At 31.9% G+C, this 72089-nt stretch overlaps 2 protein-coding genes across 2 annotated transcripts in view; both read left to right on the top strand.

The window, feature by feature from the left end:
* LOC134727916 (uncharacterized) overlaps positions 1 to 16092 on the top strand; it is a 22271-nt gene extending 6179 nt beyond the window's left edge. Inside the window, exons 3-4 of the mRNA XM_063592311.1 lie at positions 1377 to 1545; positions 13567 to 16092. Coding sequence (XP_063448381.1) covers positions 1377 to 1545; positions 13567 to 15467 — 2070 coding nt within the window. The 3' untranslated portion in view covers positions 15468 to 16092. The remainder of the gene's footprint in view (positions 1 to 1376; positions 1546 to 13566) is intronic.
* Positions 16093 to 32932: 16840 nt separating this feature from the next.
* Positions 32933 to 71640, top strand: LOC134727915 (ankyrin-1-like). The gene is made up of 5 exons (XM_063592309.1): positions 32933 to 33054; positions 62886 to 63165; positions 63846 to 64075; positions 64688 to 64961; positions 67767 to 71640. Exons 2-5 carry the CDS (start codon positions 62949 to 62951, stop codon positions 70865 to 70867), a joined length of 3822 nt encoding a protein of 1273 aa, XP_063448379.1. The 5' UTR covers positions 32933 to 33054; positions 62886 to 62948; the 3' UTR covers positions 70868 to 71640.
* Positions 71641 to 72089: the final 449 nt, after the last annotated feature.

Below are 72089 nucleotides of genomic sequence, written 5' to 3'. Positions count from 1 at the left end.
GTTTCCACTCTTATCAGTGAAATCTTAAATATGTAAATTGACCGACAAGCCTCGCATCTTGAAACGTAAATGTCTGGAGGAGAGAACTATTGTTTCACAATTGATGCTGTGTTAGAATTTATAATATAACTCTTTTTTCCAATATGATCAGCAAACAAAGGGTCAATCTATAAGTTCTTCAGTCTAAATAACTCTGTTAATCTTATTTCTGATGCAACATTAGTGCACCGGATTAAAAACTTTCTATTTTAGATATAAAATTAAAGTGTAATTTTAGAGTGAAATTTATATTTAAAAAAGAAATTGTTCTTTTAACAACCAAAATGTAAACTGAGTTTATTTTCATATTCTTAATGATAAATTTGATACAAAGAAAGTAAAACAAAGACCTGTATCTACCATCAGGGTGTTTTACAATTTAAATTTTCAAAGAAAAGTCAGTTAAATAAAATCTCAAGTTTTCTTTTTGCCTTTGGAAGTTTTCAAAAACCTGTAAGTACTTGAATAATGGCATGTTCAACCATTCCATGACTATGTTAATGTTACAACAGTAGAGGAACATGACATATTGAATAGTTATTCATGAGAGTGTCAAAATATAACTGCTATCATTAATTTTACTCACATTTATTGTTGTGAGCTTACAATGTCCTCCGATGCGTGTACCGAATTGTCTCCCTTCGATCTCCGCTTCGACACGAATAAGCTGACACAAGTGCGTATCCATTTTTTTGGTGATCAATGATGGACAAAATAAGAACTAAAAAATTATTTTACTGCATATTTTATACCCCTCAACACGGTACCATACCTATTTAAGGAATAGTTAGGGATTTTCAGTGGACCTAGGCAAATTTCCAAAACAAATATCACTTCACTCGTGAGTTTATAAATCTTTAACAACATTTTTTAATAAAAAATAATGTATAAAAAGAAAGCTTATTCAATCTTTAATTGAATACTTTCATTTTTATTAATGTACGAGTACAAATAACACGAAACGAGTAAAAAAATCCACAAGGCATGCACGTTTAACAAAAAATCGTACACACTGACCTTTTGTCACGTGACCAATATCTTGATTTTAGAAGCCATTGTATCGTTTGCCGCAAATCTGGTGATTTTGTCCATAGCATTGACAGGTCATGAGGGGCCTCTACTATTCAAAATCATTGATCACGTATGTATTTTCTTCCAATTTTCATTGAGCCAGATTAAGGTATGCAGTTTATAAGCTTAACCTTTCTTGTGCTCAAGTGACATCAATATTGAAAGATTAAATAACTAGCTTCCTTGGAATACTGAATAAAAATGGTATCGGTACCATATAATTATATATAAGGTTATGGTGACTAGGTTTCAAATATTTATTGTAGGCTGTAAGTAGATTGGGTGGTCAGTCACTGCATGAGGAGTGCCTAGAGTTAAAGGTGAAAATCTTAGATCATTCAAATCAGGAAATTATGCTAGAAATCAAACAATCACAGAAAGTGATGGAAGAAATTAGAGTTATTTTGAAAGATCCAATTCCATGGAACATAAGAGGTATATAACACTTATTTAGACCAGATGTGTAAAACTTAACTGTTATAATTAAGATGTGAAACAAGCCCATTTATTGACTGTATTACGGTATACTGCAGTTGTTTGTCTCTCTGTCTTTCCATATATCTGTTCGTAGTTTACATGACAGACAATAACTCAAAAACGCTTCAACAAATTTGCATGAAATTTGGGTAATTATTTTTATCAATTGACGTAATCTACCTTTTAAGTTATATATATTTTCATATAACAGATTTTCGTAGTAAACATCGGTTATTGGTTTGGAAATGTACGGCGGACGGTGGTCGGATTGATGGACAGTTGGGTAGATGCCAAACAGTGTCCGTTTTTAAAAAAAGATAGATTTGTTGTTTCCTGTGACTAAAGGTCAAGTTCAATTTTCACAATTTTAGATTTTCTCGTTGTTCAGTTATAACCCTTTCCCAGAAAATATTTTTTTAAAGAATTAATCATTTTTTTTACAAAGGGAAATAATCCATTTTTTGTAAAATTAAAAGACATTATGTGAATGATAAAAGAAATTTAGGATTTTTTTCTTTTCTTATGTAAATTTTATGAAACAGTTTGTGATAGGTTTGTTTGTTATTCTATATAAACTAATTTTCTGTATGCTATATATATTTATACTTATGAAGTTAATTCGTTTAATTAGACAACGATCTATTTTCATTACAGGATATGTTACAATGCGAAGATAAAGTTGATAGATAAGTTGCAGATCTATATTAGTTTTTGAAAAAAGGGGAAAATTGAATCGATACATATAGCATTACATCATATCTAGTTCTAGAAAACCTATTTGTATTGATTAAGGTAGCACAATACAAAGATTTTTTTACTTCCAATCACTAACATTTGAAATGCTGTAACTTTCTTATGAATGCATAGAAAATAATAAAAGAGGTACATATAGATAGATAATAGATTAATCTTTTAAATGAATGTAATATTTTTATTATGCAATCATTATGTAATCAATTATTATATAATTAGTGGCAAAATCTGGGTAAGGTCACTTGAATGAATTTAGCTCTTTCATCTCTTTAACTATACAGAAAATTTTAACGAAATCTTAATCAACACATCATGGGCTTCAAAAGGGTGTCTCAGATTGTCTCTATGGTATTCTATTCTCTCATAAATCTCCAATTAGTGAAACATCCTAACCACATAAAAGAAGATAATGTTCTTATTCATATTTCGCCTTCGGTCTCAAGTAATGAATTAGCTTAACTTCTCTATGAGGGGTGAAGCTTACATATAATTTCTCTGTTTAAAGAAACAAACTATACCTGGCCAGTGACCTTGACCCTAGTATATAAGCACCTGTTCCATAATAACTTGTCATTATTTTTCTTGAGGGTGAAGTGGACACTTCACGTCTGAGACTACTATTAAAGTAGTCTCAGCTTCACGTGCGTTCTTTTTAGTTATTTTATTTTTATCTTAAATTTGGGAGAAAGTTATTAAAGTTACATTAACTTGTCTACGAAGTACGACAAGTTCTAATGTTATTTTGTTATTTACAAATAATAATTCCTCAATTGTCTACGATGTATGACAAGTGTTGATGGAAATGAATTTAAAAATTTCTAGTCTACGATGTATGACAAGTGTTCATGGAAATTAATTAAATATTTTATTGTCTACGATGTATGACAATTTTATATATTCATTAAGTTTTTGCATTAGTACGATGTACGGCACATGTGTTACTTAATTCATACTCCTGTTTGTTAAACAGGTAGATATTTAAAAGTATTTCTATTCACCTGAAGGGTGTGAGTACTCTTCACAATTTACACGTGTTTTACCTGCACAGGTACACATTTTGTATTACAATGGCTGAATTTGTTTATGCAAATGTATTGTTTTTGCAAGATGTTTAGAATGATGTTTACACTTACTAGGGTGATGGTTATGATTTTAATCACCTCTGGAATGTTTTAGAAATTATAAAGATGATAAATCTAATAGGAAATCAAGAGGTATTTTGAATAAATCCTCTTCATAACAGTTATAAAACCTAGTAGTTTTATAATAGGTCATAATGGCATGGCATTTGGAAATAATTGACAAAGCAACAGAACCTGTTAAAAGTAAGTTTTAAAATCTAGTGCTACTTGTATAACTTCAAATTCTACTTGATTTGTGAATGTTTCTCACGAAAGTGCTGTTGAGATTTAAGATAGGCATGTATATTGTTACATTTACTCATTATTATTAATGTAGTAAAGAACCTGTATGAATCATGAGGTTTGAGACAGTTTCACTGCCTTCAACTCTAGCAGAGTTTGTAGAGAAACCTGCTGCTTTATTTGATTTTTGCCATTAGAGGCTTACTTTTATGAAGATTTAGTTCTAATTTTTTGATCTGATCTACTGAAATGATACGGTGTATGTACCTCTTTTTGGAGTTTGTGTCATGGCTGATGATAGTCCAGCTGGAGTTGATTTTGATACGTCTTTTGATCCTGCATTAAGGTTTTCAGAAGCCTTTAAGGCTTCTTTTAGTGAGATTAATGGTCCATTATCTCATCCTGTTTATTGATCAGTTTAATCATGATTTTGATAAAATCAGGAAAATATAAAGTTCATAGAGGAAATAATACTATCACACTGAGAACTGTGACAATCCTAGTGTGTCGGGGATAAATTAAAATCGAAATAGACAGGCCCACTCTGTGGTTTCAAAGATGCAGGGAACCCAGAGATATTTTCTTAAGGGGTTGATCATTACCCCTATTGTCGAGTTGGCTATTTCTTGTTGTAAGAATGAGCCATTGGATCTTGATAATACAAGGATTTTATTGTAAAATTCTATTTGTTTGTTTGACCATGGGTTTCTGGTTAAACCCATAGGAGATGCTCAGAAATATTTAGATGATAAAACTTTTTTGTAATTCTGTTGTGATAGTTGCTTTATCACATTTCTAGTTATGATTGCAAAAAGCAAACTTGTGTTTATACAAATATTCTAAAGCAAATTATAGATTCCTTGGAAGAGGTTCCAGGTCTAGCAATTAATTTACTCCCAGCTGTTATGGGAAAGGCAATATCAGTTTTTTAACTGCAGATGCTCTGTTGGTCAACTAGTGTACTATACTAGTAGGCAATTCCCTTCATTGAGAGGGAGAGGTTTCCAAAAGGGAACAGATAATTTCGAAGAGGTCACTTTTCTCAACCAGTTGCTATATATACAGTAGATAACTTAAATATTATGTTTTGGAAAATGTTTCTAATGATCTATTGATATTAGATATATTAAGAAATGGTTATAAAATTATTTTTAATGATGTACCACAAGGTTTATCATTTTTGAATTAAATACATTTCACCTTTCATAAGGATGAATTATTTTCATAAGTCCAAAAATTGATAGCTAAGGGAGCTATTTAAGAGGTTGATCGATCAATGGAAAATCAGTTTATTTTTATATTTTCTAAGTTCCTAAGAAAGATTGGTCTTCAAGGCTTGTATCTATTTGAAAAATTCAAACAAACTTAGTTTGTGGCTAATCAGCATTTGGAGCAGGACCATTTATCTTTTGTTTAGATATAATTCTTTTTAGAATAATTATCTATATATATATATATAGAGAGAGCTAACATCTATAGATCTCACAGATGCATATTTAGGTATCATTTATGATTATATCACAATTTCCTGATTCATGTGGAAAAGACATTGATATGATATTTATGTTTTTTGTTTTGGATTGGCTTCTGCATCAAGAGTTTTTACTAAGGTTTTAAAACCTGTCTTATGTATTTATGAAATAATGTCACTTGAAGTATATACATGCTATAGTTTATACATTGATGATTCTTTTATTATGGATCAGAGTTTAGATGATTGTATTGTGAATACAGAAGAAGTGGTGCAAATGCTTGATAAGCTGTGCTTCGGAATAAATTTTGAGAAGTTGGTACTCATTCCTTGGAAGCACATTGTTTTCCTTTGTCTCATTATTGATACTGAGCTATTTAAGTTTTTTCTGACAGATGAGAAATGGTAAAATTATCTCCCTTGGGAAATTTTTCTTAAATAGAATTGTGTAACTGTATTTTAGATGATTTACATCATATATTGGTCTTGTGACGAATGCTTTTAATGTAGTATCTGTGGGAATGTTACATTGCAGATATGGCAAGAAATAATGTTGAAACACTGTATAGTTGTTACAAAGTTTATTATCATCAATAGGCATGATAGGTGAAATTTTTTAACAATTTAAAATCAGAAATTAAAAATTTTATTTATAGACCCATCCAAATAAGTTTTTGGATTGAACCAGATTCCTCTGACAAAAGAAGGATTTGGGATCCAAATTTGAAGAAAATGTTTCTGTTGGTAGAATGTATTGGAGCTTCTTTAAGAGTATGCACTCATTTAATATAGATTTCATAGTATTGTTGGCTATATTTTTCTTTTGGAGAAAAAGTTTTAGTCACAGATAGTTATACAATCAGAAAATACTATTTCAGTAGCTTTTATTATGCAATAGGAGGTATAACCTCTTTGTCACTTAACATACTTACTACAAATGTTTCATTATTTGGGCTTGGTGTTCAAGAAAGAACATTTTTATCACTGCTCTTTTTATTCCTCGTAAGAAATTTTTGATGCTTATCATATGTCTAAAAAATTTACAGATTCAAAAGGATGGCAATTGAAAGAAGATGTATTAGTTTTGTTGTTAGTACATTTTCATTTTCAAATCTGTAGATAATTACTTCATTGTCTTTAGACCAACAAGCTCCTTTCAGAGATGTTTGTATTTTTCATGATCAGAATTAAGACCTTATATTTTCCCATCTTTTTCATTGTTGGGGATAATTATAAAGAAAATTATTAGTGATAAAGTTCAGAAGGCTCTTTTGGTTATCCTTTTTTGGCTTGCTAAGAGTTGGGTTTCTTTGCTAAAACCAATTTTAATTTATTTGCCAGTTAAACTGCTAAGCATAAACATTAGTAACAATGTTGTATACTGAAGATAATGTCTTTCCGTCAGGAAGAGACTTAATTTAACTGTATATTGTAAAGAATATAAGTGAACCAACACCTGAAGAGTTGATTGTGCAGTAGGGTAAAAACGTGTGTATTATACTCAGAAATCACTTTAATATAAACAGGAGATTTCAGAATCATTTGTAAAATATATTTACACTTCATCTTGGAGACCTTGCATCTATAATCAAGCATTATCAATATTTTTTGAGAAATTTCATTATTTGGTGTGATCAATTCCTTATCACCATCTAAAAAGGATGTTATTGATTATTGATTTTTTTGTAAAACTCAAGTTTTTCATATTCAGCATGTTTAATGTGAATTTTCCTTGTTCTATGTTGAAACAGACTTTATCCTTTAAGAACAAGATGTTACTGAATTTGTTTGTTTACTACATGTATTTGTGTCAGGTTGCTGAAACCTGAATCTGCAATTGAAGAGTTAGATACTCTTTCACTTGGGAGATGAATTTAGTGCTATCTGTTTTAGGTTCTTAATATTCATTGGAGTATTTAACATTGAAGACTGTCTTTTATACTTGTGTCTTTATTTGCCTTGACTACATCTGCCTTAAAGTACTATCTTTATCAGCTGTAGATTTACATTCTATGTCTTTCATTCAGAGACATGGCACTTTATTTTTTCATATACATGAGTTTTTGAAAAATACTAGATATGTTAGTTAGTTTACCTTATGAGGTGATCAAAGGTTTTGATAAACCAAAACTTTGTGTTGTTAAGACAATGATTTATCATGTTTTGTGTACAGAATAGGTGAGAGAATTCATCTAAGTCTTTTCGTAAAGTTTAGATAGTTAGAGAGAGTTCTAATTTTCCGAGGTTTTAAGGTTAACTCATTTAGAGGAACCTCTTCTTAAGTGCATTTAGCTTCAGGATGTTCTATTAAGGACATTATGGCAACAGTTTTGTCTAGACATATGGTAAAACTTTTTCAAGTTCTATAACAGGAGAGTAAATAATATCAGTACTAAAACACTTTTCTTCAGTTGTAGTTACTGGATGATCTTGTGATTTTTATCCTTTATTAAATGTTGGCATTTATATAAAAATTGTTTTATAGTTTGTGTCTACACTTTAAACAAGCTAATTCATTACTTGAGACCGAAGGCGAAATATGAATAAGAATGTTCCTTCATCCAAGCATATCTTGGATGTGCAGGATGAAGGTCATTCTTAGAATATGAGCCTGAGGCTCGAAAGTAATTAATTCCCACCCTAGGGATTATCAGTCAGACCCACCCTTTTCCACTGGGTTTTATATTTGGTCGACACAAACTTGCTTTAAATTATGACAAGTTATTATGGAACAGGTGCTTATATACTAGGGTCAAGGTCACTGGCCATGTATAGTTTGTTTCTTTAAACAGAGATATTATATGTAAGCTTCACCCCTCAAAGAGAAGTTAAGCTAATTCATTACTTTCGAGCCTCAGGCTCATATTCTAAGAATGACCTTCATCCTGCACATCCAAGATATGCTTGGATGAAGGAACATTTAATTAGGTGTAAAATTTGTTCTATACATTCTATCTGAAATCTGAGACACCCTTTTGTAGGTAGTGGCCATAGGAACAACATATAATAAAATCAAGCCTCTAGGGATACATATGCAGAAGCTAATTTCATTTGAAAGTGGAAATTTGGTGAAAAATATTTTAAACACCGTTAACATTATAATTGGTTACATAATTGTTGCATAATGCTAACAATGCATTAATTTGAAAGAGTAATCTGTTAGCTATCCAAAACTACCATTTTTATAAATTTTCAAGCATTATTAAGAAAGTTACAGCATTTTAAAACTTGGTAGTTGGAGTTATAAAATCTTTGTATTGTGCTACCTTAAATCCTCTTATGTTGGAATTAGATGTTAAACTATTACTTCTGTTCACGGGGAAATTACTCATACTTATTCAGTATTAATAGCATCAAAATTTCTTTAGGATCTTTTTGTTTATGTCAAGTGTGTTATGTGTTATGTGTGTTATGTACGTATTGTTCTGCGTTTACTTTTCTACATTGGCTAGAGGTATTAGGGGGGGGGGTGAGATCTCACAAACATGTTCAACCCCGCTGCATTTTTGCGCCTGTCTCAAGTCAGGAGCCTCTGGTCTTTGTTAGTCTTGTATACTTTTAGTTTGAGTTTCTTGTGTACAATTTGGAAATTAGTATGGCGTTCATTATCACTGAACTAGCATATATTTGTTTAGGGGCCAGCTGAAGGACGCCTCCGGGTTCGGGAATTTCTCGTTGCATTGAAGACCTGTTGGTGACCTTCTGCTGTTGTTTTTCTATGGTCGGGTTGTTGACTCTTGAATACATTCCCCTTTTCCATTCTCAATTGTATGAAGGTAGATAGGTCACAGTTGTTATATACTATTTTATTTTTGTTGTGTGTGATAATGTCCAATTTTTACATTGATCCTATTTGGGGTTCAGATTTGCAAATATCGTTTTCATTACTAATTTGATAATACTCTTTATAATATTTTTTTTCCATACTTAATCAAATGTTCAGGGTTCGACAAGAAAATCAGGTTTGCTGTCACTTGACAGCCTCTTGTGTGTTATTGAGTTATGAGACTTGATGTACCAAAAAGTTGAGATATTCAGTGTTCGTACAATTACCCAAAAGTGCTTACAGCCCTTGGATGGTGTAAACTTCCCAAAAAAACGTTTATGGTGTAATGGTGTATTGCATATGGTGTAATGGTGTAAATTGTATGTGCTATGGTGTAAGGGAAATGGTGTAATGGTGTATGAGGAATGGCGTGATTGTGTAACGTGCGACTGGGAATGGTGTGAATGAACGGTGTACAACATTTGATTAGTTGCAATTGAAGTTCTTTTTTATTTGATTTTTTTCCAATTGTAAACATCAACAATAATAATAATATTAATATTTGAAATTTAATTGCGTTATGGGTAATTTCGGATCGTGTCGATGGAATGGGGAATTATGTATGGTGTATTGTGTAACGTGTATGGTGCAAAGGTGTAACGTGTATGAGGTAATGGTACAAGGTGTATGGTGTAATGGTGTATGGTGTATGGTGTATGGTGTGATTATATATGGTGTTAGTGGGAACTATACACCATCCAAGGACTGAACAGTAGTTTTCTTGGAATTTTGATGACTAATTTATATCTATAAAGATAGCCTCTCTTTTTTTTTATTGATAAATATATAATATGGAACTTTATTGTCTCGACTTGATGGAGTACATAGGTATGATGTTTCCATTGTCGGTAGTTTGTGATTATGTCTAGTTTATGGTGAACCACTAGTGGTAGGTCAATGATAATTGGTATAGAGTTGTATTAATATTGGCTTATGTCATGCATAAATTGGCTCTCGCTCCACACTGTCACAGTCTATTGACTATGAAACTTTTTTTCTTAGTTTACATGTATTAGTTTATGATAAAGTCAGTTTAAGGGGAATGGCAAGTTTTATCTACCTTTTTTAAAGAATAATCTGAAGACCATATGGGAATAATGCCCCTGGAATATATAGGTGAAAACCAATTCTTGAATCTAGGATTTTTTGCACAGAAAGCTGGAAATAGAAATAGTGATTCTTCTTAAAAGCTTAATATATTAGAAGGTGAGAAACAATAATGTTACATGATTTGTATATATATGCCTTATAATATTAGGTCTCCGTCTGTCAATTGTCTTTTGTCCTTAACCTTATTTTCATGTCTCATTGACTACTTGAAAAAAAATTAATCCACAATATCTAAAAGATTTTCTATGATGTTAATTTCTTTCTTATTTTGAATAAAAGGGTAACTATGTCCGTCAGACAGTTTTCATTTGACCTCGACCTCAAGTCTTTCGTCAGTGAACAAGGCTACTTTTTCATGATAAAGTCAATATATCAGATACTATAAACAACAGGTCTATTTTTTTTGGTTTATGTAATGTTTATAAGTACTGAAGGTGTATATGTCCAATTGGCAGGTGTATTATGACCTTGACCTTATTTTCAGGGTTCAGTAGTCTTAATTAAGTTTTTGTGTTCTGGTCTTTTTGTCTAAAACTATATGCAATAGGTCAATTTTATTTTGTGTATGGTAATATTTCATAACAATATCAGTCGAACAAGTTTTATTATGACTTGACCTTATTTCCATGCTTTTTTACCCAGTGTTCATTTTTTTGGGGGTCTGTTTTTCTTCAGCTACAAGCAGTAGCTAATGTAAGTTTGTGGTATGTAAGGATTGTTATGTGTATATGTCTGTCTAGCAGATATCTTCTGGCGTTATTGGATTACTGCCCCTGCATTTAAAATTTAAGTAAATTTTTCTGTTTTGGGTTATCATATTGAATATTATTATAGATATACATAAACTGTAAACAGCAATAATTTTCAGCAAAGTAAGCTCTACAAATAAGTCAAAGTGACAAAAAAAGAACAGTTCCCTTTTGGAGTTATTGCCCTTTATCATGTTTATAGAGAATGTTTAACAATTTTGAGTAAATTTGTGTTATTTTTTATAAAAATCTTCTACTCTGAAACTACTGAGACAAATTTAACCAAACTTGGCCATAACCATTATAAGGATATCTTGTTTAAAATACATGTCCAGTGACCCGACCAACCAACCAAGATATGGCCGTTATGGCAAAAAATGAAACATAGGGGTAAAATGCAGTTTTTGTTAGTACCTCTAAAACTAAAAAGCATTTAAATTAAATTTGACGTTTGGCAGAAATGTATATCAGATTTAGATTTATCTGCCCTGATATTTTCAGAAAAATAGGAGAACTTGTCGTTAGGTTGTTACCCTTGAGTTAATATTTTTTTCAGAAATTTGGCAGTTTTTTTTTATATTGTCTTAGTATCATTATATAATCTAATTATATCTTATATCTAATACTATCAATTATGTATAAACCATATTTTACATGATTTCCAAAGCATCAGTAAATACAGGTGAACGACACAGGCACTTGAGAGCCTCTAGTTTATATCTAATTAAACGTTTACAAAATTTAAGCGATTTATGTAATTTAGTTCTTTTCTTGATTTCGATATTACTGGTTTTTCTACTATTAGTTTAGCAGACGAAAGGACCTAAACAAAAATGCATGTTTCTATTGGATGCAAATTGTGAACTAAAATGAACGGCAACCCACTGTTTTTATTTTATTTTTCTATCAGATATAGCATAAAGTTTTTTCTATAGAAAAAAATACCGAAATCCTATATTAGAAAACATTGAAGTCAAGTTTTATATCTAGAAATATCAACATTTTATCATTTTTTAGAAAAGAATTTGAAACATTTCAGCGTTTGCACTCTTGTTTACGTTATAAAATCTAGGTTAAACTTATATGTAATAAACATTTTTAGTTCAAGAGCGTGGAGAGACGTATTTTCCCAAACAATCTAAATTTTTTTTAATCTAATTCATGTTTGTAGAAATTGCCCCTGAAAAATATATACTTTTTGCACTTTGAGATGCGATTTTGAAAAAAAAAATATGAGCAAGGTTAACAGCGTGTTGCACATAACAATGATTATCAACAGTGACCTTTTATTTGATTGATAGTGGGTTGCTGCCAATCTCTCATTCAACACTTTAGCAAAATAAAGGTCATACATAAATTATAGTAGTAATATATTATGGTGTTGTCTGCCTCTGCCACTGAAAACATTTTGGTTCACAGATAATAACTTGAGTCCATGTAATGTAAGCACAAGCTATGCTAGTATGTGTAGTTGAACATATTTTAAAATAATTTCAATCCGAAGAGTTAAACGGGAGTATGAAATTTTTACCACTATTTTTAGTATTCTAAACAGAATTCCTGTAAGACTTATCTAACAGAAATCTCTCATATTTTGTAAGATTTCTTGCTATCATTGTATCGTTGACTATAACATGCCTTCAAATTGATAGCATTTTTACTAACAAAAAGCCATGAAGACTTGTATTTGGAATATTTGATAGTGTCACTTTGTGAAATCAACTTCTTTTGACAGAAAGTTCTTTTACGTAGTAGGATTGTTGGCCACCTTGTGTAGTTGAACATTTTGTACCGTCACTGGGATATGGACATTTATACAGGTGTCGTAATAAAATATTAGATATACATAGTATGATTGTCAATGAGCCAACAATGCACCAAAGACCATATGGAATTATATGTAAGTACGTATAGTTTCTAGATAGCTTTCATTCCTGCAGCGCCTGCATACGTAGTATATAGCTCCTAGATAGAGTGTTGCTGTTCGAAAGGAAGCAATGAAACAAAGATATGCAAGAGGTGAAGGTGAAATTCTCTCTTTATGAGTTTTACGGACGCCATCACGTGTTTGTTGACCGTTATTGCATGTAAAGCAAGATCTTCGTTCTCTTCCGGAGCCAAAATTTGTGGTAGGGTTTGTGTTGCTCAGTCTATACTTAACTGTGTTCAGTTTTGTGTACTATCGTTTTTAAGCAAATGTGTTGTCTGTTGATTTCAGACTTTGAGTTTGGATGTCCCTTTGGTATATCTCGCCTCTCTTTTCTATGACAATGAGCAAACAAATACAAAATATAAATCACATACAATATGAAAACAAACATTATAGCCTGACTGATGAACAAAATAAAAACAAAAAAACAAATATATTATACAGTTACAGAGGACAATTATTGAATTACAGGCTACTGACTTCGGACAGGAACCGACAGAATGTGGTAGGATTGAACATCAAACCCAACCCTCCCAAAACCTAAATAAAATTGGTGCAACGAAACAACACATCACAAAACTGAACGCAACATATAGAAAAACCTTTGATTCTTTGTTGCTCCTATACATTGTACTTGAGGAATAACTTTGATAAGGAATAAGCAAAGACCTTTGTAGTGTTTTATGATACTAGTATATATCAGTATAGCAAGGTCACAGTAGTCGGTCTCAAAATAAAAGCATATTTTAAGTAAATATCAAATCCTAACTTTTTAGGTCAAATTAAAGAGGAATTAGAAACTTGGACAGAAGATGACAAAATGTTTATAGAAACAAACATAGCAAAGAGTGTATTAAAATGTATTAAAAACCATGGCTGCGTTGTTGTCACCGGAAGTTCGGGAACAGGAAAATCATCATTAGTGCGTCATGTTGCTTTACGAATGCACGAAGGGGACTATGATGTTTTACCGATAACAAGCCCTAAAGAAATCATCAAGTGGTACAATCCAAGTAAGAAAATCCTATTTGTTGTTGATGACTTTTGTGGAACATATACCATTAATCCTACAAAGTTGGAAAACTGGAAAACTCTGAAAGAAACAATTAATATATTACTAGAAAAGAAACCAGTCAAATTAATCATGTCTTGTAGACTTCAGGTTTTCAAGGATGAAAAAATGAAATCTTTATCGTTTTATCAATCATGTGAATGCAATCTTTTATCTGAAGATATGCGATTATCTAAAACCGAAAAACAATCTATTGCAGAGCTGTACTTGAAATCAAACGCCTCCAAGATCAAGGAATTTTATGACATGTTTGACTGTTTTCCTCTTTTATGTCAATTATACAGCAAAAACGCAAATTTGAGAATGGTAGATTTCTTTAGGAATCCATATACAGTTTACAAAGACGAGATAGATAAATTACAGACGGAAGGAGCACATGCAAAATACTGTGCACTTGCTCTATGTGTCATGTTTAACAATCGTTTAAAAGAAGAATTGCTCACAGAAGATGTCGATAAAGATATCGAATCAATTATACAGAACACGTATGAAGCTTGTAAAGTAATGAAAGGAACATCTCGATTGGTACTTCGTGATGAGCTGGATTCACTTACTCATACTTTTATTCGAAAGGATGGAGAAGTGTATAGAACTATTCATGACAAGCTGTTTGACTTTCTTGCTTTTTATTTTGGCAGTACAATGATTTACTGTTTAATTAAGAATGCTTCAAGTCAGTTTATTCGTGAAAGGTTTGTTTTTCAAAAAAAAGGCAAGAGAGATGCATATTTAATAGCTGTATCAGAAAGATATCAGCAAAGTTATATCAATAGATTGGTAGACGACTGGTTAAGAGGAAAGGTAGTAGATGTCTTCTGTAACATCAATATGGACGATAAAATCTTCAGACAAAGAATACTTGTACACTTAAAAGATATAGAAATATCACAACAGAAGGAACTGGCTAGTCTACACGACACAGATTACAAAAACACTGCATTAACACTGTGTTGTTATAAAGGATATATTGATATGGTTACATGGTGCTTATATCATTGTAACAGTATTGTAAACCATTGTCCTAAAGATGGAGTATCACCTCTGTATTGTGCTTGTCAGGAAGGTCATACTGAAGTAGTACAGATGTTAATAAACAATAAGGCTGACATCAATAAGTGTAGAGATAATGGAGTGTCACCTCTGTACATTGCTTGTGAGAATGGACATACTGAAGTAGTACAGGTCTTATTGAGCAATAAGGCTGACTCCAATAAGTGTAGAGATAATGGTGCATCACCTCTGAGCATTGCTTGCCAGCAAGGACATACTGAAGTAGTGGAAATGTTAATAAACAAAAAGGCTGTCATCAATAAGTGTAATGATAAAGAAATATCACCTCTGTTTATTGCTTGTCAGAATGGACATACTGAAGTAGTACAGATGTTAATAAACAATAAAGCTGACATTAATAAGTGTAACGGAACAGGCGTATCCCCTGTTTGTGTAGCTTGTTATAAAGGTCATATAGAGATTGTTGAATTGTTATTAAAACATGAAGCAGATTGTAACATTAAATTAAGAGGACTAAAACCACTAGATATTGCAAGAAGAGAAAATCATATAAAGATTGTACATTTATTAGAAAATAAACAAAATATGCATTAGAAGTTCGTTGGGCATGATAAATCAATTAAAGTATTTTTCTCTAATTATATATTTAGATATAAGGAACTGTTATCATAAGATATAATTGCTAGAGGAGAAATTCATACTGATATTGTAAATGTATTACAAAATTGAAAAAAATGTAAATTAGAAGTTAGGCTGAAATGATCAGCTCGTAAAAGAAGTGTATTTATTATAGTTATCATTAAAAAGTATAACGAACTGCCTTCATACCAATATTGTTTGTTTATCTGATAGACTAATTAGATATTAAAATGTTATTAGAAGCCTAAACAGCGTTATGATTTTACAGCACATTCAACTTGAGGACAAAAAACATTATTAAACAAAACTAGTTGTAAAATGACTTTCAAATTACTTTTGGTATGTAATGTTAAAAACTTATATCATATTCCAAATTAGTTCTTTTATCAATTTTGTCATAACATTCTGTCTGACATGTCATGATACTTGGTGTAAGTAATTTTGGTAAGTTTTGGTACTTCTTAATGAATTTACCATAGGTCTATTTTTGTCTTGAAACGAATGTCAGTAACGTAAACTTTTTTGTATAATGAAGTTTCATATCTCAGAAAGTATAAATGATCTATATCCTTTATTTGCAATTTATTTTTTACCCCAATTCTTCGCTCTTTATGACAAGTATAGTTGAAATGCATTTTTTTAACAAAGTATGCACTAGATTATATAACTTATATTTATTTGTTTCACATTATATTGAAGGTATTCTTTTTAAAAGAAGATGGCTAACGTAGACAATGTAACATTTTGGACAGTGATACTGTGTATAAAAACAAATAAAAATGTTCACTTACAATTGACTTGATTTAATTAATAAACATGTGATTGTTCACGTTTCGATGATTTTAGACCAATATTAAAACCCTCAAGATATTTTTGTCACACGATTTCTCGATTTTCAATCCAACTTAACCTTATTTAAGCCGTAAATCTAAATTGTACAATGATGTATAACACGAGTACCGTTGTTGTCGGAAATTATTCGTACCACGCATACCCAAGTATCACCCTGTATAACACCGATACAGATGAAACCGGACGTTGACGCGTTCGAATCGAACACTTCGTGTAACACTGAGTTCAGACAGTAAGGAATTTATACTTTTAAAGAAAATCCAATATCCATTCTTTGCATATTCTGCTTCAGTATATTCTTTGCCATAATACTCATTACTTACTCCAATGCTTTTGAAATTTTTGTACAGAAACATCGCAAAACGCACGACAATATCAATGATAAAACGTGCTTGGTATTTTAAAATATTCAAAACTTAATGGTTCTCGTGTCTCATAGTTTTAAAACATAAATATAGGAAGATGTGGTGTGAGTAACATTTTTGAAAATTTCCTAATTCAAAATTAACAAAGTTATCAAGATCGTTGGTTTATGTTGTATCTAGAAACAAAATAAATACAAGTTTAAAAGAGTCTTCATTTTTGTATTGTGTACGCTTCGTTGTCATAACACCATTTTATACTGTACGCTTCGTTGCGACAATATTGCGTTTGTCAATGAATTTTGCATGTATTAAATTATGCTTTATTATGATTTTAACCAATATACGTTATGTTTCAAAATTTTTTTTTACCACCATAACATGCAGACAGCAACCCATAATATCCATTGTTTTGTCGAAACACTTCTTGAGGTATTTTGTACAAGCCAAAAAAAAAAATCCTTATGTATACGAAAGTGTAAATTGGTAGGAAAACACAATTACTCGAGATGCAAATATCACTGACTGAGCATACAGATACACAGGTCCGATTTCTAATTTAAAATCATTTTTTAAAGTCTTTACCATACGACATTCAATGTACGGATACACCACTGTCCCAGGTCAGGAGAGGGTTGGGTGCCCGCTAATATGTTAATCTCGCCATATTCTGTATGTGCCTGTCCGAAATAAGAAGCTTGTCATTCAGTGGTTTATATATATTTTTTTGTTCACTATTTTATGCATAAATTAGACCGTTAGTTTTCTCGTTTGAAGTGTTTTACATTTGTCATTTCGGTGTGTTTTATAACTGACTATGCGGTTTGGGCTTTGCTCATTGTTGGAGGCCGTACGTTGACCTATAGTTGTTCATTTTTGTGTCTTTTGGTATCTTGTGAAGAGTTGTCTCACAAAAAATCTTTCTGATATAGATGGCAAACAAAAATAATCAATGGATTAAATTATGCGGTTTTCAAAGCCTGAATCATCAAGACTACCTTACCTTAGACATTTGCTTTGTTGCATCTTGCATGTCTTTATATTTATCAATAAAAAATGAAACGTTTCAAAGTTGGTACTAAACTATTTCTAGACCCCTTTATTTGTAAATGACACGCTTACGTAATGGCTGATTGCTGGTTGCTTAACTTTCACTTGCAAATGTTCCATGCATGTTCAGGATAAGCACAAAGCAGCAACTCATACTTCATGTAGGTCCAGGAATGAGGCCCTCTAGAATTATACATCAGGGAAGTTTGGAATGCCACTGAATAAAATGAGGTATATTGAATAAGGACAAAAAATTTATGTCCATTTATGGACCCCTCATAAAGTTTTCGCAAGGATCGTTCAGTGTAGTGAGCGAAGTGCTCTCTCTATACGATACATTGAATCTTGTATTCCCATTCGGACTGGGCGTGACTGCATACTTTCACATCCCACACATCTAAACGGGTGACCAACTTCGGGCAGGTTTTACTGCCGGTCGAAAAAAGACCACAGTGACATTTTGAGTTGAGCCAATTGCAATTATACAGTTGTTTTTATCATGTTGTGCTGTTACACCAGTGTCCCAGGTTTAGGTTTAGGGGCTCACATGTTTAATCCCGCCGCATTCCTTTTTGTGTCTGTCCATCATCTGGAGCCTCTAGTACATTGGTTATACAGATCTGTCATATTGTTTTTCGTTGATAGATAATTCATATAACGTTATATTTAAAATAAAAATAGGAGATGTGGTATGATTGCCAATAAGACAACTCTCCACAAGAAGCCAAAATGACACAGAAATTAATAGATCACTGTACGACTTGCAACAATGAGCAACGCCCATACTGCATAGTTAGCTACAAAAGGCTCCGAAATGATAATGTAATATTATTCAAACGTGAAAACTAACGGCCTTTTGTATGTATAAAAAGAACTAAAAACAGTACTATACTTTTTGAAACTTTATTTCCTCTGGAATATATTTATTAACAGTTTATATCATCTGGAATAACGTTGAACGTCCCAATTTTCAATAGAAACATTCCTTTTAGATATACACAGGTGAAACACTGTAATTTTGGCTTTGGATCACTGATATGTTATGTTTAACTACTTCGACTAAGTTAACAGATACAAATTTACAATAACATACAATAAAAGGGTTGTCGATGCCATCTCGAATACCTTAACAAGAAAGTGAGTTATGACGGTTTTTGTCAACGAACTGTACAGTGATTATTTAAAAACGCACAACGAACTCGACACATTTGGTGAGACGAACGATAGAGTAAGAAAAAATTTAAGAAGTATGATATTGCTTTTATTTTGAGTTCTAGGGAACATTTGAAGGCACGTAGTAATTGAATGTATAGTTATTTATTATTGCTTAAGGTATTAATACGCAAAAGTGTATGCACGAAAAGATATTCAGCATTGTTTATCTCATAAAACGTATGAAATTGCACCATGCATGTGCGTTTTGCATCTAGCAGTTTTGTCAAACGTTCTAAGCAAGATATAAAACTTACAACAACTGTATAATTGAATAAATAAACTAACTTGCACATTGACATATTTATATATACTCAAATAAGTTCTAGAGAGGCATTCGAAGTTGTTGTCATCCCAAATGTTGTCCTGATTATCGCTTCGAACGCGTGAACATCCGGATTCATTTGTATCGGGGTTATACGGGGTGAGTATGTCAACCGTTATAATTTCATCTACCTACGCTAGTTCGCAAACATACATATCGCAGTTAATTTTTAATTGTAAACATAACTATAACAAAAACCTTTAATAGTCTTTATCATAAATAAACTGTTAACTGAAATTTGACATTTTTAAATACTAAGACTTTTTTACAGTGAGAGATTACCGTAGCTGTATTTTGCAAAACTTTTAGAAATTGTTGGTATTCAATGCTCTTCTATTTCGTTTTTTATTTTGTCTTTAAAATTCAATTCGAACTTCACTTGTTGGAGGAACGCATGTTAGGCGAAAAATACAAATTTTCATCCAGTTAACTATGGTTATTTTTTTTTTAACCTCAGCCAATATTGATGATATGATAGATACAAATGTTAAAAATCCGAGATGTTGTGATCCAGACAACTGTATAGCTAGGAGGCATGGGTAATACAAACGTGTTAGTGTATTGCATGGTAATGCATACCATTTTCCAACAAGTATTTGGTTGTAATGTGTATTGCAGCAATTTTGGCATTACATATAATTGTAATGTAATGCATTACTTGTGTAATTTAGAGTATTGCATTAAATTCCATGGTATTACGTTTTTCACATACTATGTATCGCTCACTGATTGTTCGAGATTCAGCAAAAGAAGAACTTGAGATTTCTGGATTAATTAAGAACATTATTATTTTAATATTGCTTTTTTTCATCTGAAAAACGTGCCTATGAAATTGTTGTATCATTGTTAAACAACAGATAATACCTTGTCTTGATGAGTTATAGAAAATTAAACATTATCATAAAAACTAATTAGTTTGTTTGACAATCAATTGTAATGTAATGCATTACTTGAGTTAAAAAAATGTTTAATTTCATGCATAACATTGCATTACATGGCATTACTTTTTTCACATACTATATATCTTTCACTGATTGTTCAAGATTCAGCTAAAGTTGATTTAAGATTTCTGGATTAATTAAGAACATAATCAGTTGGATATTGGTTTTTTTTTCATCATCTGAAAAACGTGCCTATGAAATTGTTGTATCATTGTTAAATAACAGAGAATACCTTGTCTTGATGAGTTATAGAAAATTGAACATTATCATAAAAACTAATTAGTTTGTTTGACAAATCAATCTTTTTATCATTTTGACACTTGGTCATAAATTAAGCACTTCATTTATTTTATAATTTTATAATAAAGAAAGACATTCTCTGTAAAAAAAAATTGATTGGAATTAATAAAACTATTGAATGTTTATAAAAGTAAATTTAACATAAGTTGAAACAAATATTAAACTTCATCTATGTAATTTCTGTTTCGAGAAAACACAGAATTGTTTACCTTGAAATCCTAATGATGTTCAAATGTAATTGTCGTATTGAACACACTGTTTACTAGATGCTTAATTTAGTAGATACTTGGAACAGTTTTTGCATATGTGTCTTCATTTTGATCATCAAAATGTTTTTTTTTTTTACTTAATAATAAAATCTCAAAATGTAATGTTTAATTCAATGCATGTCTTTGCAAAATAAATTGTAATATAATGTATAGCTTTTATAAATGAATGCACTTCTAATATTAATTTCATGAATGCATTTGTCGAAGTAATTGTTATATAATGCATTACATTGGCTCTTTCGAATTTCCTAATCTTTCTATAAAATGTTAATGCTATCGCCCCAAAAGTTAGGAATTTAGAAATAAAGATGCAAACATCTAATTTTATATTTCAATTTTAGATACAATTTGATCTCTAAACATCTTGTTCTTTAATAAATATTTGCAAATTATTGATTTTCACAAGAATTGAAAAGGAATTCATCAAGAAGTATATTTTTACCTGCCATAAATTATTATTGGCTCAATGATTTCAAGAAAGAGACACTTGTACGTGCAATTACTCAACAACAACAAATCTTTTGAAATACAAACCATGTTTTATCTTAATTGGTGTTTAAAATTTAATTTAGAAAAAAAAAACATTTCCTGTATTATGATATGAATGTAAATAAAAAAATCGATGAATTAGTGCCAACCACTATTCAATAGCAGTACAATGGCATAGGAATTATAGAGAAACAAAAATAATTTCGTTGCAGAAAATTCTCGGGTTAGAGTTATGCAACTTTGTTTATTGAAATACCCCGGATAATTTATAAAGCTTTCACCGAAAATTAACAATACAACTTGTTGTTGTGTAAATAGAAATAAATAATGCATTTGTAGGTAAACTATTGAGGGTAATCATTTGTTTATTCAGTCAGCTGTGTAACAGAATGTGGCTATCTCATAATGTAACAGGTCATGCGAAATTAAGTGTGGTGAACTACGAGTGGATTTTATTAATTAAAGCTTAGACTTTTTGAGTGAAATGATTTGAAAAACTTGACAGTTGATAAATAAAATTAACGGTACTAATTTTCCTGCACCAGATGCGCATTTCGATAATACATGTCTCTTCAGTGATGCTCGTGGCCAAAATATTTGAAATCCAAAGCTTATATAAAAGATGAAGAGCTATAATCGATAAGAATACTAACTCGTATTTGTCTAAGGAAAGAATGTGATAACATTGTGTGAGGGAATTTGACGTTTCCTGTACCACTGTTATCTCCAGTGCAATTTATGACAATACCACTGCATCAATCAGAATTATTTTTTTTTGCAGTGTTTTAAGAAATGATTTTGCTTTGTTGTCGCGTATTATTTGTGAAACATTCAATGTTTTAAAAAGGTGATATTTATGTATAAAGTCAATGATTATGTTGACTTTTGAAGGCCAAACTTTCTACAGCCTTAAATGTGCCAATGCAAAATCCAAAACCTATACCAATACATAACGACATGTTTATGAAATTATAACAAAACTATTGGTTAACAAATTTTTATTCGTTATTGCAAAATAATGAACTTAAAATATTTGACATTTTCTCCCTACCCAGTTTACCCCTATACATTTTTATGATATGGACTGGTCATTGTTATTGAATCGTAGGCAATTTGATTGGATTAAGTTGTTATTAGTTTACCTTCAAACTTGTTTATGCTTTTCATACATGACTATTGAATAATTAGAACGTGCATGAATGTGTACGGTAACAAAAACGACCTTCAAACTGGACACTGGACGAGTCAATATTATGTTATATACATGAAAGTTAAGGAAAGAAAGGTAAGATTTGCCACCTATTCTATTTTCACAAAATTTCCCGGAAACATAGTTATCAGGTTATTTTTTAAAAGCCTATTGTGGAGACAAAAGAGAAAGTTTACAAATAAGACGTTTTGTTCGATTAAACAAGTCATTTTCGTAAGAGAAATGCCGAAATATATTTAACGCAAGACTACGGCAGGTAAAATTATTATTTATCATAATAATTACATTAGAAGTATGTTTCATTATAATACTTTATTCTAATTGGTTAATTGAACATCATGTGTTATTCCTAAAGAAATTGTATCACTCAATAAAACTTATCATCCATGATAACACGTGGTCCCACAATAAAGTGCACAGGTGAATTAAATAAAGAACAATATAAAATTCGTGTTTTCATGATCAAAGCTAAAAAATATAATTATAAGTATTGAATGCTTCTTTTTGTAACTTCATAGGGTTGTAAAAGCGTTGACCGTGCGTACATTTATAGAATGAAGCGCATCCGCGCTTCATACAAAATGTACTTCGGTCAACGCTTTTACACCGCAAGGAAGTTAAAAAAGGAAGCATTCAATTCTTGAATAAAAAAAAAACATTTTTCAGTCTCATTGGAATATGTTGATAACAATTAATCCCAAACTTAAGAAGTAAGTCAATAAGGTCAAAATATGTCCGATCTGCCTATTTCTACCATCAAAAGTCAATACGATTGTTTTAAAGTCAATTTCGTCTACCTCACAAAATCGTGTTAGGCACTATAGTTATTGCAGTTAAAAAAGTGTGGGAATCAACGTTGATATAAATACACATTTTCACCTAATGATATTCAATATTAATACAATAATTTATGTCAATCAAAACATATGAAAAGAATAATTTGAAAATGTGCATCAATTGATTATATTGATGTTTATTACTTTTTGACATTGAGGAGGTGGCATACGATACAGTTACAGGGGAGGTAATGTAAATTATTATTTTGGCGATGTCAAACTGTGACTGATCCGGAATAGATTCAGTTTTCGACTAATTTTTATCATTCAAGCTTATTTTACTTGAAAACAAGTTCATTGACCCTTCTTTTTTAAGATGTAATTTGGTTCGATTACGCAAGAAGATTATGTGTGCCAAATTGAATGAAAGCGAAAATAGAGCAACTTAATTTAAAGTTGATAAATATATAGCCAAAAATGAGTTTTCTTTTACATTCATTAACATTTGATAAATATGAGTTATTTCTGAATAAAATTGTATAAATTTTAAGGATACGTAAAAATACAGAAACTACAAATCCTTTAACAAAAATCAGTTTGTGTTAATCTTTATAACCAAAACAAATATGTCTTCCTATCGACAGCGAAAATCCGGCCACAAATCCGAGTTTTAAGCAAATATAAAAAAAATCGACCTCAATTTACTCATAAAGTAGCAAATGAAGGTATATTTTTCATTACATAATTGATTTAATCAGGTAAAAAAAGTCTTTATGGATTATTTTTTTTAATAAAAAAAGACATGCTGGATCAAAGCTGTATTGTATGCCAATAAAGATGTACTTAGGTGATCCACACAAAAATAAAAATAAAACAAGAATTTAGAAATGATACTTTAAGCTGGAAAAGTATTAGTGTAGGATAAAATAAAGTTAAAAATATTTAGAGGCCATCATGGTCATGGAGCTCTTTTTGAGATAATTGATTTTAAAAACATGGCTGGTAAAGGCTGACTTTGACTTTTACCTTATATTTGCATAAGTATTATTTGGGTCTCAAATCAAATGACAGAAAATCAACAATGTGCTATAAATTTGGTAAGTGAACTTTTTTGAGCTATTAGATTTGTTGTGAAACATCAAGGAATCTGAACATTTGAAGGGATATAATTACGATACTGTTGTCAAGTCATTAAAGATTGCATATTTTGGCGTTAATATTGAGTCACTGATAATGTCTTTGCGTAGGAACTAAACACATTTATTCTAAAAACAGTTGTTGGCATGACACGGGTTATGTTCTTCTCATATATGTTATGATGGTATGATACTAAACCCCTTACGGGAAGGATTGTGCCTGATGGTCATATGATGAAATCGTAATCTTTCAGTCAGTTTAATTGAAGTCTGGAGCTGGCATGTCAGTTAACTGCTAGTAGTCTGTTGTTATTTATGTATTATTGTCATTTTGTTTATTTTCTTTGGTTACATCTTCTGACATCAGACTAGGACTTCTCTTGAACTGAATTTTAATGTGCGTATTGTTATGCTTTTACTTTTCTACACTGGTTAGAGGTATAGGGGGAGGGTTGAGATCTCACAAACATGTTTACCCCGCCGCATTTTTGCGCCTGTCCCAAGTCAGGAGCCTCTGGCCTTTGTTAGTCTTGTATTATTTAAATTTTAGTTTCTTGTGTACAATTTGGAAATTAGTATGGCGTTCATTATCACTGAACTAGTATATATTTTTAAGGGACCAGCTGAAGGTCGCCTCCGGGTGCGGGAATTTCTCGCTACATTGAAGACCTGTTGGTGACCTTCTGCTGTTGTGTTTTTTTATTTTGGTCGGGTTGTTGTCTCTTTGACACATTCTCCATTTCCATTCTCAATTTTATTTGACACAAATGCCAAAAACTTTACCTTAGTACATTCTAAATTTATAAATAGCAAGTTATAATTAATTTTGATTTCAGAACTAATTTTAAAGTACTTTAAGCACGCGTGTATCTTAAATACAACGGTTATTTGACTAATATGTTCTAAATAAACAGACAAACAGCATGTCAAACATTGGCAGTTGATAATTGAAATGATCTGCAAATCATTACAACACATAATTAATTTTATTTTAGCTTAATGATAGGTCTTCAAATTAGAATTCTATGCCATTTCAAAATTAAGATGTCTCGTATATACCCAGCATAGCTGAATCAACAACCAGTTCTTCAGAACCTCGCTATTATAACGCTAAAAAAGATATCGCCGTTGTACAATTAATTTTGGTCATAAGAGGGTCTACAATATTGCACATAATGCAAATTATCATTCATTGTTTATTGCAAATTGTTTATTGCTATGTCTTGAAAGGTCACTTTTACGGTGAATAACTAGGCTGTAAAATATGCCGTGCGAGTCAGGTTCTATATCTGTGACGAGGATACTCCAAAAAAGCTAGAATCTAATTGGAAAAGAAGAAAACAATCTAATGTGTCAACACATTTACAAGTGTTTGTCAGTGGTACACAATTGATGAAGTACTGCAAGTTGTAATAATTAGTGAGAGCATTTAAGGTACCACGGTATTAATTGCTTTCCGGAATTAAGGTTGCTATTTTTTTTAACTATACTTAAGTTAATGTATTTGAACACAATGTTATTGAACAACAAATACATTAACCACGGAATATTCATTCCTAAACTAAGGGATAAATCAGGTGTAAAAATATAAAATTACTTTACATAATTAGTGAACATTTTTGAAAACTTGAAACACTTTGTGTTCAATGTATGATAAAATCTCTACTGGACCTAGGTTTTTAAATACAGTAACAAAAGTAAACGTACAAAGTAAACGTACATTAGACCGTTGGTTTTCCCGTTTGAATGGGTTTACACTAGTAATTTTGGGGCCCTTTATAGCTTGTTGTTCGGTTTGAGCCAATGCTCCGTGTTGAAGGCCGTAATTTAACCTATAATGGTTTACTTTTCAAATTGTTATTTGGATGGAGAGTTGTCTCATTGGCACTCACAACACATCTTCCTATATCTATATGATACATATTCAAATTTATTTTTGAATAGTATGATGAAAATAATTCAGTTAATTGTTTATGTAGAAATTTTGTGCTTAGGTTTAAAAAAACTTTAAATACAGGTGAGAGTGTTGATTTGAAATAGAATAAGTATTTAACCCTTTTGTTCTATTCATTTCATGTATATATCTACCAAGGTTTAAGTTTAGTATTTAAATAGTATTTAAAAGCTTTCACAGAAAATTAACAATACAACTTGATGTTGTGTAAATGGAAATAAATAATACATTTGTAGGTAAACTATTGAGGGTAATCATTTGTGTATTCAGTCAGGTGTGTAACAGAATGTGTCTACCTAATAATGTAACAGGTCGTGAGTAATTAAGTGTGGTGAATTAAGAGTGGATTTATTTCAATTAAAACTTTGACTTTTTGAGTGAAATGATTCGAAAAACTTGACAGTTGATAAGAATACTAACTCGTATTTATCTAAGGAAAGAATGTGATAACATTGTGTGAGGGAATTCGACGTTTCCTGTACCACTGTTCTCTCTAGTGCAATTTATGACAATACCACTGCGTCAATTAGAATTAATTTTTTTTGCAGTGTTTTAAGAAATGATTTTGCTTTGTTGTCGCGTATTATTTGTGAAACATTCAATGTTTTAAAAAGGTGATATTTATGTATAAAGTCAATGATTATGTTGACTTTTGAAGGCCAAACTTTCTACAGCCTTAAATGTGCCAATTAAAGATCCAAAAACTATACCAATACATAACGACATGTTTATGAAATTATAACAAAACTATTGGTTAACAAATTTTTATTCGTTATAGCAAAATAATGAACTTAAAATATTTGACATTTTCTCCCTACCCAGTTTACCCCTATACATTTTTATGATATGGACTGGTCATTGTTATTGAATCGTAGGCAATTTGATTGGATTAAGTTGTTATTGGTTTACATTCAAACTTGTTTATGTTTTTCATACATGACTATTGAATAATTAGAACGTGTATGAATGTGTACGGTAACAAAAACGACCTTCAAACTGGACACTGGACGAGTCATTATTATGTTATATACATGAAAGTTAAGGAAAGAAAGGTAAGATTTGCCACTTATTCTATTTTCACAAAATTTCCAGAATACATAGTTGATAGGTTTTTTAAAAGCCTATTGTGGAGACAAAAGAGAAAGTTTACAAATAAGACGTTTTGTTCCATTAAACAAGTCATTTTCGTAAGAGAAATGCCGAGATATATTTAACGCACGACTACGGCAGGTAAAATTATTAGTTATCATAATAATTACATTAGAAGTATGTTTCATTATAGTACTTGTTTCTAATTGGTTAATTGAACATCACGTGTTATTCCTTCAGCAATTGTATCACTCAATAAAACTTATCATCCATGATAACACGTGGTCCCACAATAAAGTGCACAGGCGAATTAAATAAAGAACAATATGAAATCCGTGTTTTCATGATCACAGCTAAAAAATATAATTATAAGTATTGAATGCTTCTTTTTGTAACTTCATAGGGTTGTAAAAGCGTTGACCGTGCGTGCATTTTTAGAATGAAGCGCTTCATACAAAATGTACTTCGGTCAACGCTTTTACACCGCAATGAAGTTAAAAAAGGAAGCATTCAATTCTTGAATAAAAAAAAACTTTTTTCAGTCTCATTGGAATATGTTGATAACAATTAATCCCAAACTTAAGAAGTAAGTAAATAAGGTCACAATATGTCCGATCTGCATATTTCTACCATCAAAAGTCAATACGATTGTTTTAAAGTCAATTTCGTCTACCTCACAAAATCATGTTAGGCACTATAGTTATGGCAGTTAAAAAAGTGTGGGAATCAACTTTGATATAAATACACATTTTCACCTAATGATATTCAATATTAATACAATAATTTATGTCAATCAAAACATATGAAAAGAATAATTTCAAAATGTACATCAATTGATTAGATTGATGTTTATTACTTTCTGACATTAAGGAGGGGGGCATACGATACAGTTACAGGGGAGGTAATGTAAATTGTTATTATGGCGACGTCAAACTGCGACTGATCGGGAAAAGATTCAGTTTTCGACTGATTTTTATCATTCAAACTTATTTTACTTGAAAACAAGTTCATTGACCCCTCTTTTTTAAAATGTAATTTGGTTCGATTACGCGAGAAGATTATGTGTGCCAAATTGAATGAAAGCGAAAATAGAGCAACTTAATTTAAATTTGATAAATATATAGCAAAAAATGAGTTTTCTTTTACATTCATAAACATTCGATAAATATGAGTTATTTCTGAATAAAAAATGTGTAAATTTTTAAGGATACGTAAAAATACAGAAACTACCTATCATTAAACAAAAAACAGTTTGTGTTAATCTTTATAACCAAAAACAAATATGTCTTCCTATCGAACGTGAAAATCAGGTCACAAATCCGAGTTTTAAGCAAATATAAAAAATGTCGCCCTCAATTTACTCATAAAGTTATATTTTTCATTACATAATTTATTTAATCAGGTAAAAAAAGTCTTTATGGATTATTTTTTTTATCAAAATAGACATGCGGGATCAAAGCTGTATCGTATGCCCTTGAGGATGTACTTAGGTGATCCACACACAAATAAAAATAAAACAAGAATTTAGAAATGATACTTTAATCCGGAAGAGTATAAGTTTAGGATAAAATAAAGTTAAAAATATTTAGAGGTCATGAAGCTCTTTTTTGAGATAATTGATTTAAAAAACATGGCGGGAAAAGGCTGACCTTGACTTTAACCTTATATTTGTATAAGTATTATTTGGGTCTCAAATCAAATGAGAGAAAATCAACAATGTGCTATAAATTTGGTAAGTGAACTTTTTTGAGCTATTAATTTTTTTGTGAAACATCAAGGAATCTGAACATTTGACACAAATGCCAAAACTTTCCCTTAGTACATTCTAAGTTCATAAATAGCAAGTTATAATTAATTTTGATTTCAGAACTAAATTTAAAGTACTTTAAGCACGCGTGTATCTTAAATACAACGGTTATTTGACTAATTTGTTCTTAATAAACAGACAAACAGCATGTCAAAAATTGGCAGTTGATAATTGAAATGATCTGCAAATCATTACAACACATAATTAATTTTATGTTAGCTTAATGATAGGTCTTCAAATTAGAATTATGTGCCATTTCAAAATTAAGATTTCTCGTATATACCCAGCATAGCTGAATCAGCAACCATTTCTTCAGAACCTCGCTATTATAACGCTAAAAAAGATATCGCAGTTGTTCAATTAATTTTGGTCATAAGAGGGTCTACAATATTGCACATAATGCAAATTATCATTCATTGTTTATTGCAAATTGTTTATTGTTATGTCTTAAAAAGTCACTTTTACGGTGAATAACTAGGCTGTAAAATATGCAGTGCGAGCCAGGTTCTATATCTGTGACGAGGATACTCCGAAAAAGCTAGAATTTAATAGGAAAAGAAGGAAACAATCTAATGTGTCAACACATTTACAAGTGTTTGTCAGTGGTACACAATTGATGAAGTACTGCAAGTTGTAATAATTAGTGAGAGCATTTAAGGTACCACGGTATTAATTGCTTTCCGGAATTTATTTTGCTATTTTTTTTAACAATAATTAAGTTAATGTATTTGAACACAATGTTATTGAACAACAAATACATTAACCACGGAATATTCATTCCTAAACTAAGGGATAAATCAGGTGTAAAAATATAAAATTACTTTACATAATTAGTGAACATTTTTGAAAACTTGAAACACTTTGTGTTCAATGTATGATAAAATCTCTACTGGACCTAGGTTTTTAAATACAGTAACAAAAGTAAACGTACAAAGTAAACGTACATTAGACCGTTGGTTTTCCCGTTTGAATGGGTTTACACTAGTAATTTTGGGGCCCTTTATAGCTTGTTGTTCGGTTTGAGCCAATGCTCCGTGTTGAAGGCCGTAATTTAACCTATAATGGTTTACTTTTCAAATTGTTATTTGGATGGAGAGTTGTCTCATTGGCACTCACAACACATCTTCCTATATCTATATGATACATATTCAAATTTATTTTTGAATAGTATGATGAAAATAATTCAGTTAATTGTTTATGTAGAAATTTTGTGCTTAGGTTTAAAAAAACTTTAAATACAGGTGAGAGTGTTGATTTGAAATAGAATAAGTATTTAACCCTTTTGTTCTATTCATTTCATGTATATATCTACCAAGGTTTAAGTTTAGTATTTAAATATCATTATGAGTAAGGTTACTTATTGTCAAATTTGTCAAATAACGTTCGGTTACAAGTACAATAATTTTACAGGTAGAGGACGCACAATTATCCGTATTGCTTGTTGTTTACCTTACCGACTTGTTGTCAACACTTGTTCGAGTAATACTTTTCAACAAACTGTATCCAGTCAAAGTAACGATTAATAGCAGCAGCGGTTGGATAAATCAAATTTAATGAGACTGTAAGTTGAAAAAGATGGTAAGGTATATATGAAACACAACACAAAGTAAAAATTAAGCCTATTTTCGATTTCACATGTCCTCGGATCGATGTCAACTCGTACCTACGCAATCTCGTCAAATCCGCAAGTTGGAAATTCTTAAATATATATATCATTCGTATGCTCATTTAAATTCTTTTGGATTGATAGTTATGTTGGCTTGACATAATGCTTATAAAACATGTGATCATACGTGGATGATATCATGCTAATCTATCCAGTTGGAGACTCAGAACTTCAGATCGCGACCCTTAGCAAAAAGACGAGTTATGGCCTTTGTGAATGGCAAATTTGATGAATTCTGTGTTTCTGTTCTCTTAGGGTTGCCTCAACCAAATGTTATGAATGTAATAAATACTGCTAATTACCACAAAACTCAGATTCAGTTCGAATTTGGGTGGAGACACTTTTACTGTTCTTGAGTTATTAAACAAAAAGGGGTGCATCATCTGTCATATATGTTTCTCATGCCATACACACTACCCCCTTTTTGCTCATTTAAGTGCAGATATATTAGATTTTCGGGGGTCGATTTGAAGTTCTGGGGTAAAATCACAACAGCATGAGCTTTTTGTGGTCAAATAAGTGGTTCAGTGGTCTTCACGTATTCATTTAAAACCCATGTTTTGCAGGACTAGAGTTAGCATTAGGGGGTTCTTCACATAGAATAGACAAGTATTTGGGACAAAAATGTCGTCCATATCCATGGCAATGTATTTCAGATTGATAAGATGGTTTATTTATTTTTATAGCAAAGGATGTCAAGAATTGTTTTATCAATTTACTGACCCTGAAAAGCACGATAAGATCAATTGATTAAGAAAGAAGACATACTTTAACTTAAATCATACAAACGTTATTTGAAAGTCAATTAATTAAGGTACGTTAATCAAAGCAATTACTATATGAAGTTATTTAGTACTTTACATACACTGACTATTTAATATATAATACATAAAATTGAGAATGGAAATGGGGAATGTGTCAAAGAGACAACAACCCGACCAAATAAATAAAAAAGCAGAAGAACATACATGTCTATGTCTCAGAAGAATTTTTTTTCTTTTTTCAATTATTCCATACACCAATTCGCCGCCATGTTTTACGTATGCAGTTAACTCAGTGTGACCTTTTTCGTTGATCGCGGGAAAACCGCATTAAAATTTGTTAGAGAGATTCAACAAACGTAAACATCGATCTGTCATAGAAATATACTGTATCTTCCTGTACATTACGTGCTTAACTCATTTTCTACGCATCATTGTTGATTGGGTACAAAGGTGACAATCGGTAAACAGTGGCTGCAAAACACGACCATTAATCAACTGCCATATTTTCAAACAAAACTGACCGAGTGAAATATTTTTTGACGATTATATACGATATAGATGCGAATAATTGATAAAATCGTTCACAGAAGACTGAGTATAGGATATAAAGGAATTGTGTCTGGTTCAAGAACTGGATTAACATTTTTTTCCGAACACTCGTATCGTAATGACTTTAAGTCGGCTAAGAGAAATACCGTTTAAAATATATTTATTACCATTTTACTAGTATAAGTAACACTTAAGTACTATCATTGAGCTCACAGCAGTAGGTTGTTGTTTATTTTCTGGAGTAGTGCTCTAAACATCGGAAGATTCCATGTATGTAAAATCATGGGTTCGGTTGAACCATTCCCTGTGTATAATATTCAGCTAGTTCTGTACTGTACAGGTATTTTATCCGTTATACATCGGAGCACTCTCTCTGATGATGTATAGGTAAAACATTTAAGAATATGTTTACAAAGTTTTACACATAGTGTATCGGGGTGCTTAAGTTTAAAAAACTTTAAATACCGGTTTGGATTTGAAATAAAACAAGTATTTAACCTTTTGTGCTATTTATATCATTTATATATCGACCAAGGTGAAAATTTAGTATTTAAATACTTTTATGAGTAAGGTTACCTATTTGTCATATTTGTCAAATGATGTTCCGATAACAGTACACGAATTTGAAAGATAGAGGGCGCAACAGTATCCATATTGTCTGTTGTTTACCTTAGCAACTTGATGTCAACACTTGTGTCAGGGATATTTTTCAACGACAACGTAAAGATTTCTAGCAGCAGCGGATATATAAATTGAATTTAACAAGATTGAAAGTTGAAACAGATGATAAGGTATATAGTCTATGATTTTATTAAATCGATCTCTGATCATTGTATGCTATCCTGTTTATTATGTGTTGATTTTGTCGAAAACATAAAAATTCCAGAGTTTTTAGATGTCTCACTCCACGATAGTTTTTGTGGAACGATGGTTCTATTTGTAAGTTTCAACAAGCTCTTCATCTTTCTTCTGTCACATCTAAACTAGATAATTTTGTACATACTAGTGTTTATTGTTAAAATTAAGATGGCATAGATATAGCTGTGAATGATTTTCAATCTTGTATAAATGAAGCAGATAATATTGCACTTAAGCAAAGGAAAATTAAAGTTACAACTAAGGAGAAAAAAGATATAATACATTATTATTTGAAGAAATCACTAGACCACTATAGCAGAGTACTTGCCCTTAATCCATTTAATAAAGAGCTTAGATCTAAATGTTTTCCTTTAAGTAAAACATATAATATGACTAGAAAGAAAAAACGTCATAATTATTTTAAAGATTTAATGGTTAAATTTTAAAATGCCTCCATATCTAACCCTAAAATCAATTTTGGGATATAATAAACACCTTGAAAAGTTCTGAATAAGAGAACAAGGAAAGTGGTATTGATGCAGAATCATGGTTACTTCATTTTAAAGAGCTTAATACTGTAATAAAAAATATTAGCAAGCTTAATTTGAATGATGAGTACTGGAATGCTTTAAAGCTATGTAATATTCCAGAGGGTCATTATTTATATCTTGATTGTAGTATTACTGTTAATGAATCAAGTAAAGCCTGTCAAGAGTTGAAAAATTACAAAGCTAGAAGTTTGGACAGTATACTTAATGAGATGTTGTAATATGGACAATTTGTTATATCGCCTGGACTAGAAAAAATGTTTAATTTAGTCCTGGATTCAGATATTTATCCAAGAAATTGATCAAGTGGTTACATTTTTTCCTATCTTTAAAAGTGGTGATCACACTGAAACAAAAAATTACAGAAGCATTGCCATTACTTGTTACCTGTCAAATTTTTTAAACTGGCCTTAATTTGTATTTTTTTGCTCGCCTAAACGATATCTAGAAGCAAAGGCATAGTTGTGGTGTTTCCAGCGTCAGCAGTTCAGGTGACGACTGGTGCGGTGGGGAGGTGTCAACAATGTATTAGTTTGTGATAAGGTATTGTTAATGGTAAACAACAAGTTGTAGGTTACTAGTATTCATATTTGGTATGCAGTTGTATTACCAATCGCACATCGCATTTCAATGGAGATTATTTTGCCTTGCCACGTCAGTAATTCTCCATCATGCAAGTTGACTTTAAAACTTTTTTGAAATGTATAAGTGATTTGGTTAGTTACTGGAGAACCATTAGTGTTAGCCATTTTAATCGGTATTCAGTTGTATAAGCATTAACACACCTTATTTCCATAGAGAATATGTACCGCTTATCAGGTTTTCTGCATGTTGAAATCGTAAAATATCAGCTGCGAGACATAATATGAAGCTTTTTGTCGAGTGAGCGTAGCGAACGAGATCAAAAAGCCTTCATATAATGTCATGCAGCTGATATTTTACAATATCAATATGCAGATAATCTGATAATCGATTTATCGGGCTATATATGCGTGTTTCAGAATTGATTTCTTTGTTTCACCAGAACACAAAAGATGACTTGATAAGTTCGGGCCAAAGTTATTAACGTCGGTTCACACATTATGACGTCGCTGATATATCTTGGTCAAAGTTATTTAGGTCGGGTCAACGTATTTGACGTCACAAAGACATGATACGGAATAATATTAAGGTCTGAACAGAGTGATATAGACCGTGGGACGATCGATAATTGGTTATATCATCTCAAAAATGGTCTATTGACTATTAAACGTTTGCTTAGTTTATATGTTTTAGTTTGTGATAAGATAAGTTTAAGATTAACTTCTTATAATAAGTCAGTTATAAGCGGTATGCAAACGTTTTGGCATTCGTTAGTATCGTTTCAATGGAAATTACCTATCCCCGCCCCCTCTTCATTATTCATTGTCTTTGAAACGTTTACATAGATTACAAGTATGTTTGTGTTATAGGTCTGTTTAAAAGGAACTACCTGTGATAAATTAATGGTATTAGGTATGCTGTTGTATTAGGCCCAAAATAATATAACTAAGCACAGATTAAATTTGAATGTATTCATCGACACTTTAACTGGGATATAGTTATGGTCTTTGTAAATGGAATGAACACAGATTTAGTTTGAATGTATTCGCCGTTACTTTTACTGGTCTAGAGTTATAGCCTTTGTAAATGGAATAAACACAGATTAAGTTTGAATGTATTCGCCGTCACTTTTACTGGTCTAGAGTTATGGTCTTTAAAAATGGAAAGAACACAGATTTAGTTTGAATGTATTCGCCGTCACTTTTTCTGGTCTAGAGTTATGGTCTTTGTAAAATGGAAAGAACACAGATTAAGTTTGAATGTATTCGCCGTAAATTTTACATGTCTAGAGTTATAGTCTTTTTAAATAGAATGAACACAAATTTAGTTTGGATGTATTCGCCGGCACTTTTACTGGTCTGGAGTCATGGTCTTTGTAAATGAAAAAAAAACAAAGATTACGTTTGAATCTTTTCGGCGTCACTTTTACATGTCTAGAGTTATAGTCTTTTTAAATGAAATAAACACAAATTTAGTTTGGATGTATTCGCCGGCAATTTTACTGGTCTAGAGTAATGGTCTTTGTAAAAGGAAAGCACACAGATTAAGTTTGAATGTATTCGCCATCAATTCTACTGGTCTAGAGTTTAGGTCTTTGTAAATAGAAAGAACACAGATTTAGTTTGAATGTATTTGCCGTCCCTTTTACTGTTCTAGTGTTATGGCCTCTGTAAATCAAAAGAACACAGCTTAAGTTTGAATGTATTCGTCGTCACTTTTACTGTTCTAAAGTTATGTTCTTTGTAAATAGAAAGAACACAGATTAAGTTTGAATGTATTCGCCGTCGCTCTTACTGTTCTAGAGTAATGGTCTTTGTAAACGGAAAGAACACAAATTTCGTTTGAATGTATTCGCTGTCAACCTTTACTGGTCTAGAGTTATGGTCTTTGTAAATGGAATGAACACAGATTAAGTTTGAATGTATTTGCCGTCGCTCTTACTTATCTAGAGTAATGGTCTTTGTAAATGGAAAGAACACAGATTTAGTTTGAATGTATTCATCGGCACTTTTACTGGACTAGAGTTATGGTCTTTGTAAATGGAATGAACACAGATTAAGTTTGAATGTATTCGCCGGCACTTTTTCTGGTCTATAGTTATGGTCTTTGTAAATGGAATGAACACAGATTTAGTTTGAATGTATTCGCCGTCACTTTTACTGGTCTATAGTTATGGTCTTTGAAAAATGGAAAGAACACATATTGAGTTTGAATGTATTCGCCGTCATTTTTACAAGTCTAGAGTTATAGTCCTTTTAAATGGAATGAACACAAATTTAGTTTGAATGTATTCGCCGTCACTTTAACTGGTCTAGAGTTTAGGTCTTTGTAAATAGAAAGAACACAGATTAAGTTTCAATGTCTTTGCCGTCCCTTTTACTGTTCTAGTGTTATGGTCGTTGTAAATCAAAAGAACACAGGTTAAGTTTAAATGTATTCGCCGTCACTCTTACTGTTCTAGAGTAATGGTCTTTATAAACGGAAAGAACACAGATTAAGTTTGAATGTATTCGCCGTCAACTTTTCTGGTCTATAGTTATGGTCTTTGTAAATAGAAAGAACACAGATTAAATTTGAATGTATTCGCCGTCACTTTTACTGGTCTAGATTAGTTAGTATCGTTTCAATGGAAATTACCTATCCCCGCCCCCTCTTCATTATTCATTGTCTTTGAAACGTTTACATAGATTACAAGTATGTTTGTGTTATAGGTCTGTTTGAAAGGAACTACTTGTGATAAATTAATGGAATTAGGTATGCTGTTGTATTAGGCCAAAAATAATATAACTAAGCACAGATTAAATTTGAATGTATTCATCGACACTTTAACTGGGATATAATTATGGTCTTTGTAAATGAAATGAACACAGATTAAGTTTGAATGTATTCGCCGTCACTTTTTTTTTTCTTAGATAAGACTCTGAGGTGAACAGATGTGTTTTCATGAGCTCCATCTCGTTAACAAAATGGAGCTAAATTTCTTATTGTATATGTGAATCAAAATCATATAAACATTGTTTATTGGAATTATTAATTATTAAGTCAAAATGGATTTCAATTCTACATTTGTGAACAACTTATTTACATCTTTTTCTGGTGAATTTTCTGGATTTGAAAGTGATGAATATAATTGCTACATAAACACCTGTGATTTATACACAATAGAGGACTGTACTGATAGAACATTGTCAATTGTTGTAAACTTTAGTAGTGAGAAAATATGCTTTATTTTTGAAAACATTATTTTTCAAAATTATGACAGAAATTTATTCATTCAGAAAGACAGGAACGGATTTGTATATAATTTCATTTATGAAGGGAATACAGTTGTGATTACACTATACAGTTCGTCTGCAACACTTCATATTCAAGGAAAAGGATGTGGGAATTGGTTTAAGGAAGAATTTAGTGTTTTAGGAAAACAATTACACAATGAGGTAACATATTTCCAAACTTCTTTAATAGAAAATAACAGTGACCAGATGTCTACTGGAAACCTATTATTAGAATCCATGATAAGCTTTGACACTTCAGAAACAGACCCAAAGTTATTAGTAACAGATATGTCAAACACCTTGTTAACATCAACCCCAATTAGATCATCGTCTGTAAATATTACTTTTCATAATCTACAAAATCTAGATCATTACAATCTAGATTTGCAACAAGAAGTAATCGATTTAAAACAAATGGTTGAATCAATTATCAATACAATCCATTCAAACAAGCAGGATCAAAGTCTCCCTCTTTCAAAAACTGTTAATTCGTCAACACAAACTGTTAGTACTCAGACAGAAGAATAGGAAAAGACACTAAAGACCCGGCATACTTCGATGCACATTGAATATAAAACTGTTTCCACACAGATCTACAAACCAATTGGATCTGAAGAAAAATGTTTTGACCCTCCTCCACATAATGTAGTAGACTACCAACCAAAACCAAAACCTCAAAAACCTGAATTAAGTAAAACAGAATTTGGACCAACAGATTACTCAAATGACAATACTGTTCCCATTCCCAATCGTATCACTGGTGAAAACAACAAAACCACACTAATAATTGGGAGTTCCATTTTAAAGGGTATTCAGCCCCGTGGACTACATAACACTGAGGTATGTACCAACAGAGGAGCCAACATAGATAGACTGATAGATGTACTACAAAAGAAGGATATGTCAACATACAGAACAATTATTATCCATATTGGTGGAAATGACTTAGATAATGGTGACAATCTCCAAAGCATAAGAGATAATTACGAATCTCTTTTATATTTCCTGAATATCAAATGTCACCCACATTGTAAATTTGTAGTTTCTGGAATTCTACCCAGAAAAGGACATAATATGCATAACCCAAATGAAATGCTGAAAGACCTATGTGAACAGTTCAACATACAATTTATTGATCATACCAATATGTTTTATGATAAGAATTACAATCTTTCTTATTCTTTTTTTCATCATGATGGGATTCATTTGTCAAAAAAAGGGACATCAGCGTTCCTTAGATCAATCAACTGGCATGTTAGTATAATAAAGCATACAGATCAATCAGATAGGTATTGCGTTCACTGTGGTGAACCAAATCATAATTAAAAATCATGTAGACATGGTAGAAAGGTTCTATGTCACTCTTGTAACAATTTTGGTCACAAAGAAAAATTCTGTGAATTTTATAATTAGGGTGATGGCAAAGAGGACAAAGCCCTACAAAATCAAATTTTGAAAAATTCTTTTGAAATTTTAAACCACATATGTCAAGAATGTAATAATATTTCCTGCACATGTCTCTATAGTATTAAGGATTTAGTTAATCAGAAATTTGAATCCAGCTGTTCAAAATCTTTTAACCAATTATCTAAGCATAAGGATGTAATTAATAACTCTGATAAAATGACATCAGCATTAAATCAAGTTGATACAACCTCTCAGCAGGTGCCAGACCTATCCCTATCTTTGCCATCTCAAGTTTCTCCAGACATAATGTACACAACAAATACTTGTGTAATAAAAGTCACTGAGGACACTTTTAGTATTGAGGATTTTTTTATATTTTAATTTACTTATTATATAATATGTGTATCATGTTTATGTGTTATTGACAATACTTATTTTATTGATAAGGATACAGAAAATGATGATCTTGTAACATATGGATTTAACAGTCGGGGCACTTAGCGAACTCCATAATATTATGGAATCCGTAATTTTTGTGGAAAATTAAAGTTGTCTCCCTTTGACTAACAGGCTAAATTTAAGATGGGAGATAACTATATTTTGAAACTGATTCTCTAAAAAAAAAAGGGAGACAAATGAAATCTATTTATTGTTTTCTTAAATACAATGGAAAAAAATATATAATAACATGAAGGGATGTTACCTCGGTGAAGAGTACTCGCTCGGTAAAACATTTACAAAATGGAAACACAAAACTACATTGTATATCCATTTTATGTATTGTGGGTCGTTGTCTTTTTCATTGTTGTATATATGTAAACTGTATATTATGTATAATGTTTTAAGCCATTGGCTCATATGGGCGTAAAGTGCTTTTCAATAAAGAATTTAAGGACTTATAAACGTAAAACCCTCAACATTATAACAATGCACTAGATAATATGAATTATATACCATATAAATCATAATTAAAAGCTTATTTAATACATGACATACATGTTCTTATTTTATTATGTAAACTGACAATTATCTAATCCAGTAATTAAGTCATATCTATAGAAAAATTATTACTCAAACAACAGTATTACGGGACCGTAAAAAACACATTTTTAAAATAATCAACAAAGGGGTGATGTTTGAACTAACTGATGATCACTGATGACTTTAATAATTTTCTGAGGATCGACATAAGGTGCATTGAATTTGTCTGATTTAAAAGTAGTAACTTGACAACTGTGCCTGGGATGAGGCTAATTCTCAACTTTATTTGTAACTAACAGTCCTGCTGATGAAAATATATGCTCTGACGGTATAAATGGTGAGGGAATGACTTAGATTAGCTTAAAGTGTAAGATTTTGAAAACTGATCTTGTTCATGGCATACCTCTGTTTGGGAGAATTTTAAATGAGAGCTAAGCGGAAATATTCGATTCGTATTTTAATTATCGAAAAATATTAGATAGTATAATTGCAGCACATAAATACAACTATTGACAAATTGTTGATGCAATCACATTGACGTATGCGTATCTGTTTCCATATGTGTGCTATAAATACATTATAATCTGCAGAGATATATAAACTGTGTAATTATAAATTGTCTAAGCTACAAAATATTGTGTTTTATCAATGAAGTGAAATACGATACTAATACATCTGTGTACTGTAAGCTACAGTAACAAGGTATTTGATTTTTAATGGCTCAAGTGCATCAGGAAACCTCATTATAACTAATGATATTTCAACGATTAGACATTTCTCGAAACAGAGGTCACATTGGTACGCTGATCCCTCAAATTGCACTTGCCACTTTAATATATAATATTTTGTGATAAAAGTTTAGTGATTATTAATTTAATCGCTAACTTTGAAAACAGACAACGCATCATAATACACAAGCGTAGATATTAGTTATAAATTATTATGTTTGTTTTAACTTTAATTGTTAATATGCTTCTGAAGGAAAACAAACTAATCGACGACACAAAATAAAATAAAACTAAATTGATCATTTGAAAAAGTCTATATAATAGAAAAACACTCGCAACAAATTTATGAGTTTGTTTGAATGTTAAATTCGTTTGATTTTTTTTTTCGTATCTTCTAACTTTCACGGACTTCAACGTGAAAGGTTGCTGGAATTTCAATTAAATTTATAATAAATGCTAAAAGCTTGTGAAACACTAGAACTCTTTTCTTCTCTCGTTTGTTTGAATTATATGACTAATGTTATGGCATATTCAACTAAACTGGGAAGCAGCGCTGTATGTTGTTTACGTGCTAATGTACATGTAGATTTAAATAGTCAACAAAACTTAATATGACTCCGCGAGCACCACAGTCTTTCCTCTGACATATAATACAGGGGCGGATCTAGCCATATTAAAAGGGGGGTCCCAACTCAGGACAAAAGGGGGGGGGTCCAACTATATGTTCCCATTCAAATGCATTGATCGGCCAAAAAGAGGAGGGTTCAAACACCCGGAACCCCCCCCCCCCCCCCCTGGATCCGCTAATGTAATAGTTCTTATTAATTGCCTCGAAAAATATCACTCTTACGAAAGATGTCTATGCCAGCACGAAACTGACGGGTCGGTTTGAACATGACATGACACATTTAATTGTATTGCAATACATGTATTGTAATCTTTCTTTTAACATAAGCAGTATTGTTCATATGTTCAACTAATTTATTAAACTTTTCTAGGAGTTTTTGCTTAATTTTATTCTAATAATACGGTAGAGAATTAATATTTCCTGCAGGAAAAAAAATGAGTAACAAGTCGACCTTCAATATTATTGCATTCATCACACAAAAGAACTACAAACAAGCTGTCCCAAGTCAGGATCATGAAGTTCAGTGGTTGTCGTTTGTTGATGTATTACATATTTGTTTTTCGTTCATTTTTGTACGTAATTTAGGTTTGCATTGTTTTATATTTGTCATTTCGGAACCTATTATAGCTGACTATGTGGTATGGTTTTTGCTCATTGTTGAAGACCGTACGGTGACCTATAATTGTTAGTTTCTATGTCATTTGGTCTCTTGTGGAGAGTTGTCTCATTGGCAATCATACAACATATTTTTTATAAGATAAAGTTTAGTTCATGATTTCTGAAATCTTTCAACATCAAGAATCACTTACACAATGAAATTTGTTTTTCTTGAACTCGAGGTGAGTGATATTTTCCCCATATCGAAGTCCTAACTAATATTTCATGTCGAGTTTTTAGCATTGCATACTGAAAGAGAAAAAAAAGGAATATTGCAGCTAGACAAAGTCTTTCAATTTTATTTATTCATTCATTGTCTGCACTGTAATGAAAAATTCGAATTACCTCTATTTTCACTACTGTCACGGAATATTGTGCGAGTTAAAACAACACAAAATACGCCAGTTTAATAATAACTGGAGGCTCAAAATAGCCTGTGTTGCTCATCTTGGTCTATATCATGTTTGACAAAGACACACTTCAACATTGTAGACGAGAAAAGTATTAATGACAAAAACAGATATGTTTTTTTTTTTATCTTATATTGGCGGTCATTTAAGTCTGTTCAGTTTCTCTCATTTATATCTTATTTAGGACTAAATGCTCAAGTTTCAGAGATATAAATCAAACACTGCATCCCCGCTTATTTACTATTTAGCCATTCTGCCATCTTGGTTGATGTTTGGTCAATGGATACATTTTTTTTAACTAGATACCCTAGGGATTGTTTATGCAAAGTTTGTTTAATTTGGACAAGTAGTTTTAGAGGAGAATTTTTTGGCAAAGGATTACCGAAATGTAAGACAAATTGTGGGAAATTAACTGTAAAAGGCAATAACTACTTTTTGTAGACCTTGTTTTGCTGAAAAAGTTTGCTGTCAACAGTTTTTCTTCATGCATGGTAATATTCAGGATGATAACCAAAAACTGCAAAATTTTCATTCAACTATCAGTTCAAGGGGAAACAACACAACAACGGGTTGTCTAATGCATTGGCAGATAACTTTTGACTGAACGAACATAAGATTTGCTATAAATGCTTTAGTTTCAGAGATTTATACGCCAAAAACTGCATTTTACCCCGAAGTTCTATGTTTAGCGATGACTGCCATCTCGGTGCACAAGCGTGGTCATATGCATCGGAATTAATTTTTTTATCTACATACCCTACATGTAATAATGATTTAGGCCGAAATTGGTTTTATTTGGCCCAGCAGATTCAGAATGGAATATCTTTGTAAAAGCTATCAGACGACAACGACGGACGAAGGACGACAATTGATGAGAAAAGTTTAATAAATAATCTCACTTTGTCACTTTTGGCCTGGTGAGCTTAAAAGGAGATATTGGCAATTTTTAAATTTTATATACACAGTTATACATATTTTCTTGGATTGAAAAAAAAAAAAAACTAATCATAATGCATCTCGTTTGAATTGTTTTATCATTTGTAATTTCGGGGCCTTTCATATAGCAGACTATACTGCACGAATTTTACTCATAGTTGAAAGTCGTATCATGACCTTTATAGATATAAAAAGGTGCGGGTACAGCAAGATCTATCATGTACAAAAAACTAGGAGAACTGAAAGACCATAATGACAGGAAGCTAGCGGAATTTAAAACAGCAATTCGTTACAAACCATCGGAAAAACATAGTGGACCACATAACCAAAGGAAAAGATACAGGGACAATTCATATAACTATTAATTATGATACTATGGAAATTTGTTATGTTTTCATTGGATTTTTTATTTCTTGTTTAATAAAACAAGTGTTAATCTATCATCTTAATTGGATTTTAATGTTTTTTAGTAGCACTTCTACCACTCCTCATTACAGATAAGTTGAGTTATGCATGTTAATTAAGGTATCAATATATTTGAAAACATATGTTTACTTTCCAAATACTGACATATTGGGTCAGCTGAGGTCAACATCTTGATTTATCATCAAGTAGGTGTACGATAAAATGTGTGCATTCAGTTAACATTTGTCTGTGATTGCAGACAGCTGGTTTTCCCATTGTGGTTTGTTTTAGGCGTAAAAGTTACAATTGTGATCGCATTTATAACTATCAGATTGACAATCGTCAATATTAAGAATGGCTCGCAGATTTAAAAAGAAAGTAAAAACGGTTAAACAAAAATTAAGAAAACTCGATCGGGTTTCTAGAAAGAAAAGACAAAAAAAAGCACAGGTATATAAAGCTAAACAATATGTATATAACTTAGCCAACTGTCAATTGACAGACGACCAATACATAGTTCTAGGTAAAGGTTTGAAATTTATACCTATGCCTAAGAAGTGTAATATAGGCAGATCTGTAATGACAGATTTCAATGAATTTGCCAGAAAAATTAGATGTCGTTTTCATTTTGGCAATACAGAAAGTCGGGGAATGCATCCGTTCCGACAAAAATCATTTTATGAACCGACGCCTGCTTGCTTTGAACTTGAAAATTATCTAGATCTAACAAAGTTTGAATTATCAAATCTTGATTTACGAAATAATTATTACAATTTCACTAAAGAACAACAGCTAGGATTACGATCTTTGAAAAACATGCAGGATATTATTTTCTCTAAAAGCGACAAGGGAGGCGCAATTGTAATATCTAAAAAGACACACTACATTAAAGAAGGGTTAAGACAATTAAACTCTATCCATTACACGGAGATACAAGAACCTAATCTATTACTGATTAAAAATAATATACAAACACAAATCAGCAAGATGTTTGACAATGGTGAGATTGATGGGATAACTCTTGATTTTCTCCGTGGCTCACCAAAAGAGGGACCCAGATTGGGTCGTCTTTTTCTTCTTCCTAAACTTCACAAATTAAGTGGACTTGTTATTCAAGGGATAAAAAAACAAACGATGACAGTTAATGAATTACCCCCATGCAGACCGATTATTTCTCAATGTAACTCTGTCACCGAAAGGGTTAGCAAATTTATTGATTACTTTTTAATACCTATAGTTAAAAGACAGAACAGTTACATTAGAGATAGTGGGGATTTCATAAATAAAATAGAAAATTTAAGGCCTGATCAGGATTGCCTCTTGGTTTCTTTTGACTGCACCAGCATGTATACAAACATGGAGTTCAATGAACTCATTCATTCTGTTGGACGGGCTTATAACAGTGCAGTAAAAGATGATTATCCGATCAAATTACCTAGCTGTGAAACAATTAAATTGTTAGTAGCCACAGTGTTGAAAAATAATTATTTTGAATTTAATGACCGATACTTTGTACAGAAAATAGGCGCTAGTATGGGAAGTAAATGCAGCCCAGAAATTTGTGATATTAGAGCATTCGAAATTATCAATGAAATTATTGAAAAATATAAGTATAAAAATAAGATCTTATTTTACGGAAGGTATAGAGATGATGCGTTTATAATAGCACATTCATCACGAGAAGAAGTTGAGGAGTTTTTTAAAATAGCAAATGATCATCACCCTTTATTAAAGTTTACGTTTGAAATTTCAAACGAAGAAATAATCTTTCTCGACACAGTCGTATATAAAGGGTTAAGATTCAGGAACACCGGTATCCTTGATATCAAGAGCTACACCAAACCTACTAATACGTTTCAATATTTAGATAGGACGTCTATGCACAACCCAACAGTCTTCTCCGGATTTATAAAAGGGGAAGCTATTCGCCACCACCGAAACAACAGCAACACGCAAAATTTGAAAGATACTCTCTGTAAATTCAAAGGCCATCTTAAGCAAAGGGGATATAAGGACCTTGAAATACGTCGTAACTGTGAATCGGCTCTCAATATCGAACGACCAGAGTTACTCCGCTTTAAACAAGAATCTGACAAGCAGATACCACTAGTATTTGTAACTAAATATCACTTCTCGTTAGGAAATATAAATAAAGCTTTACGAAAACATTATAAAAAACTAGCTCGCAATGCGAAATGCAGGGAGCTATTTCCAAAACCACCAATGGTGGCGTATAGTAGACATCGGAACTTAAAAGAAATACTGACTAGATCGGTAGTCAAAGCTTAGTACAATATGAAGAATTGGGTCAGGACCCCTGATGAAGCACCCACCCTTCATATGAGCCACGGAATATTATAGAGTTTGTCCTATTCTGTACTGCAGAAACACGATGTGTTGGGTCCTGGAGGATAGGCAAACGTGGCTGATAGGTACTTCCAGACATTCAAATTGTTATTTGGATGGAGAGTTGTCTCATTGGCACTCACACCACATCTTCCTATATCTATATATAGAAGAATCATGAACGATTTTGTCCTCGATCAAAACGTATATTTAGTTAGTTTAAAAAAAATCAGTGCCCGAGGTCTAATATTCGCAACTTGCATGTTCAATTACTTTTACCGTTCTTAAATAATGTGCAACTCTTTTAATTTTATAAAATTAATATTTATCTGGAAAATTTGAGAAACGTATCTGTCGGTGTTTAACGATTTATAAATCTTCAGTATAAACTGTGATCCATTATTATCTTTTCGAAATAGTATTCATATATTATTGTTAAAATTGAAACATTCATCTCTATATATTTTCCCCGGGCGCTTTTTCTTCATCCGGGCGCTCCCGACGCTTTTTAGTAGGACCCGATTAGATATATTAACTTAAGTAGTTTTAAATTATTGAAAAACAATAGTTACTAGTTTTAAATAGCTTGAAGGAGTATGATTGAATTTAAGTAGAGTAGAACTCGTTTTTATAGTTTTACTTTTAATTTTGCAAGAGTATTTAATCTAATCGTTATTTTTCAGTACAATATGAATTATGTTGAAACAAAGTTACAATTTCTTTTAAAACTAACAGTATTTTTTAAATAGTTTATTACAGTGTGGAAAGTTGAACGTTAATCTTAACGGGATTCCTAAATGTTATGACACATTCAGTAGGTCAGTCTAGTCATTAAGAGTTCAAATAATAGTCGTCTGCAAATGCAGCTGGTGGATATTTAATTACATTGTTTTTATCATCTCTGGGAATCAGGTTAACTTAGTGTGAAATTTTCTGTCTAATGTTGCAGACGTAAACAGTTCGCTTTTATTACAGCGAAAACAATGTTGTGAAATTATAATAAATGTTGTAAATATTGGATAAAAAAACTAGTTATAAGCAAACATTCGATGTCACTGCTTTAGAGGAGATAATACTTTTGCAAATTTAAACGAGAAATTACAAAAAATCCTAATGCAATTGTTATAAAATATATCATATAACAAGTACTATGAGAAAAATATAAAAATATTCATAACTGTCATACAAGCGCGGAATATAGTTTCAATTGGGAGATATATTCTCCGTAAACACATGCGAATATCAACCAGAATACAGGTGCGCCTATACATGCGATTTCTTTATAATAAATAACTAGAGGCTCTAAAGTACGAAGCCCTGTTGGTCTCACACAGATTATAAAGTGTCTTTTAAAGATATAGAGTCTAGCGCTAGAGATGTAAAGTCTAGCGCTGGATATGTAAATTCCAGCGCTGAAGATGTAATGTCTAGCGCTGGAGATGTAAAGTCCAGCGCTGGAGATCTAAAGTCTAGCGCTGAATATGTAAGGTCAAGCGCTGAAGATGTAAAGTCTAGCGCTGGGGATGTAAAGTCTAGCACTGGAGATGTGTAAAATCTAGCGCTGGAGATATGCAAAGTCTAGCGCTGGAGATGTAAAGTCAAGCGCTGCAGATGTAAAACCAAGCGCTGGAGATGTAAAGTCTAGCGCTGAAGATGTAAAATCAAGCGCTGGAGATGTACAGTTAAGCGCTTGAGATCTAGATGTTAAGTCAAGCGCTGGAGATATAAAGTATAGCGCTGGAGATGTAAAGTCAAGCGCTGGAAATGTAAACTCCAGCGCTGGAGATGTAAAGTCCAGCGCTGGAGATCTAAAGTCCAACGCTGGATATGTAAAGTCAAGCGCTGTAGATGTAAAGTCTAGCGCTGGGGATGTAAAGTCTAGCGCTGGAGATGTGTAATATCTAGCGCTAGAGATATGCAAAGTCTAGCGCTCAAGATGTAAAGTCAAGCGCTGGAGATGTAAAGTCAAGCGCTGGAGATGTAAAATCAAGCGCTGGAGATGTAAAGTTAAACGCTGGAGATCTAGATGTAAAGTCAAGCGCTGGAGATATAAAGTCTAGCACTGGAGATGTAAAGTCCAGCGCTGAAGATGTAAAGTCTAGCGCTGAAGATATAATAAAATTAACGGTATCAATTTTCTTGCACCAGATGCGCATTTCGACAATACATGTATCTTCAGTGATGCTCGTGGCCAAAATATTTGAAATCCAAAGCTTATAAAAAAGACGAAGAGCTATAACCTAAAAGGTCCAAAAAGTATAGCCAAATCCGTGAAAGGAATCCGAGCTTTGCATGAGGGAGATACATTCCTTAATTTATAACAATTTCTATAATTTTGTAATAGCAAATTTTAATAAAACATAAAAAATCCGTATTTTCATGCCAGTACCGAAGTACTGGCTATTGGGCTGGTGATACCCTCGGGGACTAATAGTCCATCAGCAGAGGCATCGACCCAGTGGTAGTAATAACATTAACGGTATCAATTTTCTTGCACCAGATGCGCAATTCGACAATACATGTCTTTTCGTCAGTGATGCTCGTGGCCAAAATATTTGAAATTTGAATAATATAAATAAAGGCAACAGTAGTATACCGCTGTTCAAAACTCATAAATCCAGGGACAAAAAACAAAATCGGGGTAACAAACTAAAACCGAGGGAAACGCATTAAATATAAGAGGAGAACAACGACATAACACCGAAACGTAACACACACAGAAACGGACCAAGCATCAGACAAAACACCACGGAAAAAGACGAAGAGCTATAATACAAAAGGTCCAAAAAGTATAGCCAAATCCGTATAAAGTGTAGCGCTGAAGATGTAAATTCAAGCGCTGTAGATGTAAAGTCTATCGCTAGAAATGTAAAATCGTGTTTTATAGTGTGTTGCAAATAAGGATGCAAGAAAAGCCTCGGTCACATCTTACCGGATAGCTCGAACGCACGCCTAACGGAAAACCTTTTTTCAATCCGTTCATGTCCGTAAGACGTCCGTTCTTATTCTTAAGACGTCCGTCCATATCCGTTGCATGTCCTTTAAGCGTACGTTTTATCCATCGACGTCCGTTCTGTCCGGTGGAAAATTTTGAGCATATTCAAAACGTTGAACGGACGTCCAACGGATAAAATGTCCGTTGAACGTCCGTTAGGCGTCCGTTTTGTACGGTACTCGTCCGTTTCGTTTCCATTTTGTATACGTTACGTGTCCGTTATAGATCTGTTGGTGGTCTGGATGATAAACTCACCAACGGACTTCATCCGGACGTATAACGGATAAAACGGATATTGAACGAATGAGAAACGGACTTCTACCGGACGTATAACGGATAAAACGGATGATCAACGGATCTGAAACGGATATATGCCAATTGAAATTTTTGCGTCAGAAATGCCAGTTATTGGTATGTCAGATTTCTTAAGGTTCATGAATTCTTTTTATTCATAATCAACCTTAAAGTAAGGGCGATTCTTCACAATCAAGCAGCTCTTATTTCAGACGCTGACCTTATGCGGTATTTTGAAGAATAAACCAAAAACAGTTTTTGAATATGTATGCGATGTACATGTATTATTATTGTTGCCTTTTATTTTTCCGTATATACGTATATATTGTTCATCCGTTTTATCCGGTACGCTTCCGTTAGGTGTGCGTTTTATGCGGTACTCTTCCGTTGGATGTACGTTCGACATCCGTTCTGTCCGGTATGTTTCCGTTTCTCGTACTTTGCATATCCGGTATGTGTCCGTAAGGCATCCGTTACACGTCCGCTGTATTCGGTCAGTACATCAACGGACTCCCAACGGATAACAATTCTGTCAACGGACAACTTTTATTATCATTCGTTAGGCGTCCGTTCGTGCTTCGGTCACACCTTACCGGATAGCACGAACGGACGCCTAACCGATGAAAAAAAAAGATGTCCGGACAGAACGGATGTTCAATGTATATACGGATGGTATGCTGCTTTCACGAAAAAATACTTTGGGTAGCACTTTACCAAAGAGAATAAGCCTTCTTCAAATCTCTTCGATCACAAACTTAAGTTTTATAAAAATGTCCATGAACCAGAGTTTGAATGGTGTCGAAACTTTCATATTGACTGCTTTATTTGAATGAACGAATCAGTACATTGCTTTAAAATTAATGCACTTATATAATAGAATCGAAGAGTACATCGATAGAGTATGGTTATTAAATTGGGTATGTTGTAAATGTTAGATGAAATTGTCTACGTTTTTTTATTCTTCTGAAATGTTTACTGTTTTCAGAGTGTTTTTTTGTTTTCTTTTTAGCCATGGCTTAGTCAGTTTATTTTCGACTTGTGGGTTTTTATGTCCTCTGGGTATCCTTTGCCTGTTTTTTAGTTATGATTTTTTTTAAAGTAAAAGAAATGGCGGATAAATTGTTTATTTTTAAATAAATTGTTACCTTTGTCAAATTCAAAACATTGCCAGTGTTTATCTTATGAGAGCACCAAATGATAGACATGTCTACCGAAACAAAAACATATTCCAATAAAATCGTTATCACGATATGATCGATTTTTTAATATGTTGATGCATTATAAGCATTTCCAAAATTATTTGATTTCATAATATTAATCCACACATTATGCTATCTTATAATATTATTGATTTTTATAATATATCTTAAATTATGGTGTACCATAATATTCGTTATGGTGTAATGTAACTAGCACTTTACCAAAGAAAATAAGCCTTCTTCAAAACTCTTCAATCATTAGCTTTAGTTTTTCAAAGATGACCATTAACGAGAGTTTGAATGGTGTCGATAGAGTATGGTTATTAAATGTGGTATTTTGTAGATGATAAATGATAGTTATGGATTAACCGTTTTACAGATGATATCGGATATGTTCCTTATTTCATAACTAAAATCCCCTTTCCTTTTCACGTATATGACATACCGAATTGAAGTATTTACCGGGTTTGTAATAACATGAGCAACACGACGGGTGCCACATGTGGATCAGGATCAGCATACCCTTCCGGAGCACCTGATATCATCCACAGTTTTCGTTGGGGTTCGTGTTGCTCAGTTTTTACCTTTCTGTGTTGTGTATTGGGTTCTATTATTTGAATGTTTGTCTTTTCTTTTTTAGCCATAGCCTTGTCAGTTTATTTTCGATCTATAAGTTTGACTGTCCCTCTGTAATCTGTCGCCCATCTTTCACAGAGAGTGGTTATATTGTTTTAGTATTTTGTAAGCGCGACATTTTTGTAAAAGTAATAGGTAGTAACATTCGTATATGTAATTTATTATTGTATTAGTTTAAAGCAATTCAATGGGACGTCATATATCTTATATGAATTCACTCGTTTAAACTTAAATTGGAGAAAAACAGTTTCTTACGACAAAACACGATAATACCATATCAACCCGGCTTTTTACTAGTCTGAAATGTTGACCAGGATTCAAGTCTTGCTAGTTCACAAAGTGTCAGTCTGTTGTCTGCTCTCTGGCTGGAGTGTTGTCTCTTTTACATATATTCCCTATTTCGATCTCAATTTTATGTAATTAGACATGACGTCCTACTCGGACATATTATTGTGAATCCGGAGCAATAAGTCATTACTCTCAATAAAAAAATACTACTTAATTCGGAAATTAAGGAATACAGGTGTTATAGTTTTAGAATATTAGCCGAGATAATAGAACAATTTTTAAACCTTTATACAACATTTCTCGTAGCTTTTATATTATATTTTATTGTTTGAATCAACTGATTTACAATTCAATGAATTGCGATTAACACGTAGTGATTGATATTTGTTTGGAGTGTTCAAATCTCTATATTATAAATATTTAATATATTCATTTATATTATTCTATATTATATTTTGACTAACAAACTTCGTGTTTTGACTAGTATGATGTGCAAAGAAGTCAACGAATAAATTTGGATAAATAGAAATAGAATTTTTTTTTTTCGATTTTAATATTATATATTAACAAACAAAAATAAAAGTCTATTATAAATGTCGTCATTCATAAGTCATCATCCACATTTCATACAGTACTTATATCTTTATTTCCAAAAGATTATTTTGACAGGTTACACTCCCATAAGAACGTTGTGATATAATTTTAACTAGGCATTAGTATTATGAGTTCATTCTGCAATGTGTATACATTTTCATATCAAACGTAAATTATGTCATCTGTTTCTTACCAATTAATCATACTGCTGAACTAAATAATATTGTATTACATGACCTTGCTTCGCATTGAAATAGTTTAATATTTACAATTTATTTCTTCTGCTGTTTTTATACTTGTATATACATTAATTTTGTGGTTCTTAAGAACCAATATGTTATCTTATTTTTTTAAGAATTTTTTTCTGCAGATATATAGAAGTCAAATGGACAATAACTGAATTTTGATATGCAACGTGTTATGTAGGAAAATAACAATCATAAATGTCATAGTGCTGTTTTAAATACTCAGGTGTATCTATCATCAAATATTGACCGACGTCGAAATAAATATTTATTGGTAATACATCAAAATGAATATCTAATTTCTACCTGCCTATGTTTATAGATTATGATTTTTTTTTAAATTCTGTCTTGATGTCTCGATTTTTATTCTAAGATGTAATTTTTATTTACATGTAAGACAACACAAGAAACTTTTCTTTTACAGACACAATTTTAATTTTAAAGGATTTGAAAAGAAACATTTCAAATTTGATGGTGACAGAAAAAATACGTTGTATGCATGTGTATTCGAATTAAAGTACCCACCTAACCCAATATGCACAAATACACATAAGCAACATTAAAACGGTCTGCAACATAAACTGAATTTGAAACAATAACAATTGCATGAAATGAGTTTTTGTGGATCTGACCATTAATTAGATTTCGTCAAATCAAGACATATAAACACGTGAAAGTAATGTGTTTCTATACCTATTGTGTACATAGTCATTTATAATTTATAAAGACGTCTGAAGGATGTGTAATATTTTGTTTATAATATTTCCCCTTGATAAAACTAATGTATTGAAAACGAGGTCAACTGACACACTTATTTTCTACATTTATTTTCTAAAACGCGATTTATTCATTGTTTAAGGAACGATAATACATTTAAGAAAAAGATGGCTTATAAGACGACACGATTTGTCTCCCTTGTACAAAATACTGTCCTAGATAAGAGACATTGAAGACGAAAGCATTTATAATGATGACGTAAGCAAGGCGACGATTGTCGGATGAATATAATCAATAGATGATCATAAAAATAGCATTTTAAGATTAATAAATTACGGAACTTGTTAGCAGTACCCAAAACATTGTTTTTCGGACACATCAAATTTAATTTTTTCATGCATAATTATGAAATTCAATAATATTCAAAATTATGGATACGCATAATATAACTGGAAATATTATTTAATCTCATAATATTATGGATTTTCATAAAGCAGTCAAATTTAGCCAATTCCATAATATTATGGAGTTCGCTAAGTGCCCCGACTGTTTAACAAATGCAAAGGTCTAAAAATATGTTCCCACAATGTGAATAGATTGGAATGCAAGTTTGATGAGATTAGATACAATCTAATGTCTACTCAAAATCCCCCAGATATAATAGGTTATTGTGAAACTTTTTTGGGTAAAAATACTTCTGATAGAGAAATAGATATACCTGGATATATTTTACAAAGGAAAGATAGATTGACCGATGGTGGGGGTGGCTGGGCTGTCTATTTAACAGAGAGCACCTCCTTTTCTTGAAAAAATGATTTTTAAATAAGTGATATTGAAACCATGTGGTTTGAAGTTAAACCCAGCTATAAGAAATCTTTTTTATTGTGCTTTGTTTATAGGCCACCCAAGTCACTAATTGGTTGGATAGATAAGTTTGAGGATGAGATCAAGATTGCAATGAAATATAATTCAGATATAATACTTATGGGAGATTTTAACATTAACTGTTTACAACCCATTAAAATACCACAAAGATGGTTAACTGCTCTAGAAACTTATAACTTTCAACAGGTAATTAAGGAACCAACTAGAGTAACACATTAATCAAAAACTTTGATTGACCATATATATGTCACCAGTTTAAGCATGGTTAAAGAGGCTCATGTTTCTAAATATTCTATTAGTGATCACTACCCAATATGTATGACAAGACAAGAGAAATTGTATGATAAAAAACATTCTCATTCAACAATCACTTATAGAAATTATAAGAATTTTAATGAACAACATTATTTAAAAGATTTAAAAAGTGCACCTTTTCAACATATTGAATTTGAGAATGACCCATCTGTTTGTATTGAAATGTGGTACAATATTTTTAATAACATTTTAAATAAACATGCCCCTATTGTGAAAAAGAGGGTAAAAAAAGACAGACAGCCTGAATGGTACAATAAAGAAATCTCATATGCAAGAAAAATGAGAGATAAATATCACTCACTGGGAATGTGGGCTGAATATAGATTCTGGAGAAACAGAACAAAATATATCATTGATATATCTAAACAGAAATATTATAATGATATGATAAAAGACTCAAAAGATTCTAAAACACTATGGAAATGTCTTCATAGCTTAAATCCATCTAATCCATCAAAACCATATGAACTTATTACAAGTGGAGACCATAAAACAACCGATCATAAAGAAATTGCTAATACGTTCAATACTTATTTCACCTCATGTGTTGAAAAATTAAGGCATAGTAGGGCACCAAGCAACTCAAATTTTAATACTCTGACAAACTATGTACAAATGAAATTCTTGAAAAAAAGGCATAATAAATTCATTATTCCACCAGTAAAAGTTTCAGAACTATTTGCTGAAATAACTAAACTAGATGTTAAGACATCTTGTGGTTCTGACAATATAGGTCCAAAGATTTTAAAACTGAGTGCTCCTTTCATAGCATCTTCCTTAACATACATTTTTAATCGAATGATTGATACTAGTATTTATCCATCTGTTTTAAAAAATGCCAAAGTAGCTCCAATTTTCAAATCAGGTGAAAAAAATGTAGCTAGCAATTATAGACCAATATCTGTTTTGCCAACATTATCAAAATTAATAGAGAGACATGTATCTAAACATCTGTATAAATATTTGACAATGTTTGATATTTTACACCCTTCTCAGTCTGGTTTTAGACCCAACCATTCATGTCAAACTGCCCTCATTAATATTATTGATAAATGGCTACATGAAATGAATAATGGAAATATAAATTTGGCAGTCCTCTTAGATTTTAAGAAAGCTTTTGATGTTGTTGATCATGAAATTCTATGTAAAAAACTTCTAATTTATGGCTTCCATGAAGATACTGTTGATTTTTTTAAATCATATTTGAGTGAAAGAACACAGCAAGTACATATAAATAATCAGTTTTCTGAAAAAAGTTTATAAATTTTGGTGTTCCACAGGGCTCAATACTTGGTCCAATTTTGTTTGTTTTGTTTATAAATGACCTTCCATTACACATCAAAAACTGCCATACAGACCTGTATGCTGATGACACAACTATGCATACATCAGGAAAGACTATTGCTGATATGCAATTAAAAGTACAAGATGATCTCCAATGTGTTGAAAAATGGTGTCATGAAAATAGCATGTTCATAAATTCGGAAAAGACGAAATGTATGGTTATAGGTACAAGACGAAGGCTACGTTTAAATCAAGCAGAACCAGTACTAACTATTGAAAATAATATTCTTAAAAAATCGTCAATTGAAAAACTTTTAGGTGTTAGAATTGACTCTAATCTGTCCTGGACAGGCCATATTAATTACTTATGTTCATCAATTTCATCTAGACTTTTTTTACTCTCTAAAATCAAGAAATTTCTAAATATTGATCTAAGAAAATTATTTTATAATGGTTATATTCTCCCACTGATAGATTATTGTTGTATTATTTGGAGTGGTTGTGCTAAAAATGAGCTAGTCAGAATAATAAAATTGCAGAAAAGGACTGCAAGAATTATTTTAGATGCTGATCCACTTTCATCATCAGCTCCACTGTTTAAACAGCTTGGATGGATGACAGTAGAGAACAGAATCTCATACCACAAATCAGTTTTGATGCAGAAATGCCTTAAAAATGAAGCCCCTGTATATCTCACCGAAAAATTTAAAGAAATGCCAGAAATAAAGCAATATTGTTTGAGAAATGCCTCTTGCAAAAATTTACAAATTCCAAAAGCCAAAACAGAGCTTTATAAAAAATCTTTTATATATTCAGGATCTATTTTATGGAATAATTTACCAATATCCATGAAAAAATCAACATCAAGTACAAGCTCATTAAAAAAAGATTTAAAAAATTACTGGTTGGAACATTAAGAAGCTGTGTTTTTTATATGCATAATTATTTTCACACACTTACTCAAACTTGTTATTGTTGATGTTATTACTATAAATATATGTCATATGTGAATTTGTAATTTTTACCTGTTGTGAAAATTGTATACTTCATTTTTTATTTCATTATTCATGTATGTGTGTCTGTTTGATATTTTGTAATTGTTTGTTATATTTCATTGTATTTCATGAGGGCCTCTGGGAAGATTAGCTTTATAGCTAACTGTGTAACCCTGTTTAAATAAAGAATTATTATTATTATTATTATTATTATTACTTTTACTTGTCTAGAGTTATGGTCTTTGTAAATGGAAAGAATACAGATAAAGTTTGAATGTATTCGCAGTCATTTTTACTGTTCTAGAGTTATAGTCTTTGTAAACGGAAAGAACACAGATTAAATTTGAATGTATTCGCCGTCACTTTTACTGGTCTAGAGTTAAGGTCTTTGTAAATGTAAAGAACACAAATTAAGTTTGAATGTATTTGCCGTCACTTTTACTGGTCTAGAGTTATGGTCTTTGTAAATGAAAAAAAAAACACAGATTAAGTTTGAATGTTTTCGCCGTCACCTTTACATGTCTAGAGTTATAGTCTTTTTAAATGGAATGAACACAAATTTAGTTTGAATGTATTCGCCGTCACTGTAACTGATCTAGAGTTATGGTCTTTCTAAATTGAAAGAACACAGATTAAGTTTGAATGTATTCGCCGTCAATTTTACAAGTCTAGAGTTATAGTCCTTTTAAATGGAATGAACAGAAATTTAGTTTAAATGTATTCGCCGTCACTTTAACTGGTCTTGAGTTTAGGTCTTTGTAAATGGAAAGAACACAGATTAAGTTTCAATGTCTTTGCCGTCCCTTTTACTGTTCTAGTGTTATGGTCTTTGTAAATCAAAAGAACACAGGTTAAGTTTGAATGTATTCGCCGTCATTTTTACTGTTCTAAAGTTATGGTCTTTGTAAATGGAAAGAACACAGATTAAGTTTGAATGTATTCGCCGTCACTCTTACTGTTCTAGAGTAATGGTCTTTGTAAACGGAAAGAACACATATTAAGTTTGAATGTATTCGCCGTCAACTTTTCTGGTCTATAGTTATGGTCTTTGTAAATGGAAAGAACACAGATTAAGTTTGAATGTATTCGTCGTCACTTTTACTGTTTTAGAGTTATTGTCTTTGTAAACGGAGAGAACACAGATTAAATTTGAATGTATTCGCCGTCACTTTTACTGGTCTAGAGTTAAGGTCTTTGTAAACGGAAAAAACACAGATTAAGTTTGAATGTATTCGCCGTCACTTTTACTGGTCTAGAGTTATGGTCTTTGTAAATGGAAAGAACACAGATTAAGTTTGAATGTATTCTCCTTCAATTCTACTGGTCTAGAGTTATGGTCCTTTTAAATGGAATGAACACAAATTTAGTTTGAATGTATTCGCCGTCACTTTAACTGGTCTAGAGTTATGGTCTTTGTAAATGGAAAGAACACAGATTGAGTTTGAATGTATTCGCCGTCACTCTTACTGTTCTAGAGTAATGGTATTTGTAAACGGAAAGAACACAGATTAAGTTTGAATGTATTCGCCGTCAACTTTTCTGGTCTATAGTTATGGTCTTTGTAAATGGAAAGAACACATATTAAGTTTGAATGTATTCGTCGTCACTTTTACTGTTTTAGAGTTATTGTCTTTGTAAACGGAAAGAACACAGATTAAATTTGAATGTATTCGCCGTCACTTTTACTGGTCTAGAGTTAAGGTCTTTGTAAACGGAAAGAACACAGATTAAGTTTGAATGTATTCGCCGTCACTTTTACTGGTCTAGAGTTATGGTCTTTGTAAATGAAAAGAAAACAGATTAAGTTTGAATGTATTCTCCTTCAATTCTACTGGTCTAGAGTTATGGTCCTTGTAAATGGAAAGAACACAGATTAAGTTTAAATTTATTCGCCGTCACTTTTTCTGGTCTAGAGTTATGATTGTGTAAATGGACAGAACACAGATTAAGTTTGAATGTATTCGCCGTTACTTTCACTGTTCTAGGGTTATGGTATTGTAAATGGAAAGTTTGATGAATTCTTTGTTTCTGTTATCTGTCTAAAGTTTGCCCTAACCAAATGTTATGCAAGATTTTACACCTAACTAATAACCACAAAAATCAGATCGAGTTCAAGTTTTGGAGGCTTCACTTGTACCATTCTACGCAATGAGGGCCATCATCTGTCATTTATGTGTCCCATGGACATATCCCCATACTTGTATACTTATTGAACTTTATTTGTATATAGTCTGACAACAGAGTTACTAAGTATGGCGCAACAGCACAGTGTATATCACAACAGCAAGAAATCTTTAATTGAATATAAATTCAATTCATACATTGTCATATAACCAATTTCAAGTTCTTTGACTACATTTATTCAGAAACCTATAATATGTCAAATGTTTATTGTAAATATATTAACTTAAATCGTACATATTGCAGATTAATAAAGCAAAATAAACATGTATCAATAATTGAAATTTCAATATTTAATTTCAGTGTGCAATATATATGCATAATAAAACCAAAATGAATTAAAGACAGTTGTTGGAACTGAAATACACATAGTTAGATTTTAGAAATTGATGTCTTATCATGTCTTATCCTGAGACGAGAAAAGTCTGTAATTCTTTATCTCATTTAAGCCAATAGCTGTTGATGTATATCAACCACATCAATGACATCATAAAGTAACCAATCCAGAGTTCCTGAAATCTTTTCCCCCTGGTGGTCCTTGGAGAAAATTTGCTGGTCCTCACTATTAATAATATTGAAAAATACTAAAATTGTGTCAGTCCTATGCAAAATTTTGTTTGTAAAATCCCGAAGATTGCATAGGACTGACTTTTCGCAAACTTTTCGGCAATCAGAATCTATTTGTGATAAGTAATTATTTCTAGATGACGTGTATATCTACTGAAAATAATAGCTCCGCACGGTGATACGAGGCAAAAAGGGGTTATGACTTGGCTTTAAATGTTAAAGTATTAAACATTAATCTATCAAAATCATAAGTGCATTGCACCAATAATAGTTTTGAATTATTTGCAGTTAATACTTAACCATTGGAACATATTTTGGAAACTCAAAGGTTGACAGGTATGCATTCCCCCTTTTTTTTTCTTCACACAAGTACAGGTTTTTTAGATTTCTTTGGGTTTAATTTGAAGGTCTGTGGTAACATGACATCAGCATGAGCTTTTTGTGGACAAGTACAAGTGGTAAGGGGTCTTTACTTATTCAATGAGCCCCCAAAATTATTTTGCAGAAATAGAGTAAGCATTAGGGGTTCCTTTACATAGATGAGATAATTTTTTGAGACAAAGAATGTCATTACCACTGAACAATGTTGTAACTGTTAGATTGATAAGATAGTTTATTTATTTTCTAAGCAAAGGTCATGAACTGTTTTAATTTTCTGACCCTGAAAAAGCACAAAAGGGTAATTAAATTGATGTAAGGGGACATAATTCATACACGCGAACCAGCTTACTTTTAAAAAATAATTAAATTATTATAGATATATATTCTAGTCCATGCAATGATGCATGTATTGTCAAAATATTTCAAAATTATTTTACCCTCTTTTTCATGATTTGGTACTTAATTTTTTGTATCATGTTTCTTTCAGTCAGAATAATTAGAAATAAGAGTTGACAATCCAATTTTTCTTCCTGAATCAACATATTTTACTTCCGTGCTGATTTGAAACATAATTTATTGGTGTTTTGTTCACTCCTTTAGCATGTTAAGTAAAAGCGGTAAGATGAAAAAAAGTGTAAAATACTAGCTGGGGCAAATTTTGGGGTAGTAGATTGTTTTTTGGTTGGAATTGTTTTGTCACATTTGGGACTACTTTATCTCTTAACTGACAACACCGTTTTGATTTTATTCATACAGTATCAGTTGATCTATGGTTAAGAAAATTCAGTAGTCTGTTGTCTTAAATCCAAGCAGGACTGTAAAATGTATGATACTAGAACACACCCGCAATATGACTGAATTAAAGTTCATACCGTAACTTCTATAGCTGATGTTTAGTCTGGAGTTTTAGTATTTGTATTGTCATCTGATAAAGTCATGCTGATTATAAGGTGAACAGTTTTAAAATAAAATTGAGAATGGAAATGAGGAATGAGTCAAAGAGACAACATCCCAAAAAAGAGCATTTTTCTCTGTTTGAAGATCTATCTGTTTGGGCCCATCCTAATTTTCTTACTACAACTGGGAAGGCAAATGCTCGCATTAAATCTGTAACATACAGTGCACATGCTTAATGTCCGCCTTTACATCATAACCCTTGGTAGTGCTATGAATAAAGGAGGAATATATATACAGAACATGCATAAAGATACATACATACAACCTGAAACTACATGTACATGTGACACATGCTATAGACAACTTTCAAGCTCGATGCATTTCCGTCAAAACTCTGGTTTTAGTGAACATCATTCGTGCATTTAGTTGCATCACCACTTCCATTCCAATGTTGAGGGAGTGGTTGGAAAACTATCATACTATAATGGCACGAATTATTCGGCAAACTAAATTCTCATAATTGAAAATCAGCACTGCTGTAATTAGGGAATTGTGATTAGGTACTTACAAAACAAACATTATTTCTAGTTTATATTGCACAATGACGATCACTTAGACACTTGATGAACGTTAATAGTGCAGGGATACAGGCGATCCCCTCTATCTGGTAAATGACATCATAAAGGCGCGCATAATTGACAAGTTTTTTCCGGTGACGTATGAACTCGAAAATAGTCTATTGGTTTCGGTATTGGATTCGACCCATAACTTGTTAACTATTGGTAATACTAATTATTTGGAAAACAAAAGGGCCTGGAATGGTGTAATTTTTAATCAACAGTATTGTCCTGTTTTAGTTATATATATATAAAGTTGAATTCTTTGATTCTTCATTTTTATACGATTGCAGTCGTATATTGGTATCACGTCGTCATCAGCGTCCTCTGAAGACTGATGGTTTCTGATAATAACTTTAGTATTAGAAAATAGAAATTTTAACACAATGTTTATAACCACCAAAGGAAGCTTGAGATTGGTTTTGGGGGTTATGGTCCCTAAGGTTAAGAATTAGGGGCCCAAAAGGCCCAAAACAAGCATTTATCTAGTGTCAGTACAAAAAGTTGTGTATAAGTATTTCAATTGTTCTGAAATTGTACCACGTGACAATGTTTAATACCATAAGTAGAAGGTTGGGATATGTTTTGTGGGTTATGGGGCAAAACGTCTAGGAATAAAGGGCCAAAAAGGGGCCAAAAACAAGCATTTTTGTAGTTTCAAAAAAATATATTGGAGTTATCTTTCTTTGTCCAGAATGGTTGTTGAATCACCTAAAACCAATGCTTTATGAAATCTTTGAAAATTGGAGTTATCTTTCTTGTCCAGAATAGTAGTTGAATCAACTTAAATCAATGCTATATACAATAATCATTAAGAATTAATAATAATTATTGTAATAAATTGCTTGTAATTACACTGCTCTCATAGGGCGTTCCTGATTGACAATAAAAATATTGTATTGTATTGTATTGTACAATATACAATGCAATATTCACTTTACTAACAACTGATAAATTAAAGCAGTCTTTACCATTTAGTGATTATAAGCACTTTGATTACCATTCTAGTGTTATGCCCCTTTACAAATGGAAAAATTGAAGAATTTTTTATTTTCTGTTCTCTTAACTTAAGTTTGTCTCAACTAAATTTAATGAAATGTGTATATAATGCTTATTACCTCTAAACTCAGTTTAAGTTCAATTTTTGGCAGCTTCACTTTTACAGTTCTAGAGTTATGTCCTTTTATAACGTTATATGCTAGCGGGGGCATCACCTGTGTCCCTTTGGACACAATCCCTGTTTATTTTTTCAGAAGTTACTATAAATTAATATTAATTTTAACCATGACTGCATGACATTTTATATTTTAATATTTTATGATGTATTCAAATGGGTATTGATTGTTGCAAACTCCATTAGAAATTTGAATTGAGAACATTGTTTGAATAGGAGTTCATTAGACCACATTCATTCTGAGACAGCAACCTATGCTGTGTCAACTATTTAATCACAATCCAAATTCAGTGCTGTATCTAGCTTGAATGTTGTGTCCATACTATCCCCAACCGTTCAGGATTCGACCTCTGCGGTTGTATAAAGCTGCACCCTGCGGAGCATCTGGTTGTTTCATGCAGCTAACAAATTGGACCTCATTATTTAAGTATTGTAGATGTACACATACATTACCACATTGTTCCTGGTACATTTACACAGCAGGAGCGAAAACCCTCTTATCAATATTCTAAATAAGGAAATGTAGCTTATTTCTCTGTTGATAATTAAGGTTTTGCTATTTTGAATTATCATTTGTAGAATTTTATTTTTTTTCAGGACCGCATGGACTATTAATTAAGAATGGTATAAGTTTCAATTGTAAATAGAAAGATAATTTGAATGATGGCACCCCTCTTAGAAGAAGAAGAGAATTATGTACGATTAGCTTTGTTATTGAAAGGAGTGGCACCAAGAGCAGTCCGTACTTATTTTGATAGAGAATTTCCACCTACTCATCTACCTTCAACACTGAATACAAACTACAACACTCTTCAGGATTTAAAATTAAAGAGAGTTTTGAACCAGGCTCAGTGGAATCTGTTGTTTCCAACAAATGGTATGTTTATACATGTTATATATGGCTAAGAAAACCCCAATGTAATAAATTTAAGTTTAACATGTTAACATGGATTTGTGCGTCACTGATGAGTGATCATGAGTCTTTTGTAGACGAAACGCGCGTCTGGCGTATATATAAAATTTAGTCCTGGTATCTATGATGAGTTTATGTTAATATGGAGAGTATATGTGTGATTGAATTCACCTCAGACACCTCAGAATTGATGTTGCTTCTTTCTTCTTCTTCATTTTCTTTAGTTGTACAATAAACCATCGACATCCTATGGTAAAATACTGCTGTATATATGGTATATTTAAAAATGTTTTCTCAGTTTAAACAAATTATATATTTAGTGCAATGAACATGATGAAAATAATCCACCATTTTCTACATTTGAAAATGCCTGTAACAAATCAGGAATACGACAGTTGTGTCTATTTCTTTTGTATGTGTTTATTTTGCCATGTGATTAGGGATTTTCCAATATGAGTTCAGTATTTTTGTGATTTTACTTTTTAATTTCAATATTTTTGATGTTATAGGTGTACCTGATTTTATTACGTCTTCTGATGTTACAGGTGAACTTAGTTAAAATATTTTTGATGTTATCGGTGTACCCGATTTTATTACTTTTGATGTTATAGATGTTATTAATTATAAGTCTTTCGATGTTACAGGTGTACCCGTTTCTACAACATTTGATGTAACATTGATGATTTGCTTGATCAGAAACCTGACATCGGTTACTCAACCAATCAATGGCTTTGACAGTTTACCACTACCAGTGGAGACAACTCCAGGACCTGATCTAGCAAGGATTAAATGGTACAGGAATATATTAGCCCATCATGATAGTAACAAAATGGCCACTGGTGATTTCAATACAGCATGGAGTAATATATCTGATGTAAGTGTTGACATGAATATCAATAATGTGGTCATTTTTATAAATTTCTTGTTTACAAAACTTTGAATTTTTTGAAAAACTAAGGATTTTCTTATCCCAGGCATAGATTACCTTAGCCGTATTTGGCACAACTTTTTGGAATTTTGGATCCTCAATGCTCTTCAAATTTGTACTTGTTTGGTTTTATAAATATTTTGATATGAGCGTCACTGATGAGTCTTATGTAGACGAAACGCGCGTCTGGCGTACTAAATTATAATCCTGGTACCTTTGATAACTATTACATAACTTAAGTATGAGTGATTTTATATATAATATCACTGACAGGTTATGAAGGGCCCAGGGGATCTACCGCAAGTGAAAATGTTAATGGTTGCCTTTTTTCAAAATCATTGATCCAACATGTATTTGTTTTTCCTCACAATTTTTCAATGAAGAAGATATAGGGATGCAGTGTATGAGCTTTTCCTATCTCTTGCCTCAGTGACTTCAAATGTTAATTTTTCTTGTAAGATGGGTGTGAAATTCATTAATGAAAAAGTCTGTTAACATTAATTTTGAGTTATATGGAGTTTTGATTGAATACTATTCTTTTTCAAAATATTTTTCTAGGCAGTAAGTAGACTCGGTGGTCAGCCAATGAATCAAGAGTGCCAAGAGTTAAAGGTTAAAATATTAGATCAGTCCAATCAAGAAATTATGTTGGAAATCAAACATTCACAGGAAAAGATAAAAGAATTAGGACAAACAGTGGATATTTTGGGGACAAAACACTCAGAAGTGACGGAAAATCTGAGGAAGTTACAAGTTTCCCACAATAGTTTACAGACTGAACACACGGAAGTCACAGAACTTTTGAGAGACCCAATACCGTGGAACATCAGAGGTACATTATAATCATTTAGACAAAGGTTGTAGAGTTATATGAGCTAAGGATGTGAAACAAGGGAATTTTGCTTCAATATTTACTATATTTCTTGTATTTTGGATTTTAATCTCACCTGACCTAAAGCATCAAAGGAGCTATTGTTGTCACTTGGTATCAGTTGTTGTTGTCAGGTAAAGTGTAAAACATTCTACTCTAAAATTAACAACTGGGCTAGTTGTCATAGATGTACGATTTCTGTCGCAGAAAGCTGGACATAGTGATTGTGATCTTGAGTTAGTTAACTTCTTGAAAGCTTAATATTTCAGTAGGTAGAAGACCTGGACCCTTCCTACTTTGTATATATATGCCTTATGTTACGAAGTTTCCGTCTGTCATATGTCCATTGTCATTGATCTCTTTTTTATGGTTCAGTGACTACTTGAAAAAAAAAGGATTTTTAGTATTCTTAATTTTTCTCTTATTATGAGTAATAGGATAACTATATTTGGTATGTTCGTACCTTGCAAGGTCCTCATGCCCGTCTGACAGTTTTCACTTGACCTCGACCTCATTTCATGGATCAGTGAACAAGTTTTCGTGGTCAAGTCCATTTCTCAGATACTATAAGCAATAGGTCTACTACATTTGGTGTATGAAATGATTGTCAGGTGTCATCTGACCTTGACCTCATTTTCATGGTTCAGTGGTTATAGTTAAGTTTTGTGTTTTGTACTGGTTTTTTTAATACTGTATGCAATAGGTCTACTATATTATGTGTATGGAATGATTGTCAGGTGTATATGTCCAACTGGCAGGTGTCATCTGACCTTGACCTCATTTTCATGGTTCAGTGGTTAAAGTTAAGTTTTTGTGTTTTGATCTGTTTTTCGAACACTATATGCAATAGGTCAACTATATTTGGTGTATGGAAAAATTTTTTGATGTGCATGTCAGTCTGTCAGGTTTTATTTGACCTTGACCTCATTTTCACGTTTGATTGCTCAGTGTTATGTTTATATATGACTGCAAAAAGAGGAGTTTTGGTCCCAATAGCTTAGGAATTATGGGCCAAAAAAGGGCCCAAATAAGCATTTTTCTTGGTTTTCGCACAATAACTTTGGTATAAGAAAATAGAAATCTATGAAATTTTAAGACAAGATTTATGACCACCAAAGGAAGGTATGAAATGATTTTGGGAGTTTTGGTCCTTACAGTTTAGACATAAGGGGCCAAAAAAGGCCAAAATAAGCATTTTTCTTGGTTTTTGCACAATAACTTTAGTATGAGTAAATAGAAATCTATGAAATTTAAATACATGGTTTATGACCGCAAAAGGAATGTTGGGACTGATTTTGGGAGTTTTGGTCCCAACAGTTTTGGAATTAGGGGCCCAAAGGGTCCAAAATTAAACTTAGTTTGATCAAAAATTGAATTACATCAAAAAACTTCATTTAATTTTAACAAAATTTGAATTCTTTGGGTTCTTTGATATGCTGAATCATAACATGTACTTAGATTTTTGAATATTGGCTCAGTTTTCAAGTTGGTCAAATTCAGTGTCCAAAATTAAACTTTGTTTGATTTCAACAAAAATTGAATATATGGGGTTCTTTGATATGCTGAATCTAACCATGAATTTAGATTTTTTGATATTTTGGCCCAGTTATCAAATTGGTCTACATTGAGGTCAAAAGGGTCCAAAATTAAACTTTGTTAGATTTCATCAAAAATTTAATTTTTGGGATTTTTTGATATGCTGAATCTAACCATGTATTTCAATTTTGGATATTAGACCATAATAGGTTAATCTAATATGTTTAAGTTCTTAGACCACATTCATTCTGTGACAGAAATTATGCTGTGTCAAATATTTAATCACAATCAAGCTTGAATGTTGTGTCCATACTTGCCCAAACTGTTCAGGGTTCGAACTCTGCGGTCGTATCAAGCTGCACCCAGCGGAGCATTTTATTGTGTTTTGGTCTGTTTTTCTTATACTATAAGCAATACATGTAGGTTAACTATATTTGTTGTATGGAAGAATTGTAAGCTGTACATGTCCGCCTGGCATGGTTCATCTGACCTTGACCTTAATTTCCTGGTTCATTAGTTAATGTTTAGTTTTCTTGGTTAAGTCTGTTTCTTAGAAACTATAAGCAATAGGTCAACTATACTTAGTGTATAGAATGATTGTAATGTGTACATGTATTTCTTGTCTGGTTTATACGACCTTGACCTCATTTTATTGGATCAAGTTAAGTTCATGTGATAGTTGTAGTAATGCTTTATAGGACTATTGACATAATATCAATGATTAGAAAAGAAGGCAAGACATTTCAGTGTGTGCACTCTTGTCATGACAAACTTAATACAGTTCAAATTTGAATTTTGTTCCGGCCTGATGATTTTGTGCAGAGAAATCGTCGGTCCTTGGACTTTAAAATTCACTAAAATAATCAGTTTTCCACACGTTTTTTTTTGTCATTCTTAAAGATATTGACTTGATATTTGTAATATAGTTTACACCATGACAAGTTATAGATCAAGTTAGAATTTTGTTTCAATACAATATTTTTTTAACCGGCAGTGGACTATATCTTGCCATGCAATATTCACAGAGAGCCTGATCTACAAAAAGATATTGTTTGGATCAAAAAACCATTATATCTTTTATTGAGGAATAACTTTGATCATGTAAGCTCAAGTCCTAAAGTTTTATAAATTTTATAAGGTATATGAGTACATATCAGTATGACAAAATCACAGAAGTCAGTCTCAAAATAATTGTAAATTTTAAAGAAATATCAAATTCTTTCTTTTTAGATCAAATTAAAGAGGAATTAAAAACTTGGACAGAAGATGACAAAATGTTTATAGAAACAAATGGAGCAAAGAGTGTATTAAAATGTATCAAAGAAAATGGTTGCGTTTTTGTCACCGGAAGTTCGGGAACAGGAAAATCATCATTGATGCGTCATGTTGCTCTACGAATGCAAGAAGAAGGCTATGTTATTTTACCGGTAACAAACCCTGAAAAAATTATCAAGTGGTACAATCCAAGTAAGAAAATCCTGTTTGTTGTGGATGACTTTTGTGGAACATATACCATAAATCCTACAAAGTTGGAAAGCTGGAAAAATCTAATGGAAAAAATCAAAACATTGATAGAAAAGAAACCAGTCAAATTAATCATGTCTTGTAGACTTCAGGTTTTCAAGGATGAAAAGATGAAGTCTTTATCATTTTGTCAATCCTGTGAATGCAATCTTTTGTCTGAAGATATACGTTTATCGAAAAAAGAAAAACAATCTATTGCTGAACTTTACATGAAAACAAAGGCTTCTGAGATCAAGGAATTTTATGACATGTTTGACTGTTTTCCTCTTTTATGTCAATTATACAGTAAAAACACAAATCTAAGAATGGTAGATTTCTTTCAGAATCCATTTACAGTTTACAAAGAGGAGATAGATAAATTACAGACAGATGAAGCACATGTCAAATACTGTGCACTTGCTCTTTGTGTGATGTTTAACAATCGTTTGAAAGAAGAATGGCTCACAGAAGATGTTGATAAAGATGTAACAAAAATCATAGAGAACACCTATGAAGCTTGTAAAGTGGTGAAAGGAACATCTCGATTGGTAGTTCGTGATGAGCTGGATTTACTTACCCATACGTTTATCAGAAAGGATGGTGAAGTGTACAGAACTATTCATGACAAGCTGTTTGACTTTCTCGCTTTTTACTTTGGCAGTGTTATGATTTATTGTTTAATTAATAATGCTTCAAGTCATTTTATTTGTGAAAGGTTTGTTTTTGAAAAAAAAGACAAAAGAGATGAATTTTTAATAGATGTATCAGAAAGATATCAGCAAATGTATATAAATAGATTGATAGACGACTGGTTTAGAGGAAAGATAGAAGATGTCTTCTGTAACATCAATATGGATGATCAAATCTTCAGACAAAGAATCCTTGTACATTTAAAAGGTTTAGAAATACTAAAACAGAAACAATTGGCTAGTCTATATGACACACAATATCAAGACACTCCATTAATACAGAGTTGTTATATAGGAGATATTGATCTGGTTACATGGTGCTTATATCATTGTACCAATAATGTAAACCATTGTAGACATTCTGGAGTATCACCTCTGTTCATGGCTTGTCATAAAGGACATACTGAAGTAGTACAGGTGTTAATTACCAACAAGGCTGACATTAATAAGTGTAGAGATGATGGATCATCACCTCTGTTCATGGCTTGTCAGGAAGGACATACTGAAGTAGTGCAGATGTTAATAAACAATAAGGCTGACATCAATAAGTGTAGAGATGATGGATCTTCACCTCTGTTCATGGCTTTTCACTTAAGACATGAAGTAGTACAGATGTTAATAAACAATAAGGCTGACATTAATAAGTGTAGAGATAATGGAGTATCACCTCTGTTCATGGCTTGTCAGGAAGGACATACTGAAGTAGTACAGGTGTTAATAAACAATAAGGCTGACATTAATAAGTGTATAGATAATGATGGAGTATCACCTCTGTTCATTGCTTGTCAGAAAGGACATACTGAAGTAGTACAGATGTTAATAAACAATAAGGCTGACATTAATAAGTGTAGAGATAATGATGGAGTATCACCTCTGTTCATTGCTTGTCAGAAAGGACATACTGAAGTAGTACAGATGTTAATAAACAATAAGGCTGACATTACTAAGTGTAGAGATACTGGAGCATCACCTCTGTTCATTGCTTGTCAGAATGGACATACTGACGTAGTACAGATGTTAATAAACAATAAGGCTGACATTAATAAGTGTAATGATGATGGAGCATCACCTCTGTTCATTGCTTGTCATGAAGGACATACTGAAGTAGTACAGATGTTAATAAACAATAAGGCTGACATTAATAAGTGTGATAATAATGGAGCATCACCTCTGTTATATGCTTGTCATGAAGGACATACTGAAGTAGTACAGATGTTAATAAACAATAAGGCTGACATTAATAAGTGTGATAGTAATGGAGCATCTCCTCTGTTATATGCTTGTCATGAAGGACATACTGAAGTAGTACAGATGTTAATAAACAATAAGGCTGACATTAATAAGTGTAGAGATAACGATGAATCATCACCTCTGTACATTGCTTGTCAGAATGGACATACTGAAGTAGTACGGATGTTAATAAACAATAAGGCTGACATTAATAAGTGTGGTAATGATGGAGCATCACCTCTGTTATATGCTTGTCAGAATGGACATACTGAAGTAGTACAGATGTTAATAAACAATAAGGCTGACATTAATAAGTGTGGTAATGATGGAGCATCACCTCTGTTATATGCTTGTCATGAAGGACATACTGAAGTAGTACAGATGTTAATAAACAATAAGGCTGACATTAATAAATGTGGTAATGATGGAGTATCACCTCTGTTATATGCTTGTCAGAATGGACATACTGAAGTAGTACAGATGTTAATAAACAATAAGGCTGACATTAATAAGTGTGGTAATGATGGAGCATCACCTCTGTTATATGCTTGTCAGAATGGACATACTGAAGTAGTACAAATGTTAATAATCAATAAGGCTGACATTAATAAGTGTGGTAATGATGGAGCATCACCTCTGTTATATGCTTGTCATGAAGGACATACTGAAGTAGTACAGATGTTAATAAACAATAAGGCTGACATTAATAAGTGTATGAGATCAGGAGTGTCCCCCATATTTATAGCTTGTTATAAAGGTTATATAGAGATTGTTGAATTGTTGTTAAAACATGAAGCAGATTGTAACATTAAATGGGAAGGACTAACACCACTAGATATTGCTAGAAGAGAAAATCATACTGATATTGTACATTTGTTACAAAAAAATAGAAATATTAAAATTCATTAGAAGTTCGGTGAACATGATAAAATAGATCAATAGAACTATTCTGCTTATTAATTATAATTAAACAAAATAAACCTGTCATCATTAAATATAATTGCTAGCTAGAAGAGAAAATCATACCAATGTTGTTTGTTTGTTAAAGAGACTAAATAGATAAAAACTGTGATGTGTATATTAAACATATATGATTTCACAGCACATTTAACTTATTGGCCATAAACATTACTAAATGGAAAATAACTCTCAAAATACTTTTGTTGTGCATTGTTAAAAACATTCTATGTAATAAAACCATGTTGCTTAGTTTTCGATTTTGATATAAAATTCTGTCTAATAGCTCATTAGACAGTTAGACTTGCAATTTGGTGTACGTTATTTTTGGTCAGTTTTGACATTTATAATTGAGTTTACCAAAGCATGCATAGATTCTTTTTGTCTTGCAACAAATGGCATTGGTGTAAACCTTTTTTGTATGAAATTTTATATTTCAAAAGGTGAGAATAATCCCTAAAATGGACTGGCAATTGATTATTTGCACCCATTATTTCCTGAATATAACAAGTGTAGTTGAAATGTATTTGTATGTTCCCCGTAGGGGAGGGGGCATTAAGTTTTACCATTGTCCGTCAGTACGTCCCAAAGTTGGTTTCCGTTCTCTAACGTTAGTTTGCCTCAACCAAATGTTATGAAACTTACAAACAATGATAACTACCACAAAACACAGAGATCAAGTTTGAATTTTGGTGGCGTCACATCACTCGTTCTAGAGTTATTATATGTTATGCCCCTTTACAAATGGAAAAATTGCGGAATTTTTCGTTTTCGTTCTTTAATTTTAGTTTGTCTAAACCAAATGTTATAAAACTTGTACACAAGACTTATTACTACAAAACTCAGATCAATAACAAATTTGGGAAGTATCACTTTTACCTTTCTTCAGTTATGTCCCTTTATAACTTTATATGAAATGCAAACGGGGACATCATCTGTGTCCCATGGACACATTCCCCATTTATTGTCGAGCCTGCGACTTTTGTCGGAAAAGCGATACAAAGCGATTCTACATTCCGTCGGTGGCGACAGCTTCCACAAATATTCACCCTGTGGTTAAAGTTTTATTTTGTCCTTGAAATTTTAATAAGTTTGATTTGTACCAAACTTGGACAGAAGCTAAATTTATGATCATAAGAAAGTATCAAGAAGAAAATTTTGTAAAAAATATAAA

This window comes from Mytilus trossulus, chromosome 8 (genome assembly GCF_036588685.1).
Source record: "Mytilus trossulus isolate FHL-02 chromosome 8, PNRI_Mtr1.1.1.hap1, whole genome shotgun sequence".
Taxonomy (NCBI): Eukaryota; Metazoa; Mollusca; class Bivalvia; order Mytilida; family Mytilidae; genus Mytilus; species Mytilus trossulus.
Note: the sequence above shows the minus strand (reverse complement) of the source record. Positions and strands in the feature narration are given on the sequence as shown.

What these genes read in the sequence shown, in the direction of transcription:
- LOC134727915 (XM_063592309.1), top strand. Translation starts at nt 62,949, where the DNA reads ATGATGGCACCCCTCTTAGAAGAAGAAGAGAATTATGTACGATTAGCT. An exon ending in CATGGAGTAATATATCTGAT is followed by an intron (nt 64,076 to 64,687) that starts GTAAGTGTTGAC and finishes ATATTTTTCTAG; the next exon opens with GCAGTAAGTAGACTCGGTGG. An exon ending in AATACCGTGGAACATCAGAG is followed by an intron (nt 64,962 to 67,766) that starts GTACATTATAAT and finishes CTTTCTTTTTAG; the next exon opens with ATCAAATTAAAGAGGAATTA.